The 72,089-nt window shown below is 40.4% G+C and overlaps 1 protein-coding gene across 1 annotated transcript; it reads right to left on the bottom strand.

Moving 5' to 3' along the window:
- Positions 1 to 19,341: 19,341 nt before the first annotated feature.
- LOC118896861 (cyclin-dependent kinase 20-like) lies at positions 19,342 to 28,133 on the bottom strand. Its single transcript, XM_036855385.1, is given in 9 exon segments — positions 19,342 to 21,344; positions 22,828 to 22,983; positions 23,429 to 23,512; positions 23,514 to 23,553; positions 24,289 to 24,351; positions 24,542 to 24,663; positions 24,909 to 25,097; positions 27,217 to 27,330; positions 27,682 to 28,133. Coding segments are annotated over 9 exon segments (1,041 nt in total). The 5' UTR covers positions 27,757 to 28,133; the 3' UTR covers positions 19,342 to 21,146.
- Positions 28,134 to 72,089: the final 43,956 nt, after the last annotated feature.

Raw genomic sequence — 72,089 nt, 5'->3', positions numbered from 1 at the left:
TCTATCTAGTCTAGTGTGTCATATAAGGCCTGGAGGCCTGGTTTTTCATACTGATTTTCTGTCTGGATGATCTGTTGATGTAAGTGAGGAGTTAATGTCCCCTAATATTATTGCATTACTGTCAATTTCTCCTTTTATATCTGTTAATACTTGCTTTAGTTAATTAGATTGTCTCATATTGGGTGCATATATATTTACAATTGTTATTCTTTTTGGATTGCTCCCTTGATCGTTATGAAATGTCCTTTTTTGTCTCTTGTAACAATCTTTGATTTAAAGTCTATTTTGTCTGATATAAGTATTGCTACCCCATCTTTCTTTAGGTTTCCATTGGCCTGGAATACTTTTTTACATCCTTTCATTTTCAGTCTGTGTGTCTTTAAATCTGAAGTGAGTTTCTTGTAGGTAGCATGTACGTGGGTATTGTTTTTATATCCATTCAGTTACTCTATATATTTTGATTAAAGCATTTAGTCCATTTATGTTTAAAGTAATTATTGATATGTATGCACTTATGGCCATTTTGTTAATTGTTTTGGGTTGTTTTGTGGTTCTTTTTTGTTTTTTTTTCTTATTTTCTCTCTGCTCATGTTATCTGATGACTGTCTTTAGTGTTCTATTTTGATTCCTTTCCTTTTTCTGGGCATGTGTCAATTATAGATTTTTGTTTTATGGTTACCACAAGTTTTGTATATAGAACTCTATATGTATAAATGATTTTAAAAATTTGTTGATCTCTTAATTTCAAACACTTTTAAATTACTCTGCATTTTTACCCTCTTCTCACGATAACTGTTTTTGACATCATATTTTACATCTAATTTTTTGTGTATCCCTTAAGTTCTTATTGTTGGTCTAGCCTTTCATAATTTCATGTTTCTAGTGTCGCCTTTTCTTTTTTGTTTAGAGAAATCCTTTAAACATTTCTTGTAAAGCTGGTTTAGTGGTGCTGAACTCTTAGGTTTTGCTTGTCTGTAAAACTTTTTTAATCTCTCCATCAAATCTGAAGGAGAGTCTTGCTGGGTAGAGTATTCTTGGTTGTAGGTTTTTCCCTTCATCACTTTAAATATATCATGTCACTCCCCTTGAGGTCTGCAGAGTTTCTGCTGAAGTCAGCTGATAGCTTTATGAATGTTTCCTTGTATGTAACTCGTTGCTTTTCCCTTGCTGCTTTTAATATTCTCTCTTTATCTTTATTTTTTTGCCATTTTAGTTACAATTTGTCTTGGTGTGGTCCTCTTTGGGTTGATCCTGTTTGGGACTCTGATTCCTGGACTTGAAAGTCTGTTTCCTTTCCCAGGTTAGAGAAGTTTTCAGCAGTTATGTCTTCAAATACATTCTCTGCCCCTTTCTCTCTCCTCCATCTGGGACCTCTATAATGTGAATGCTGGTACATTTGATGTTGTTCTAGAGGTCTCTTAGACCATCTAATTTTTTTTTGCTCCTTTTTCGTTTCTCTGTTCAGCATCAGTGATTTCCACTACTCTGTCTTCCAGCTCACTGATCCATTCCTCTGTATCATTTATTCTACTGCTGATTCCTTCTAGTGTATTTATCATTTTAGTTACTGTATTCTTCATCTCTCTTTGATTGTTCTTTATGTTTTCTCTTTGTTAACAATGTCTATTTCTTCTCACTCTCTTCATCCGTTTTTCTCTTATCTTCTTCGATCATCTTTACGATTGTTACCTTGAACTCTTTCTTGGATAGATTACTTTTCTCCACTTGGTTTTTCTTCTGGGTTTTTAATCTTGTGCCTTCATTTGGAATATGTTCCTCTGTCACCTCATTTTGCCTAACTTCCTGTTTTTATTTCTGTTTATCTGTTAAGTTGGTTACATTTCCCAACTTTGGAGAAGTGGCCTTTTGTAGGAGACATCCTATGCATCCCAGCGGTGTGCTCCCCTCTGGTCACCAAAGCTATATGCTCTAGGGCTGCTGCCTATGTGGGCTGCATAGGTCCTTCTGTTGTGTTGGGCTGACTACTAATGGGCAGTCTAGTAGGCTTGGCTGGCCCCCCGTATGGTTGGTTGCCAAGCCCTACCTTGTGTGGAGGCTGCCAGCTTCTGGTTGGCAGGGCCAGGTCATGAGGCAGCTAGTTGCTGAACCCTGGGGGATTCTAGGGCTAGTGCTGGCTTCCTGGCGGGTGGAGTCAGTGTCCAGGTGATCCTGAGCCTGTGCTTACCCTCTGATGGATGAAGCCAGGTCCTAGGGTTAATGCTGGGACATGGAGTTTGGCTGCAGGGCCCAGGGTTCCCAGAGCTGGTGTTGGACTGCTGGTGGGTTGAGCTGGTTCCTGACACAGCTGATTTCAGGGTTTGAGGTGTCCTGAAGCTTGTGGTGGCTGGAAGCTGGATGCAGCTGGGCCCAGCCAGTCTGAGGGCCAGTGCAGGCCTGCTGGTATGTGAGCTGGGTCCATAGGCTGCAGGAGTACAGTTGCCGTGGGGTCAGTGTCCACCTACTGGTGGATGAGGTTGGTCCCAAAGCTAAAGCAGGCTTGCTGACGGCCAGGGCTGTAGATTCTCTGGCTGGTGCCTGCATTCTGGTGCACACAGCTCGGTCCCAGGGTCTCTGACTGCAGGGCATTGGGGGTCCTAGGTTTAGTGTCTGTGCACTTGTGTGGGAAGCCAGGTTCTGGGCCCTCTGGAGGGCAGGTCCATGTCCAGGGGTAGCTATGGGCTATGGGGTTCTTAAAGCAGCCTGTCTGCTGGTGGGTGGGGCTGTGTCCTGCCCAGTTAATACTTTGCCTGAGGCATCCCAGTGCTGGTGCCTACAGGCTGTTAGATGGGCAGGGGGTGGAGTTGGAGGTTGGTTCTTGAGGCTAATAGCTAGAGGGAGTATTCCATAATGGTGCTTATCAGTACTGGTGTCCATGTAGTAGAATGAGCTCTCAAAAGTAGTTTCTGTCAATGTCTGTATTCCCAGGGTGAGTTCCACTTGCCTCCTGCCTCTCTAGGAGACTCTCCAAGATCAGCAGGTAGGTCTGACCCAGGCTCCTTTCAAATTACTGCTTCTGCCTTGGATCTTGTAGCATGTGATTTTGTGTGTGCCCTTTAGTAATGGAGTCTCTATTTCCCACAGCCCTCTGGGTCTCCCAAAGTTAAGTCCTGCTGGCCTTCAAAGCCAAATGTTCTGGGACCCCCTGGTGGAGGAGTCTGATGTGGGGCTCAGACCACTCACTCTTTGGAGATAACCTCTTCAATTATAATTATTCTCCAGTTTGTGGGTCACCCACCCACGGGTATGGGTCTTGACTATACCACCACTTAACCCCTTCTACCCACCTAGTTGTGGTTCCTTCTTCATATCTTTCTTTGTAGAAGCTCTTTTCTGGTAGGTTCTGGTCTTTTTGATAGGTGTTCTGTAAATAATTTAAATTTTGGTGTGCCTGTGAGAGTGGGTGAACCCAGAGTCTTTATACTCTACCATCATGGCTGATCGTTTTCAGATTGTTCTTTTTGTGTGTGATGTAGTCTTGGTAGGTTTTGTTTTTCTAGGGATTTGTCCATTTTATGTGTGTTATCCAATTGGTTCACATAAAATTGTTCATAGTTCTCTCTTGTAATCCTTTTTATTTCTGTAGATTTAGGAGTATTGTCCCCACTTTCACTTTTGATTTTAGCAATCTGAGTCTTCTATTTTTTAGTCCATCTAGCTAAAGATTTGTCAATTTTGTTGACGTTTTGCAAAGAATCAACTTTTGGTTTCATTGATTATCTCCATTTTTCTATTCTCTATTTCATTTACCTATGCTCTAATCTTTAGTATTTCCTTCCTTCTGCTAGGTTTGGATTTAGTTCATTCTTTTTATAGTTCCTTAAAGTTGTAAAGTTAGATTGTTGATTCAAGAAATTTCTTTTTTAATTTAACAAATTTCCCTCTTACCACCACTTTTGCTGCATCCGTAGGTTTTGGTATGTTGTGTTTTGTTTTCATTTATCTCTAAGTATTTTCTAATTTCCTTGTGATTTCTTCTTTGATTCACTGATTACTTAAAAGTGTATTATTTAATGTCCACAGTTTTGTGAATTTTCCAGTGTTCTTTATGTTATTGATTTCTAACTTCATTCCATTGTGGTCAGAGAAGATATTTTGTACGATACTTATCTTTTTAAAATCTTGAGAATTGATTTGTTGCCTGTCATATGGTCTACCCTGGCATATGTCCTATGTGCACTTGAGAAAAACGTGTGTGCAGTTGTTGTTGGAAGGAGTGTTCTGTATATGTCTATTAGATATAAATGATTTATTGTGTTAAGTTCTCTATTTCCTTACTTGTCTTCTGTCTGGCTGTTCTATCCTTTATTTAAGAGCAGGATTAATATCTCCAACTATTACGGCAGAATTGTCTATTTCTCCCTTCTATTCAGTCAGTTTTTGCTTCATGTATTTCAGTGGTCTGTCATTAGGTGCATAATTGTTTATAATTGTTACATCTTGCTGCATTGGGCCTTTATTAATATATAGTAGCCTTCATTATTTCTTGTAAACTTTTTTGATTAAAGTATATTTAGTTTGATATAAGTATAGCCACTCCTGCATTCTTTTAGTTACTGTTTGCATGGAATATCATTTTCCATCCTTTTATTTTCAAACCGTTTGTGTTTTTGGATATCAAGTGAGTCTTTTGTAGACAGCATATAGGTGGGTAATGTATTTTTATCTCTTCTGCCAATCTCTATCTTTTGATTGGAGAATTTAATCCATTTACCTTTAAAGTAATTACTGGTAAGCAGGGACTTACTTCTGTAATTGTACTAATGTTTTCTATATGCCCTACAGCTTTTTCATTCCTCATTGACTACATTCCTGACTTCTTTTGCGTTTAGTTGGGTTTTCTCACAGTGAGATGTTTAAATTCCTTGTAAATTTTCTTTTGTTTATAATCTGTAGGTATTTTCTTTGTGGTTGCCATGGGGATTACATTTAATCATAAAGTTATAACATGCAAATTTGAATTTATAACAGCTGAACTTCAATAACATATAAAAAACTCTGCTCCTTTACAACTCCATTCCCATCCCTTTTGGTTGTAGATATCACAAAATTACATCTTTATACATTGTGTGCTCCCAAACAAATGATTTAAATGCATTAGTCTCCTGAGTTATATAGAAAATAAGGTACAGTAATAATAGTTTTTATGTTAATTTTTTAAAAACATATTAATTTTTGTTTTTGGGGTTTTTTTTTAGCAAACAAAAAATACGGTTATAGACCATTGTTAAAAAACTACTGGCTCTTGGGACCTCCCTGGCAGTCCAGTGGTTAATACTCTATGCTTCCACTGCAGGGGTCATAGGTTCAAACCCTGGTCAGGGAACTAAGATCCCACATACTGCGTGACACAGCCAAGAAATTTTTAAATAGTATACTACTGGCTCTTATAATTGCCCATGTATTTACCTTTATAGATATCTTTATTTCTGTATATGGTTTCAAATTATTGTCCAATGTCCTTTTGTTTCACCTTGCAGACTCCCTTGAGCATTTTTTTCAGGCAGATCTAATGGTCACAGACTCACTCAGCTTTTGTTTATCTGGGAAAATCTTGATTTATCCCTCACTATTCAAAGACAGTTTTGCCTAAATTGGATTCTGCCTGAATTTAGGATTCTGAATTGACAGGTTTTTTTTTTTTCTTTTAGCACTTTAAATACAAGCCCACTGTCTTCTGGACTCCAAAGTTTCTGATGAGAAATTTGCCACTAATCTTGTTGAGGATCCCTAGTATGTGATCCCTAGTATTCACTTCTCTCTTGCTCCCCTCATGATTTACTCTTTGTGTTTGTCTTCCAAATATTTGATTATAATGTGTCTCGATGGGGGTCTTATTTTATTTCATTGTGGGTCTCTTGGAGTTCATTGAATTTCTTGACTGTTTATATTCATGACTTTCATCAAATTAGGAAGTTTTCAGCCACTATTTCTTCACATATTCTCTCTGCCCCTTTTTCTCTCTTCTCCTTCTGGGGCTTGCATGATGTGTATGTTGGTCTTTCTGTTGGTGTCCCATAGTTCTCTTAGGGTTCTCTTAGGGTCTCCTAGGGTATTCCTAGGGTCTGTTTGCTTTTTAAAATCTTTTTTCTTTCTGTTCCTCAACCTCAATAATTTCCATTGTCTTATATTCAATTTCACTGATTTTTTCTTCTGCCTACTCAAATCTGCCTTTGAATCCCTCTAGTGAATTTTTCATCTAATTTATTGTACTTTTCAGCTCCAGAATTTAGTGTTTGGTCTCTTTTTTAGGTTTCATTTCTCTATATTTATGTTTCCATTTTGTTAACACATTATTTTCTTGACTTTCCCCATGTCTTCCTTTAGTTCTTTGAACACCTTTAAGACAGTTTTTTAAAAGTCTTAGTCTAGTAGGTCTGCCATCAGGTCATTTTCAGGGACAGTTTCTGTTAACGTATTTTTTCCTTTGAATTAGCCATACTTTCCTGTCTCTTTGTATGCTCTTTGATTTTTTATTGAATACTGGCTATTTGAATCTAATGAGGTTGTAACTCAGAATATCAGATTCTCTCCCTCCCCCATGGTTTGCTTTTTTGTTATTGTCTTGTTTGTTTATTTTATTGTTGTAGACTGTCTCTGTGGCAAGGATCAGCCTGAGGTGTAAACTTTAGTTCTTCTCAGGTCTTTTCTTAGTCTGCAACTTTTCCTGGGCATTTCTAGTTTTCCCCATATTTGAAGTTGTTTTTGAGTGTCTTAATGTCTCCTAAAAGGGGAAAAGTAGAAAAATGAAGAGGGGGAAAGAAAAGGTACTGGCCCTTTATATCCCATGGAAGTTACTTTAGCTGGAGGGGGAGGGGTTTGTAACAGTTACGGTAGGTACAACAAAAATGGCCACTGACTTCTTTGACTGCACCTCTGTGATCAGAAGCAGCAATCAGAAATCAGAGCACAGGTCCCTAATATTTGGAGCATAGGATCCTTTTTTCCCACCCTGACTCCCACAAGCTGTGTACAAGCTGCTTCAGGAGATGTGCACAGTTGCCTGCCATGTGGCTGGGGGTGGGGGATGGATAATTGCTACTATGCTAAGAGCTGAAATTGACTGAAGTTAAGCACAATTTCCCATCCAAGCCTTCCCAGAATTCTTCATCACCAGATCTTGATAAAGTTTATTCCTGGGTCCACCTTCATAATTCTCAATTAGTACTTCTGGGGTGGGGCCTTAAAATGTGCACTTCTTTTTAGCTCTTTGCTGATGCTTATGTTGCTGTGATTTGCCCAAACTTTGAGAGGCGCTGTTCTAGAACACTTCATTCTCTCTTTGGCAGTATCTAATCTGAAGTGAAACTCATTTAATGAGTTTGTAATTTAAGTTATATTTTTCAAGCCTGGGAATTCTGCTGGATTCTCTGCCCTAGATTATAATCTTACTTTTTTTTTTTTACTTTTTCATGTAAATTTTATTTTATTGATTTTTTTAAACTTTTTATTTTATATAGGAGTATAGCCAATTAACAATGTTGTGATAGTTCCAGATGCACAGCAAAGCGACTCAGCCATACATATACATGTATCCATTCTCCTCCAAACTCCCCTCCCATCCAGGCTGCTACATAACATTGAGCAGAGTTCCCTGTGCTATACAGTATGTCCCTGTTGGTTATCTGTTTTAAATATAGCAGTGTGTACATGTCAATCCCAAACTACCTAATTATCCCTTTCCCCCACCCTTCCACCCTGGTAACCATAAGTTCGTTCTCTAAGTTAGTGAGTCTGTTTCTGTTTTGTAAGTAAGTTCATCTGTATCGTTTCTTTTTAGATTCCGCATATAAGGGATATCATACGATATTTCTCTTTCTCTGTCTGACTTACTTCACTCAATATGACAATCTCTAGGTCCTTCCATGTTGCTGCAAATGACATTATTTCATTCTTTTTAATGACTGAGTAATATTCCATTGTATATATATCCAGAGAAAAATATGGTCCAAAAGGATATGTGCACCCAAATGTTCACTGAAGCACTGTTTACAATAGCCAAGACATGGAATCAACCTAAATGTCCATAGACAGAGGAATGGGTAAAAGAAGATGTGGTACATATATACAATGGAATATTACAATCTTACATTTTAATTATTCAAATAATATTAAGGACATTTACTTTATATACATGCATAGTTATTTCATTATCTGTATCTCTGATTTTGTTTCAAAGGTCTTTTTGTTTGTTTTGGGTTATTTGGATATTGTCTTTTCTTATATCTGGTTATTTTTGTTTGAATACTAGAAATTGGTTTTGGAAAGTTGAATAGGGAATTTGGATTTATAGTTGATTCTGGAAGGATACTCAGGCACTAGTAACCTCCAATCTTCTTAGTCCAATAAGAGATTGAGATGATTAAAAGCTGGGTTTTAATCTCTGTGTAAGCTGGGTTGTTTTCCACTTATCCTAACCCATGGTGTATAGCCATTCCATGGTTTACAAGGGCCTTCTCCTTTGTGAGGATTTTAACATCAGTTTTTATATGTTAGTTCCATTAATATATCAGTTCCTCAGGTTTCTCCTCAGGTTTTTTTGCTGCCATTTATAGAATTGGTAAATTCTTTTTTTTCTACAGGTAAAAAAAAAAGTTAGGCTCTTGGAATATACCTCTAGAACATTCTTCTCCTTCACAACAGATTTTTAAATATTCTGAAAAAAAATATTCTGTATCATTTTTTAGTCATTTTCAGTGTGTTTATTGTTTAAAATTACCTGTTACTTCACCATTCTTAGAAGTTGAACCCTTGGCCTCTGTGTTCACTTTTGAAAATCGTCTCTTTGGCTGAATAACTGCATTAAATTTTTCATATAACATAAACCTTCAGTCTTTTCCCTATTTCAAGGTCTGTGATTTTGAGCTGAGGCCCGGAAATTATTTTATAAACTCCCCAGTTGAATTAAATGCATAGCCAGTGTTTAAAACCCCTAACATATCCATTCTTTTTTTTTTTCTTAGAAAATTATAGTGGTTTATTAGAAAAAGTAATCTCCAGTTAAGGAGTATTATAAAAAAAAACAGATATAATTCAAATGAGAAAAGCATCAATACAGGGAATTCCCTGGTGGAGCAGTGGTTAAGAATCCACCTGCCAGTGCAGGGGACATGGGATTGAGCCCTGATCTGGGAAGATCCCACATGCCGTGCAGCAACTATGCCTGTGTGCTGCAATTACTGAGCCTGTGCTCTAGAGCCCACGAGCCACAACTGCTGAGCCTGTGTGCCAAAACAACTGAAGCCCACGTGCCTAGAGCCAGTGCTCCGCAATAAGAGAAGCCACCACAATGAGAAGCCTGTGCCCCACAACAGAGTAGCCCCCACTCACCACAACTAGAGAAGGCCCACACACATCAACGAAGACCCAACACAGCCAAAAATTTTTAAAAATAATAATAATAAATTTATTTTAAAAAACCTTATTAAACAAAAAAGGATAAATTCATCAGGAAGACATAATTCCAAATATAGCATATCCATTCTTTTTTTTTTTTAAATTCTTATTGGAGGGCTTCCCTGGTGGCGCAGTGGTTGAGAATCTGCCTGCCAATGCAGGGGACACAGGTTCGAGCCCTGGTCTGGGAAGATCCCACATGCCGCGGAGCAACTAAGCCCGTGAGCCACAACTACTGAGCCTGCGCGTCTGGAGCCTGTGCTCCGCAACAAGAGAGGCCGCGATAGTGAGAGGCCCGCGCACCGCGATGAAGAGTGGCCCCCGCTCGCCGCAACTAGAGAAAGCCCTCGCACAGAAACGAAGACCCAACACAGCCATAAATAAATAAATAAATAAATATAATTAAATTTTTATTGGAGTATAATTACTTTACAGTGTTGCGTTAATTTCTGCTGTGTAACAAAGTGAATCAGCTATATGCATACGCATATCCCCATGTCCCTTCCCTCTTACAACTCCCTCCCACCCTCCTTATCCCACCACTCTAGGTGGTTGCAAAGAACCAAGCTGATCTCCCTGTGCCATGCAGCTGCTTCCCACTAGCTATCTATTTTACATTTGGTAGTGTATATATGTCAATGCTACTCTCTAACTTTGTCCCAGCTTACCCTTCCCCCTCCCCATGTCCTCAAGTCCATTTTCTATGTCTGTGTCTTTATTCCGGTCCTGCCCCTAGGTTCATCAGAACCATATATTTTTTTTTAGATTCCATATATATGTGTTACCATACAGTATTTGTTTTTCTTTTTCAGACTTACTCCACTCTGTATGACAGACTCTAGGTCCATCCACCTCACTATAACTCAATTTCGTTTCTTTTTATGGCTGAGCAATATTCCATTGTGTATATGTGTCACATCTTCTTTATCCATTCATCTGTCGATGGACACTTAGGTTGCTTCCATGTCCTGGCTATTGCAAATAGTGCTGCAGTGAATATTGTGGTACATGACTCTTTTTGAATTATGGTTTTCACACGGTATATGCCCAGTAGTGGGATTGCTGGGTCATATGGTAGTTCTGTTTTTAGTTTTTTTTTTTTTTTAAAGGATATAAGGGTAAATTTTTGTTTTAATTTTTTTTTAATTTTTAAAAAATTTTATTTTTTATTTATTATTTTTTTTGGCTGTGTTGGGTCTTCGTTTCTGTGCAAGGGCTTTCTCTAGTTGCAGCAAGTGGGGGCCACTCTTCATCGCGATGCACGGGCCTCTCACTGTCGTGGCCTCTCTTGTTGCGGAGCACAGGCTCCAGACGCGCAGGCTCAGTAGTTGTGGCTCACGGGCCTAGTTGCTTCGCGGCATGTGGGATCTTCCCAGACCAGGGCTCGAACCCGTGTCCCCTGCATTGGCAGGCAGATTCTCGACCACTGCGCCACCAGGGAAGCCCCTATTTTTAGTTTTTAAAGAAACGTCCATACTGTTCTCTATAGTGGCTGCACCAATTTACATTCCCACCAACAGTGCAAAAGGGTTCCCTTTTCTCCACACCCTCTCCATCATTTATTGTTTGTAGATATTTTGATGATGGCCATTCTAACCTGTGTGAGGTGATACCTCATTGTAGTTTTGATTTGCATTTCTCTAATGATTAGTGATGTTGAGCATCTTTTCATGTGTTTGTTGCCAATCTGTATATCTTCTTTGGAGAAATGTCTATTTAGGTCCTCACCCCATTTTTACATTGGGTTGTTTGTTTTTTTTTGATATTGAGCTGCATGAGCTGCTTGTATATTTTGGAGATTAATCCTTTGTCAGTTGCTTCATTTGCAAATATCTTGTCCCATTCCGAGGGTTGCCTTTTCGTCTTATTTATGCTTTCCTTTGCTGTGCAAAAGCTTTTAAGTTTCATTAGGTCTCATTTGTTTATTTTTGTTTTCATTTCCATTTCTTTTGCTGTGATATATGTCATAGAGTGTTCTGCCTATGTTTTCCTCTAAGAGTTTGATGGTGTCTGGCCTTACATTTAGGTCTTTAATCCATCTTGAGTTTATTTTTGTGTATGGTGTTAGGAAGTGTTCCAATTTCATTCTTTTACATCTAGCTGTCCAGTTTTCCCAGCAACACTTATTAAAGAGGCTGTCTTTTCTCCATTGTATAATCTTGCCTCCTTTATCAAAGATAAGGTGACCGTATGTGCGTGGGTTTATCTCTGGGCTTTCTATCCTGTTCCATTGATCTTTATTTCTGTTTCTGTGCCAGTTGCATACTGTCTTGATTACTGTAGCTTTGTAGTATATTCTGAGGTCTGGGAGCCTGATTCCTCCAGCTCCGTTTTTCTTTCTGAAGATTGTTTTGGCTCTTTGGGGTCTTTTCTGTTTCCATAGAAATTGTGGAATTTTTTGTTCTAGTTCTGTGAAAAATGCCATTGGTTGTTTAATAGGGACTGCATTGAACCTGTAGATTGCTTGGGGTAGGCCCCATGGACAAAGGCTTTCAAAATTTACAGTCACCAGAGTTGATACAGCATCAGAGGACTCCAGTCATATCTCACAGAGGAGAAAAATGAGGCTGGGTGGGAAATAAGTAGCTCACAGCCCATGGTCCCAGTAAGTACAACACAAAGAGTTTCTCTCCATTCAAAGCCTGTACACTCACTGAGCACCTATGTGTCAGGCTCTGTACTAGGCACCAGTGACCTTCTAACACACTGTGAAGGATCCAGTGCTTATGTTGGATATGGGTTTTCCTGTACCCACTGAAACCCTGTTCCTTCTACCAGAAGTAGCATACTCACAGCCTGCAGGCAGAATGGGCATCCAGTTTACCTTGTCTGGCCTGCATAGGATTGGCCTATGTGAACTAGCTGCCAATACTTAAAAATCAAGAGATTTCACATACTAATTAGGTAAAGGAAGAAGATCTAACTATACTGAAATCAAATTCTCACCTGGAAAAATTTATCTGGGGCCACACAGAACAGTACTCTTCAGACAAGAATGAGCTTTCAGGGAATTCCCTGGTGGTCCAGTGGTTAGGACTCTGCGCTTTCACTGCTGAGGGCCTGGGTTCTATCCCTGGTCGGGGAGCTAGGATCCTGCAAGCCGCATGGCACAGCCAAAAAAAAAAAAAAAAGAATGAGCTTTCAGCTCCACCACGGCCTTCACCATCCCTTTTATCTCTTGGACTAAGAGGCTGAGCATCAGCTGCTCATCATTCTTATGTTGTTGATTTTCTTTTAGTTGAAATAATCGGAAAGGGAAATTTCTTGTACCCATATCTCAACCTAAACAGTGTGAAAATAAAAGCTAGACTAAGAAGATAATGTGGTTTAAGAAAAAGGGGGGATAACATTTCTTTGTGGAAGTGAAGTCTATTTCTACATATTTAAGGCCATTATACATCAAACCATAAGTAGGAACCATGACCAATATTCAGAAGAAATAAAACCAAGTGATTTGACCAAAAAAAGTGCAGACTGTCAACATGGCTAAAGTGTGCACATGAGTAAAGTATGAGAAATACAAGCCTCTGAAATACAAGGATGTATCAAGTGAAAAAACACCATGGCACCAAAACCTTTCAGATAGCAATTAACAGCAAAACAATCTACTGTACACAAACAAAAAAAAATATTTGTACCTTAAACAAAAGCAAATATTTGCAATTTTACTTTTAACGAAAAATCTAACACATAGTGTGTTAAAGAGATGGCAGAATTTAAAAGGTCATGAAGCATTTTAAAGAAGTAACTTGCAGTGTTTTAAATTAGAATTATAGAGTACATATTAAAAACATATGACCGGTTAACCATGTTCATTTACTGTTTCCGTAAGAGTTCCTATGGGCCTGGAGAGTTTTGGGGCCTAGTACCCATGACAGGTACAACATTAGAAATGACACGTGCATGTGACGATGCTCCTGGAATGCTGTTGCAGTTGTCCCAGTTCCAGAAACATAAACCCAGTGTTTTTTATATGAACATAGGTCAAGGATACCATCCCAAAGAATGACTGTATGCTAAAAAGAGTTTAGCACCAAAAACTATAAAATAGTAATGAACCGAAAACCCATTCGTGACTTGGCTTGCAGACAGCTGAAGAATCTGCTTGAGGAACCTGGAGGTACACACAATATGGTAACACATGTATGTATGTGGGGGTTAGGTGATAAGCTGCTCAAGAGATTTTTTGAACTGCTAAAAGAAATATATTACTTATGTTATTCAAAGGGAAATTCCTACCCCAGCTTATCAGTAAAGATGAGAACAAAGACTAGGGTTTAGGGTTGGCAGCGTACCCATTCCAACTGTGAGAGCTGCCCTCCAAGGGCTTCCACAAATAGTTACACCAATCTATGAGTCAACTCATTTATTTCTAGTGACACAGTGTCTTTGAGAATCACATTTGGCAAGACATTCTCTTGCCCACTTATCTACAGAGAAATCAATTTCCAGAATTGAATGTTCTATCTAGAGTACATTCCCCAAATTGTAGAGATAAAGACTGAAATCCAATAAAAGTTCCCTTACTTCAAAATTGACTAGAGATTAACATCATTTTTCTAATTAATATTATTAGCAATAAAAAAATGAATAAAAAGCAACAAACAGAACAGTGCTATATGATACTGAAAAATAAATATGGCAAGATTGGCATTCCACAATTCTCAAATATATCAATTCACAGTTATTCTAAAAATAAAAACCATCAAGCAAAGATTCCCTCCATGTTTGGAGAAAACTTCATGTGAACAGTTGTTTTCCATCAGGAAAGACTAAAACTAAATATAGCTCCTAGTTGATAGTCAAGGCTATATAGTCTGTCCTATATTCTGCAAGAGGCAGAAGATCTGACACTTACCTCTTGGGACAAAAGAAAAGATGTCAGGTTCCAAAGGAGGAATGAACAGAAAAGAAAAATTTAATAATTTAATGATTAAAATATTTTTTATTTTCTACTTTTAATTTTTTGAATTTTATTTAAGTTCTAATATCAAACATGCTTATATAACTATGTTGTTACACCAAAGTTGAAATCAAATAAAAGTGGTTTATTTGTCTATTGATTTGTCTATCAGCCAGCTGCATTCAATGTGCTGTACATTTCTGCCCCTGAGTTTGGTACCCCCACCTACATCAACCTCCACTTGATTAACAAAATCGCTTATATTTCAATATACTATAAAAAAAGTCTCACACCCCCAACTAGGGAGGAGTTTCCTGCTGGTAAGGGCTGTGGATTGTCCCTTCTTGTCTACTTAACAGAAACGCAGTGAGTGCTGAAAAGTACACCCCTCTCTCCTTTGAGGGATACTCTCCTGAGCAGGCCTTGCTCTTCCTCCACTCACCTCCACAGTTCCTTGGTCCTTGAAGCCTCATTCCAGACCTAGACGAGTATCTGGTCAGTCAACATGCAATTAGTGCCTAGCCTGCCAGGCCCTGTGGAGGGGACAGAGAGCTAAATGAGACCCAGTGCTTGCACTCAAGAACACTCACCCTGGGGAGTTAGAGACAAATTCAGACCATCAAATAAAACACACCAAATAATGAATGACAAAGGAGAGAATGACCAACTCAGTTGGAGCCAAGGGGTTCAGAAGTAACTACTGATCAACTCCTGAAGGATGAGTAGTTATCCTCTAAGAAAACGGCTGAAGCATTTCAGGGAGAGAAAGATCCGCTTGGGCAAAGATTCAGAAGTATGAAAAAGATGATGAGTAAGTTGCCTTAATCAGAACATAGAGAAAGGAGCTGGAGACAGGCTTAGACCAACTCTTGGAAGTCAGAAGGGCAAAAACAGTGAGAAGTCACTTGAGAACTGTGAATGGAAGAGTGGCAAGTCAAACTGTGTTTTAGGCTGCTATGAGAAGGAAGGACTTGGAGACTTCCCTGGTGGTCCAATGGTTAAGAATCCGCCTTCCAATGCAGGGGGCATGGGTTGGATACCTGGTCGAGGAACTAAGATCCCACATGCTGGGGCAACTAAGCCCATGCACGCTCTAGAGCCCATGCGCCACAACTAGAGAGCCCGTGCACTGCAACGAAAGATCCCACGTGCCACAACAAAGATCCCATGTGCCGCAACTAAGACCCGATGCAGCAAAATAAATAAATAAATATTAAAAAAAAAAAAAAAGACTCTGAGCTTCCACTGTAGGGGGCACGGGTTGGATCCCTGGTTGGGGAACTAAGATCCTGTAAGCCACGTGGTAGGGCCAATTAAAAAAAAAGAGAGAGAGAGAAGGAAGGACTGGAAACGAGGGCAGAGCAGCAGGACCCATAAGAAGGCTGCTGCAATGGAGTAAATTAAGGCTCTGGCTAAAGGGATGTCCCAGAGATGCCAAGGTGGAGGAACAGAACTGCTACCTGGGGAGGGCACACAGGCCGTATTCCCACAAACTGCTCTCTGCAGAAGTATCTGGAAGAGGCTCAGGTGGCCCTGGGAAGGGATCACAGTACCCTGCCTCCCCCTCCCTCAGGCCCACACCTGCATCCTGGAACTTCTTGGCCTCTCCAGCTGGGCCACCCTAGGTTCTGGAGCCTATACAGCTTCAGTAGGAACCACTCTGGAGCTTTCTGTGGCCCAGACCTACTGAGGGTCCCAGCCAGATACGTGGCTTTCCAGGCCCGGGCAGAAATAACAACCACCCTGTCTGAGCCCAGGTTCCTACTTCCACAGCCCTCACTCACCCGAGATCAAAGTTTCTCAGTCCTTAAGAAATCTTTTTGGCTAGTAGGAATGTAAAGTTGATATTTTGCAATAATCAAACCAGGTAAGAAGATTTCCGCATTCTTTTTTTCTATAGTTCCCAGGTCAAAACCCAACTGAGATTTTCTTACTTCCCTAACATAAAATTATAATATGTAATATAACCTGCAAAATGGGTGTTACCCACCTTGGAGAATGCCTCTGTTAGATGCTCATCTTCATGATGACACTGTGAGGCAGGGTTTATTGACCTCATTTTACCTAACAGGGAAACCAGAACCTGGAGAAGTTGCTGCTATCAAAGGGTAAAAGGCACCTCCCTTTCAAAATCTGCTGGGAGACTACCTGGGCAACCTCAGCCAATGCACTCTCGGCACGATACTCACTTTCCCTATTGGTAAAAATGGGGATAACAACCCAGTATTTTACTTGATACATTTAAGTTATAATTACACAATTCAGGTAAGGGTCTGTTTATTAATCTTTTTGTAAAATGATATAATAATGTATTTTAAAAGTAAAGAAATTCATTTACTCAACAAACATTTACTTAGAGTACACTAAATATCAAGCCATACGCTGAGTGTATACACACAGTGATCATACAGTGGTTATACACACAGTGATGCAAGAGACAAAAGAATGAGTCTAGCGGGGGTGGGGGGGAAGCAAACATTTAACAAGCACAGTATGTGATCATTTAGTCACAGTTGTGCTGAGTAAGAGCACAGAGGAGGAAGAGCTCGGAACACAACAGGGGCAGGATCGCAGATCAGACTAACGCACTAAACAGGCACTTAGGGAGCACAGCCAGTACAGGAGCTCGACTGGCTGGGAAGGGACAGGCGGAGCCCGCAGGAGGAGGCGCCACTCACAGGGAGGGCACGGCTTTCCAGGCAGGCCCCAGAAGGGAAATTCCAGAATATTCCAGAAGAGGTGGGATCCCTAGGCCAATCTTAGGGGTGAACCCTGTTCACAGGTGCCCAGTGCAAGCCAAACGCGCAGGGGCTCTGGACACACCGACAGACGGAGGAACAGAGGGATAAGAGGTTTCCACAGCAACCCCTTCATAGGTCGCCGAGGTCGCCACCCCGCGGGCCAAGAGCGTCCTCTGCAGATCGCGGATTCAGGGCCGTCCGACGCCCCCTCCCAGATTTGGGAAACGGAGGCTCCGAGGGGACGGGCCGACCATGGACACGCCAGCGACCAGGAGCCCAGCCCTGCCTCCCGCCTGGGACAGGACGCGCTACCTTATCCACCCGGGCGACGCAGAGCATGTCTCGGGCCTCCAAGAAGGAGAAGACGTGCAGCAGCTCGGGCAAACCCATCTGCGGCTCCATGGCGCCAGCCCCCGTGGTTGCCTGGGTCGGGCTACGCCTTCGCTGCACTTCCGCCCCCGCAGGCCGAGCCCCGCCCGCTCGCTTCATCCTCGCCCAGCCTCCGCGCTTCCGTTCGGAACACCCACTTCTACTAATCCGCTCACCAGCCCCGCTTCTACTTGGCCTTAGACTGGCTTCTAACCCTTGTCCTGACATTCGCTGAGACCCTCGCCCACCCCCTTATACTGACATTCATCCTCGTTCTGACCTTCGCCCTGACCCTCACGCGGGACCCTGTGGTGCCCCTGAACCCAGCACCTCCCGAGCCCTTGCCCTGGCGCTGGCCCTTATCCAGACCTTGACCCTCGTCCTCAACCTCGCCCTAATCATCACCCTTGATTTCATTAGCATCTGACATCTACCATACTCCTGTCCCTACCCTCACCTGACCCTGACTCACCCTAATACACACCTTCATCCTGAGCTTTGCCCTAGCCCCGACCCTGGCCTTCACAATCACCTTCAGAATGACCCTCAGCCTCCGTCTTACACTGGTACTGGCCCTTGCCCAAGCCCTGGCTCTAACCTGGTACTTCCCTCATCAGGGCCCCTGCCCGGGCTCTCACCCTACCTAGCCTTAGCCCCAACCCTGGACCTCACCCTGGTTTTGATCGTGGCCCTGGCCAAGATCAGATCAGAGTTAGTGTAAGGGTGAAGGTCATGATCAAGCTCAATGTCAGAGCAGCCAGAGTCACAGTCAGGATGAGGGTAAGATCAGAGACAGAGTGATGAAGATCAGAATCAGCGTGAGGGTGAGTGTCCAGTTCAAGGTAAAATTCTATGTCAGGTTAAGGATCAAGATAAGACAATGGTCAGGGTCATGGTGTCAGAATCAGGTTCAAGGACAAGACCACTATGAGGGAAATTTTAGATCCAGGGTTAGGTTCAAGATCAAGTTCAAGATCAGTGTGAGAGCCAAGGTTAGGATCAAGTTGAGGCTCCATTAGAGAGGATCAGTGAGAGGATGAATGTCAGGATTAGGATGATGGTTATTGTCAGGGTGAAAGTAAGATTGAAAGTTGGATTCAAGTTGACAGTGGATGTCCAGTTCCGTGTAGGATTCAGGGTCAAGGTGAGGGTGAGGTTGATGTTCAGGATTAGAGTCAGTGTCAGGTTCAGGGTCAAGATCAATGTGAGGTAGGGTCAGGGTGAGCATGATGTTCATTGTGAAGGTCAAGGTCAATTAAAAGTCAAGGTGGGTCCCTTTTCTATTGCTGCTGGAAGGAATTAAGTCCTCCTCCTCCAACTCTCCCTCCCCCCAATCCCCATTACATTGGCTCAATCTGCATAATCCAGGACACTCTTTCCATCTCAAAGTCTGTACGCTTTAATCACATTTGCAAAGTCCCTTTTGTGTGTAAGGCAATGTATTCATAGGTTAGGACATGGGCATCTTTGGTGGGGGGGGTGACATTATTCTGCTTACCACAGAGGCTCAGAGTTTGGTTTATAGTCAAAATCAAGTTCAAGGTTAAGTTTCAAAGTGAGGATGGGTCAAGATGAAGGTGACGATCAGGCTGAGGACGAGTCATCATAATAATGAAAGTCAGTGTCAGTGTGAAGTTCAATTTCAGGGTCAGGGTCTAGATTAGGTTCAAGGTCATGATGGGATTAGGGTGTCAATGGTGACAGCCAAGTGTGAGTCCATGTTCTGTGTGAGGCTCAGCATTAGGATGAGGACCCAGGTCAGGATGAAGTTGAGGTCTAGGTCAAGATGAGGGTCAGGATCAGGATCATGGTCAGGCTTGGTGTGCAGACTAGTTTCAGCTTGAGTGTACAGTGTAGTTCAGCATCAAGGCGCAAGTTCAAGGGCAGGGTGTGTCAGTATGATGGTCCTCGTCAAGGTGAGGATTCAGTCTAGGGGCAGAGTGAAGTTGAGGGTCAGAATCAGATTGAAGGTGGTGAGTATCTCATTTATCACAGTATTCACAATCAGTGTGAGAGAAGCTGTCATTGTCAAAGATAAGTCAAGCTCAGGGCAAGTGTCAGGGACATGTTAATGGTCAGGATCAGGATCATAATAAGCATCAAGGTAAGAGGAATGTCAATTAGAGACTCAGGGTTAAGGTTAAGATGAGAGCCAAGTTCATGGACAAGGTTTAGTTCTAGGTCAAACGGGGTCAGAGTTTGGGTGAGGGTCAGAGTCAATGCCAAGATCAAAGCCAGGCATGGGTGGGGAAGGAGCTGGCAAAGAATTGAGTGAGGGTGAGAGTCAGTGTATATGTCAGGGTCAGGGTGATAGGGTCAGGTTAAGTGTAAGGTTTAAGGTAAAGGTGAGGGTCAATGTCAGGGTGGAGTAAGCTTTAGAGTCTTTGTGAGTGGAACTGGCTGAGGGTCAGTGGTCAGGGTTTGGGTACAGACTTGCGTTCATACGAAGGTGAGGGACACCAGAAACTGAGCTAGACTGAAGCTTAGAGTCTACAGATGTGGCTGGACAAACAGGCAGAGGCCAGATCCTTAAAACATCTTTAAAGACACATGGGACACTCGACTCTTCCCTGAAAGCAACAACTGGAGTTTACTGTGCTGTGCCCTCTAGGAGCTTGGAGGGCAGTGACTGTGGCACTGTTAGTCACCTCTGTGACTGCAGTGCTTACAGAATTTTATCCACATGAGCACAAAATGAATATTTTAAGAATACAAGATTGCTAAGAATACGTTTCTCTGACTTATCTGTTGTTATCTATATGTGAACCAATACCACATTGCTTATTTATTACAGCCCTTTGATAGTCTTGGTATCTGATAGGGTAAGTCCTTTCATCATTTTTTGCCTTTTCTTCTGCTTCTGCCTCCTCTTAACCCTTTCATTTCCGCATATATTTTAGAATTGGCTTACCAAATTCTTTAATAAGAAAAACAAGAGCCAGTTCAGATTGTATTGGGATTTACTGAATTAACAAATGAGTTCCAGGAATGTCTGTCTTCTTATTTGCCCAGTATCTCTGAGTAAAGAGGAGGCCCATGTGGTCCAGGCTCACCCGTATCCTGAGGGTGATGTTGGTAAACCAGCTTAAGGTGTGGAGGGTCACTTATTGGGTCCCCAACTTGAGCCATTCCTGGGTCCTGATTTCTGCCAACTCACCTCCAAAAGGGAGCTCTGTCACATGAAGCACCTAGCAATCCCCCAAGACTAAAGTAGCCATGAATGGGGCCACTTTCCCAGTGACCACAGAGAAGCAAGGGCCAGGGGATGATGCTACCTCAGCCACTTCCCTCAACTGGAAAGGAAGAGGGGCATACATCACGTAGAACTACCAGGCGTTTTTATAATAAATCTCAAAAGTGAACTAGTGTTTAATGTCTCTGAGAACAAAATCAAACCAAACTTTCCTTCCCACTTGGATTTCCGACATGAGGACATCCTACACTCAGCGCTCCCCCAAATGGCTCTACCAGGACTGTCCCTGACCAGGAAGGCAGCAACTAGAGAACCAGCCCCATGGCAGGCATGGCAGCGGAACTCACTGCCTCCTTCTGATGGATCTGTTACCAGCAACAGATGGGAGGCCGACAGCACAGGCCGAGTGTCCCCTCTGCTGAGGCTGGATGGCCTGGCCAGGAGCAGGACCACTGTGGTCGAATCAGGCCAGAGCAGAAGAACAAGAGGCCTGGCTTGTCCTGGGGAGGGAAGTGGGGGACACGCCGGTGGGGCCTGGCCCAACGTCTCAGCCCTCCAGGATGAAGGGCCGAATCAGCTCCGGGTTCAACAGCGACTCCTTGAGAGGCCGGTCCACGTGGAGGTCATGGACGTGGGGGGGTCCTGGGGGGGCCTTGAGGGCAGGTCCCCCTGGGCGCTGAGGAATCGGCAGCTCCGAGGGGTGGGCAGGCAGGGGAGCTGTGAAGAAGTACTGGTGCAGGAGGGCCTGAGGGCAGCAAGTGAGGGGCAGCAAAAGGAAACTGGTCACCTCCCCGTCCCAGCTTCAGCCACTTCCCTCCGAGGGGGAGATGTGAACATTGCCCTGGGGAGGATTTTTCCTTCATCTGCTCATCGTTCAGGTGACTCCAACACCTCGGAGTGCTCACTGTTTGCGCACTGCTCCAGAGACAGGAGATGCAGCGGTAAACAGAACAAAGAGCTCTGCCTTCAAGTTTTCCACATAGTGAGGGGTGGGGGTAATAAACACGATAAAGAAGTAAGACAAACAGTGCATCAAATGATTAGTGCTGTGGGAAAAAGAGAGTATGAGGGGGGGATGAGGAATACTGGAGGGGCTGCAGGCCTGAAGAATGGTGAAGGGAGGCCCCGGGAGGTGGCGCTCAAGCAGAGACCTGAAAGGTGAATGAGTGAGGCCTAGGGACAGAAATGCACAGACCCCCAGGACATGGAGAAGCCCTGGGGCCCGAGGGGAGTGAGCAAGGGGAATGGGAGCTGGCAGAGTCACAGAGGTGATGGCCCCAAATGTGTGATGGCTGTGGGCCACTAGGACCTGGCTTCTCCTCTGAGGGAGCCCCAGGAGGGCCCTGCAGGCGAGGATGCGACAGCCTACCTGGACAAGGTCCCTCTCTCTGCCACGTGGAGGAAAGACTAAATGGGCAGGAGAAGCAGATTCTGGGAGGCAATGGTGGGGGGGGCGCTTAGAATGGGGGCAGCAGCAGGGGGCTGAGAGGTGGTCAGTTGGCCTCAGTACACTCTGAAGGTGCTGCTGACATGGGAACTCGCCAGGGGCATGTGTAAACACACACTGCTAGTGCCGAGGGCAGGGAGGGGAGGCTGCCATGAGGCCAGATGGACAGATACACCCGACAGAGGCCCTCACACCATCAGCCACCAGCCCATGGTCCTCCCCTCCTCTCCTGCCTTCTAGCCACGACCCACCCCTCCTGGGTCCTCCTCTCCAGGCCTCTGCTCATCATTTCTCTTGGGAAAACAGCTCCCCATGCTTAAACCTGCCCTTCTCCAGGAAGCCTTGCATGACCCCAAAGTCAGTCCCAACATCCCTCCCCTCGGCTCCCACAGACTGACGGCCCTGCCTCACCACAGGGTGGAGACCCCACAGGCACAAGCCACGTCTGTTCACTCTGGATCAGGGTCCAGGACAGTGCTCAGCACGTGCCAGATGCTAGTAAATTCTTGTTGAAGGAATGAAGGGACGAAGAAGTGAGTCACCAATAACCCAAGACTCGCTCTTCTGCGACGTGTGCATGCCCTTCTAATGGGCCACCCCTGGCCACCTGCCCTCTAGGGTCCGCTCTAGGGTCCACTCAGGAGAGGCACAGCTGCCCTGCACCCTCCTAACCCTGGCTCCAGGGGTTCTGGTCCCAGCCCATCACAGGTTCTGAGACTCTCAACCTGCCTGGTCAAAAGGACACGGACGAGGAGGGTCAGGGCAACGGGTGTCACCCTACCTGGGAGGCTGCAATGCGCTGGCGTGGAGGGTAGAGGAGGAAATGCCCCAGCAGGTCCAAGGCCTGGGGAGAGGCATCGGGCAGCACCTCCTCCAGGGGCACGGGAGCCTGCTCCTTGAAGGAGATCTTGTTGTAGTCAGGCAGGTCCTTGATCTCCTGGAGGAGAAGGGGGTCCATCAGAGCCGGCACCCACCCCGCCAGCCCCCTTAGGTGTCAGTTCTCGCTCCCTGTCACCTACCTGCTCCCATTCACTCATCACTCCCCCATCCATGCACCCCTGCTCACACGTCACTCATGACATCACGTGCTCACTCAGTCCTTCAGTGCTTCCTCCACATCTCAGACGCCTGCTCCATGCCCAGCTCGGTTTGGATGCGTGTGTGCTGGGGACGGGTGGGAAGGGATAGGGCTTGGGCCCTGGCCCTCGCACCTCCAGCAGGGCAGGGGAGGAGGAGACCCCACGCTGGGCCAGGACCGAGGTCCGGCAAGTCAAGGAGGCATGGGGCCACGAGAGAGAAGGTGCGGGGCAGGGGAGTCACTAGCTATTGGGGTAATAGAAGCCACCCGCCCCCACCCCTCCCCACTGTAGGCCCCTGCAAACCGGCCAGACTTGAGGACTGGGGGTGCCCAAGATTCGAAGCACACAGCAAAGCTGTTCAATGTCATTCTCCCCTGGGAAAAGGGGGGGACCCGTTCAACAGCTCCCCCAGGATGCAGCCAACAGCCCTGCAGATACAGAACCCAAACAACTCAGAGATCTCACACCATGGAAACAGATCCCCCCACACCAGCACCCACACCTCACACTGTGGTCAAGATACCCACAAAGTAGCCTTCAGGCTTCATAGCTAAGGATACAGATCCCCAAACAGTCAAAGACTTCAAGCCTACAACACAGAGCATATCCCCCTCTCTAAACAGCTCTCAGGCCTCAACTCTGGAACACACATCAACCCGTCAACAGTTCTGAGACTTCTCAGAGCCTCACATTCTGGGACACACTGCCACCTCCTCCCATTCTGGGGCAGACTCCAAAACGGCCCCCAAATCTCAAACTCTTAGGCATATACAAACCATCCTACCCCAAATAAAGGTTCAGGGCCTTCATATCCAGGGACCCAGGCCTCTAGATAGCTCAGGAACATTGCATCCTGGGATATCACCCCCTGCATAGCAGCTTAGACGCCCCATGCCTCGGACCACCTCCCCGACCTCAGCCCAGAAGCTTCCTACTGGGACAACCACTCTGATCCCACTTGACCCCTCCCAGCTCAAAACTGTCATGGGGAGGAACACTGATCCCAAACTCCTCAGAGATACTCTAACCAGGGGAGACACCCCCATGGCAACCTAGAGCTCACAGCAGGAAAACCCCCAAATGGCTTAGAGACCTCAAAGCCCAGGAGGAAAAGGTGACCCAACGACCCACACTCCCCCTTGCCCAGCCCATAGGCGTCTCACCACAGGTCGACACCCTGATCATACTGGCGGGCACCATACAGGAGCTCAGGGGCTCGGTACCACCTGTGAGAGGAGGGCAGGTGGTCACAGCCAGGTCACCGGTCTGTCAGGAAGCTGCCTCGGAAGGTCATCCTGGCCCCCACACCAGCCCCAAGAGCACTGTTTGGACAGAAGGTCCAGAAGCATCTCTTCCCAGCAGGAGGGTTGGGGCCTGTCTATTGCCAGGTCCTGCTTGGGAACTGGTCCTCCCTACCTGGTGGCCACCTGGTGCGTGTAGAGACGGCTGCCATCTGGGGAAAAGACCCGGGCCAGGCCAAAGTCTGCTATCTTGAGCTGGCCCGAGGCATTGATAAGCAGGTTGGCTGGTTTCAGGTCCTGAGAGCACCCAAAGAGGCATCAGTTCCTCCAGAGCCTCCACAGGACCTCGGGACAGGAGGGCTTGGCAGGCTGGGCACCCAGGTCAGCGCAAGACCCGACCTCCTCCAGGGCCCCAGCCCTGGCCTCCTACCCATAGGCCCTGCCCCCTCTGTCCCTTTTCTAACCATGCCCTTCATCAAGGGCTGGCCTACCCACAGCCCAGCCACCCCCCCGGTCCCACCCCAGCCCATGCTGGAACTGACCCGATGTACAGTGTTGTTGGCATGGCAGAAAGCGACCCCCTCGAGCAGCATCTGCAGGTAGCTCTTGACCTGCGCCTGGGTCAGCAGCCTCTGGGCGTGGCGCACCACCTCAGCCAGATCTGACAGCATGAACTCAAAGGCCAGCACGAAGCCTGCGCCATGCGGGAACACGGCCTTCAGCTGTACCACCTGCAAGCGGGGCATCCCGTCAGCCTCCAGACTCACATGGCTCAGACTCTCTCTGGGACCCTCAGCCCTTGCACCAACACAGGACCAGGCAGGCAGAGATGGTGGCATGAGATCTGAGCTCAGAATCAGGGAGCTTGGTGATCTCTTGCTTCCCTCTCCCAGGAGAAGGCGAGTCCCTACTCTAATGCTCCAGTAAACACTCAGGGAAAAGGAGGTCTAAGAAAGGCGACTTAGGGCAGTGTCTGGTCCCCCACCCAGCCCAAGAACTGGAAAATCACCTGGAAACACACACACACACAGGTGATCACAACTCCCAGCACTGGGAGAGCAGGAGACATGTCACATATACTTCCTGAGGGCCCACGGGGTCACAAGGGCAGGCTGCACAGTAGTGAACAGGAGCAAGGGCTGGTGGGTCCCGAAGGACTTGAAGGAGCTCAGGGGACAAATGACTGACAAATGACCAAACAACAAACGTATAGGGTATTTTGATGAAGATTCTGATGAAGAAAGAAGAGGAGGCATCTGGGAAGGAGCTCTGGGCCAGGGGACAGCAAACACAAGGCCCGGAGGCAAGAACAGGAAGGAGGCTGCTCTGTTCTGCACTCCTGGAGCCTAGACAGTACTTATCACGGGCGAGACACTTAAGAAGTTGTGAATGAAAAAAGAGGCTGGAGCGGGGTGGAAGCAGATGGTGACAGTTCTTTCGGAGTGAAGAGAAGCCTCTGGAGCTTTTCAAGCCAGGGAGTGGATGATTTCATGTACATTTTTTGACTGTGGAGTGGAGGCAGTGGCGGGGGGGCGGGGGGGCAGGGGAGCCTGCTGTAGTTGTTCTGATGAGAGGTGAGGATGGCCTGGGCCAGGGTAAGATCTGGAGTGTTTTAAAGATAGACTCTTCAGGCCTGCTGATGCACAGGACATGGGACCATATCACCAGCTTCCTATGGGCCCTCCACCTCTCCCACACACAAGCTGTCAGCAAAGCCCTTTTATTTTCCTCAAAAAACAAAAATGGCCATATTGCTGTTTTTCTGATGTTGAGGGTAGTAGACACTCATTTTACAGATTGGGACAAACAAATACATTCAGATAATACCCAAAATTATAATGAAAAAAACAGCAAGAGAAAAATCCTATCACCTACAGTCAACCTTAGGAGTCTATTCCACCAGACTTTACAAGAGACATGGCACACACAGGCATGTATTCGTGTATATATACAAAATATTTTCATACAAAACCAAGATGACACACACAGTTTTATAACATGCTTGTGTCACCCAATATATCAAGGACATCTCCAGAGAATAAGAAACAAGTCAGAGTATCACCCACCCTTAGGTGGGTGGACCTACCCTTGTCACTTCCCAGGAAGTTAAGCACATCCTCTACTCAGGACATGGACAAGAGAGAATACCACAAAGAGAATGAAACTGGGTGTGTGAGGTGTCTCTCCTCGTGTGCCCACAGCCCCTCCCAGGCCTGTCACAGCACAAACCACGCCAGATGGGCGCTGTAGCCTTTGGCCATCTCCCCTACCACACTTCAGTTCTCAAGAGCAGGTTGGGGCTGGTTTCTGTGTTGCCAGTAGCCAGTAGAGGGTAGAGTCTATGGGAGGCCCCAGTGTTAAACCGTCCTGATTCTGCGAGCAGACCTGGGCCAAAGCCTCCACAGACAAGCGGAACAAGCTGAGCACCCGTAAGCTGGTGGCTGCGCCTCCTCCCCTGGCCTGAGATAGGGAGAGCCTGAGCGTGCCTTGCGGAGCAGAGGACGAAACTCAGAGGACAATATACATAAAGCAGTTAACCTGGCATGCAGAACATAACAGGAGCTCAATAGGTGGCAATTATCATTATCATCAGAAATCACCAAGTGTTTTGAGAAAAAAGGGATAAGTTAGTGAATGAGCGAACGAGTACGCGAAGAAATAAGTGAGTGAACGACAGGGAATGAATGAGTGAAGTAACTGAGTGAATGAGGGTGAACAACAAGTGGAGAAGAAAGGGAGTGAGTGAGGGGTGAGGAAGCAAATGAGTGAACAGAGTGACTGCAGGACCTCAGAGTGGGAGTGCGTGGAGGAGGGCGGGAACCAGCACCTCAGAACACCAGCCCCACTCACATACTGACTGTCCTCGATCTCCTGCAAGGCCTTGATCTCCCGCAGGGCCTGGTTGGGGATGCCATCCTCCAGCCGCCGCAGGGCCACCTTCTTGAGGGCAACGATCTCTCCAGTCTGTTTGGGACAGGACGCAGACACTGCAGGCCCATCCCCGGCTGGAAAAGGGGATGCGACGCCGAGGCCTGAGGCCCTCGTGGGGGTGGGACGCGCCCCCCACCCCGGGCTGGAGGGAAATCAGGGCCAGCAGGCGCAGCGCTGAGCAAGCAGCTCAGAGACATCCACGCCACGCTCCTAGGGGGCACTCGCCCGAAGAAAGCACCGCTGGTTGCTGGACGCCCTCCACTCAAGAGAGCAAAGGAGGCGAGAGCACGCCACGAAAAGCTGCGGGGAGGCAGGAGCCCAAGCGTGGGTCGGGACAACGGGTAGATCTCAATGGAACCGAAGGAGGAAGGGCTGGGTGCTCACCTCCACGTGCTTGGCCTTGAAGACGATGCCGTGCGCGCCCTCCCCAATGCGGCCCAGGATGCAGTACTGCTCCATAGCCCTCTGCCAGACACCCGGACCCTCTGCAATCACAGCCCTTCCCCGGCACCCGTACCTTTCCGCATTAGCCCGCCCTGCCTCCCCCGCCCAGATGCGGCTGCCTAGCAACGGCGCAGGAAGGAGCGCAGAGGCCGGGAGGCCGAAGGCAGCTACAGGCGGCGTCCAGGCCTGTCTGTGCCTTCCCCTAGGCCCTCGCCATCACGCCTCAGTGCACTTCATTCGGCGGGAATCACCCGTGCGCAGACCGTGCCAGCGGGAGCGAGAGCCACCGCCGACCCCTCGCGGCACTGCCGGGCGTCACGTGACGAGTGACGCCAGGTTACGCAGAGGGGCGGGGGCATGCAGCCAGCGAGCAAGGCGGAACAGCCTTGGGAGCGGGCTACGTAGGCGGGAGGGTGGAGCCGCTCTCCGGGGTGGAGGCGGGGCACTCAGCGAGGCGGGCGGGGCACTCAGCGGGGCGAGCGGGGCACGGGGCGGGGCCGCACAGCCGGGGGCGGGACCGCGGCGCCGAGGGCGTGGCCGAAAGGTGACGGGGCGGGGCCGGCTACTCTGGCAGGCCAGGGTACCCTCGCCCCCATACCTAGAGGTGCAAGCTTCCACCTGTGAGAACCTACAGGTGCCATTTCCACCTATGAGCCCCGAAGCCAATGATGATTGAAGCGAGACGGGTTCGGGTCTGCATTGTGGAGGGAGCGTCAGTTGGCAACATGTAAAGACAACGTTTAAAGGGTAAAAAGTCTGACCCGGAAAGTCCATGTCTAAGGGCTTCTCATGAGGAAACATTTGGAAGAATTTGCAGCCTGAGTGATTTTTAAGAAGTTCATGCCATGAAAGGATGTTGACAAAAAACATAATTAGCTTTTTAAACTTCTGAAAAGGTGCTCAATCTCATACACAATGAGATAAATGTAAAATAATCTACAACTTTCCATCTTTGGGATAGCTAAAGATCTCAGATCTAACAGTCCATTTAATCTTGGAGAGGCAGCAGTGAGTGGTGGCGTGAAGCAAGATCTTAATTCCGTGCCCAGGAATTGAACCTGGGTAGCCTAGATGAAAACCAGGAATCCTAACCACCACCCCTTGGCTCTTGCCCCCTGTGAAAAATGCATTTCTCATGGAGGCAAAACTGTAAAAACAGGTACAAAGTTTATTAATAGAGACACAGCACAACAACAACAAGTGGGAGAGCACACAGAGAAACAGTTTGTTTAGTTAAGATAGAAGCAAGGCAGAGATGCACACCTGGAGACAAAGGGTGTGGGTGTCCTCCCTAATGAGGAGGAGCACAGTAAAGAGGAGGTTAAGTCATTTATATAGGGCAGTTCTTCTGGGTCTTTGTGTACCTTTGGCCAATTATCTGGTTTCCTTTTCCACACCTGACCTGCCCTAGGACACTCCCCAACGTGCATGTGCAACTTTTTTCCAAGATGGATTACAGCCCAGAGGCCTATGGGATGACCTTAGCATCACATATTATGGGGTGGTGCCCCCTCCCTTTTGACTCCCAACGAGCCTTTCTGCACATGTGCCCCAAGGGTGGGAAATGTATGACCCCTTGATCTTTTCACAGGGTTTAGTCCCACTCTGTCCCTGCCATAAAAATGTCCAGTGTCCAGTTATTTACCCTATTTCTGTTGCTGGTTTTTATACTGAGGTGCACATCTCAAAATATAGACAGGAGTCCAGTCATAAATATGTAGTCCTGGAGCCCATTTATCTCTTGCTTCAGGAAATGTAAACAGGGGGCTGCTTATGAATGTCTGGCCTGGAGCACAACTTCTTCTCACCCCAGGAAGGGCAAACAGGAGGCCAGCTGTAAATGTCTAGCCTGGAGCCCATCTATCTCCTGCCTCACATTGGCCATGCTGTGGGAAAACAGGAGCTTTCATATATTGCTGAAGCATTGGCAATGCTAATCAAATTACATCTGCATATCCCCTTGGACCCAGCAAGGTCTCTTCTAGAAGTACCTCCAACAGATATATTGCACACAGCGAAATGACATGTTCAAAGTTATTCATTGAAGCATAGTTTGAATAGCAAAAGATTAGAAACACCATAGATGCCAATCAATAGGAGACTGTCTAAATTCTGATACACCCATCAAATGGAAAATTATGCTCACTACCTTAAAAATGAACAAGGATGCTTTTTTATTACAATAATAGGAAGATTTCTAAGATGTATTGTTAAGTTAGAAAGGCAAGATGAAGAACAGAGCATATACAGTACCGCTAGCCGTGTAAAAAGAAAAGAAGAAAAGAATATAACGAATGAAGTTTTGTGCATTACAGGATATCTGGAAAATACTCAAGATTTCATGACTGTGCTTACCTGGTGAAGGGACTGGGAGGGTTGTGGACAGGGTAGGAGGCAAATGTTTCACTGGGGCTCTTCGTATTCTTTGAGATGTGAACTGTATAATTTATTAATTCTTAACAAAAGTAAGAATTTTCGGGCTCAGAAATTCTACTCTGTTCTAACAACTTCAGAAGAAGGCCTTGATGTCCATACAAAGATGTTCACCCTGTTTGATGATGGCAGAGGGCAGACAATAACCCAAATATCCCATGGAAGAGTGGCTGAATAAGTTATGAGAGTAACTTAGAATGACATGCTTTACAGCTATTATAAATGGTGAGGGTAGACACAGTGGTGGAATTGGAAAAGATGGTCTTCAAAAAATAGTACGGGTCATTTGAAAAGTCATATGAGGAAGAAATGTCTATTGACCCAAATCTGAAATCATAAACGAAAACTGATTCCAGATGGACTGCATACCTAAATATAAAAGTTAAACAATGAAGCTCTTAGAAGAAAACATGATATCTTAATGACTTTGGGTTAGGTAAGCCTTTTCTAAATAAGGTTACAGAGAATACTAAAAGGGAAATAAAAATTAGAAGTCGGACTTCGTCATTAGTAAGAACATCTGTTCATCAAAAGAAACCATTTAGAGAGTGAAAAGCAAAGCCACAAAAAGGGACATGGTATCGTAACACATGTATCTGACAAAGCACTCATATCCAGAACTTATAAAGAACTCTTACAAAATCATAAAGAAGAAGCAAACCTTCAGAAAAATTGGCAAAACCTGTGATAGACACTTCACAAAAGGTGATACCCAAATGACCCATAAGCATTTGAAAAGGTCTGTGCTAACTCCACTAGTCATCAGGAAATTTCAAATCAAAACTGTAATACAATATTACTATAATCACCAGAATCATTCCACTCCTAGGAATTTAACTTGGCAGAAATGTGTAAATATATATATATATGTATATATATATATATATATATATATATATACACACACACATATATATATATATATATATATATATATATATATACACATATATATTCACCAGAAACACACAAGAATATTCATAGCAACACTCTTTTTAATAGCCCAAACCTGGAAACAACCCCAAAGTCTATAGTAAAATAAATAAATAAATTGTGGGATTTTTACTTAATGGAGTGCTACACAGCAATGAGAATAAACAAACCATAACTACTGGCAACAACATGGATGAATCCCAAACACAATGTTCAGCAAAGAAACTTGACACAAAATAATGTAAAATGGTGCATCTGCTACGGAAAACAATATAGCAGTTACTCACAAATTAAAAATAGAATTACTCTGTGATCCAGTAATTCCACTTCTGGGTATATATCAAAAGAATTAACAGCAGGATCTTGAAGAGATATTTGCACACCCATTTTCCTAGTAGCACTGTTCACAATAGGCAAGAGGAGGAAGCAACCCAAGTGTCCATAGACAGAGAAATGAATAAACAAAATGCAGTATATACATGCAATGGAATACTATTCATTCTGAAAAAGGAAGAAAATTCTGACACTTTCTACAATGTGAATGAATCTTGAGGACATTATGCTAAGTGAAATAAGCAGGTCACAAAAAGAAAAATACTGTATGATTCCATTTATATGAAATATGTAGAGACGTCAAATTCATATCAACAGAAATTAGATTGATGGTTGCTGGGGCCTGGAGGGAGGACGAAATGAGGTGCTGTTTTTTAATGAGTATAGAGTTTCAGTTTTACAAGATGAAAACTTCTGGATATTGGTTGCACAATACTGTAAATATAATTAACACTATTGAAGTGTACACTTAGAAATAGTTCAAATGGTAAATTTTATATGTGTTCTTTTCCACAATTAAAACTATTTAAATAAAAAAATTTTAATAAACAGAATATGAAGGGCTGGTAGGAAAATAGCAGTAGATCTAACATCTAGGAGAGGAGGAAGAGGGCAAGGCTGAAAAATAATATTTGAATAAATAATGACTGAAAGCTTCACAAATTTGGGGAAAGGCATAACCTACAGATTCAAGAAGCTGAGTAAGAATAAGCCCCAAAACATCATAATGCCCAGAAACAACATAATCAAATTACTGAAAACTAAAGGAAAAAAAAGCAAAAAAAAAAAAAAAAAACTTGCTGAACATGTCCATAGAGACATGACACATTGCCTCCTGGGCAGATTGTCTCTAATTCCTGTGATTTCTCATTAGAAGCCATGAAGGCCAGAAGGAAATAGCACAACATTTTTCAAGTGCTAAGAGAAAGGAACTGTGAACAGAATTCTATATCCAGTAAGAATATCCTTCAGAAATGAAAGTGAAATGAAGACACTTTCAGATGAAGGAAAACTGACTGAATTTGTTGCCAGCAGACTTAACTTGAAAATTGCTAAAGAAAGTTATTGAGACAGAAGGGGAATGATAACAGAAGGAAACAGGGAATGTCAAGAGTGAAAAGGAAGAATAGAAAGGGTTAATATTGGTGAGGATACTAGATTATTCTCCACTGAGGTTTTAAAAATTGTTTGATATTGAAAAACAAAAAAATATATAGCGTTGTTTGAAGTAGTTCTCAGTGTATTCAGATAACATTTAAAACAAACAATATTTAAAACAGAAAGCAAGAAACTGCTAAAAAAAATCAGGATAAAAAATTATTGCACAGAAATCTCTTGCATTCCTATACACTAATAATGTAAACTCTGAAAGTGAAATTAAGGAAACACTCCCATTTACCATTGCAACAAAAAGAACAAAATACCTAAGAATGGGGCTTCCCTGGTGGCGCAGTGGTTGGGAGTCTGCCTGCCAATGCAGGGGACACGGGTTCGAGCCCTGGTCTGGGAGGATCCCACATGCCGCGGAGTGACTGGGCCCGTGAGCCACAATTACTGAGCCTGCGCTTCTGGAGCCTGTGCTCTGCAACAAGAGAGGCCGCGATAGTGAGAGGCCCGCACACCGCGATGAAGAGTGGCCCCCACTTGCCGCAACTACAGAAAGCCCTTGCACAGAAACGAAGACCCATGCAGCCATAAATAAATAAATTAATTAATTAATTAAAAATTAAAAAAAAAAAACCTAGGAATGAACCTACCTAAGGAGACAAAAGACCTGTATGCAGAAAACTATAAGACACTGATGAAAGAAATTAAAGATGATACAAAAAGAGGGAGAGCTATACCATGTCCTTGGATTGGAAGAGTTAACATAGTGAAAATGACTATACTACCCAAAACAATCTACAGAGTCAATGCAATCCATATCAAACTACCAATGGCATTTTTCACAGAACTAGAACAAAAAAATTCACAATTTGTATGGAAACACAAAAGATCCCGAATAGCCAAAGCAATCTTGAGACAGAAAAATGGAGCTGTACCAGTCACTCCCATCAGGAAACTTGCAAAAACCTCATAGATAACCTCGTCCACCAGAGGGCAGACAGCAGAAGGAAGAAGAACTACAGTCCTGCAGCCTGTGGGAAAAAAACCACATTCACAGAAAGATAGACAACATGAAAAGTCAGAGGGCTATATATCAGATGAAGGAATAAGATAAAACCCCAGAAAAACAATTAAATGAAGTGGAAATAGGCAACCTTCCAGAAAAGGAATTCAGAATAATGACAGTGAAGATAATCAAGGACCTCGGAAAAAGAATGGAGGCAAAGATCGAGAAGATGCAAGAAATGTTTAACAAAGACCTAGGAGAATTAAAGGACAAACAAACAGAGATGAACAATGCAATAACTAAAATGAAAAATACACTAGAAGGAATCAATAGCAGAAAAACTGAGGTAGAAAAACGGTGAGTGACCTGGAAGACAGAATGGTGGATTTCACTGCTGTGGAACAGAATAAAGAATAAAGAATGAAAAGAAATGAAGACAGCCTAAGAGACCTCTGGGACAACATTAAATGCAACAACATTCGCATTATAGGAGTCCCTGAAAAAGAAGAGAGAGAGAAAGCACCAGAGAAAATATTTGAAGAGATTATAGTTGAAAACTTCCCTAACTTGGGAAAGAAATAGTCATCCAAGTTCAGGAAGCACAGAGAGTCCCATACAGGATAAACCCAAGGAGAAATATGCCGAGACACATAGTAGTCAAAGTGGCAAAAATTAAAGACAAAGAAAAATTATTGAAAGCAGCAAGGGCAAAATGACAAATAACATACAAGGGTACTCCCATAAGGTTAAGAGCTGATTTCTCAGCAGAAACTCTACAAGTCAGAAGGGAGTGGCATGACATACTTAAAGTGATGAAAGGGAAGAAACTACAACCAGGATTACTCTACCCAGCAAGGATCTCATTCAGATTCAATGGAGAAATCAAAAGCTTTACAGACAAGCAAAAGCTAAGAGAATTCAGCACCACCAAACCAGCTCTACAAGAAATGTTAAAAGAACTCTCTAAGTGGGAAACAAAAGAGAATTATAGGACCTGCAAAAACAAACCCAAAACAACTAAGAAAATGGTAATAGGAACATACATATTGATAATTACCTTAAATGTGAATGGATTAAATGCTCCACCCAAAAGACACAGGTTTGCTGAATGGATACAAAAAACAAGACCCATATATCTGCTGTCTACAAAAGACCCACTTCAGACCTAGGGATGCATACAGACTGAAAGTGAGGGGATGGAAAAAGATATTCCATACAAATGGAAATCAAAAGAAAGCTGGAGTAGCAATACTCATATCAGATAAAATAGACTTTAAAATAAAGAACGTTACAAGAGACAAGGAAGGACACTACATAATGATCAAGGGATCAGTCCAAGAACAAGATATAACAATTATTAATATATATGCACCCAAAATAGGAGGACCTCAATACATAAGACAACTGCTAACAACTCTAAAAGAGGGAATCAACAGTAACACAATAATAGTGGGGGACTTTAACACCTCACTTACACTAATGGACAGATCATACAAACAGAAAATTAATAAGGAAACACAATAGACCAGATAGGTATAATTGATATTTACGGGACATTCCATACAAAAACAGCAAATAACACTTTCTTCTGAAGTGCGCACAGAACGTTCTCCAGGATAGATCACATCTTGGGTCACAAATCAAGCCTCAGTAAATTTAAGAAAATTGAAATCATATCAAGCATCTTTTCTGACCCAAATGCTATAAGACTGGAAATCAAATACATGGGAAAAAATGTAAAAAACACAAACACATGGAGGATAAATAGTACGTTACTAAATAACCAAGAGATCACTGAAGAAATCAAGGAGGAAATGAAAAATTACCTAGAGACAAATGACAATGAAAACACGACGATCCAAAACCTATGGGATGCAGCAAAAGCAGTTCTAAGAGGGAAGTGAATAGCAATAGAAGCCTACCTCAAGAAAGAAGAAAAATCTCAAATAAACAATCCAACCTTACACCTAAAAGAACTATAGAAAGAAGAACAAACAAAACCCAAGGTTAGCAGAAGGAAAGATATCATAAAGATCAGAGCAGAAATAAATGAAATAGAAGCAAAGAAAACAATAGCAAAGATCAATAAAACTAAAAGCTGGTTCTTTGAGAAGATAAACAAAATTGATAAGCCATTAGCCAGACTCATCAAGAAAAAGAGGGAAAGGACTCAAATCAATAAAATTAGAAATGAAAAAGGAGAGGTTACAGCAGACACCACAAAAATACAAAGCATCCTAAGAGACTACTACAGGAAATTCTATGCCAAAAAAAATAGACAACCTGGAAGAAATGGACACATTCTCAGAAAGGTATAACCTTCTGAGACTGAACCAGGAAGAAATAGAAAATATTAACAGACCAATCACAAGTAATGAAATTGAAACTCTGATTAAAAATCTTCCAAGAGACAAAAGTCCAGGACCAGATGGCTTCACAGGTTAATTCTATCAAACATTTAGAGAAGAGCTAACAACCATCCTTCTCAAACTCTTCCAAAAAATTGCAGAGGAAGGAACACTCCCAAACTCATTCTATGAGGACACCATCACCCTGATACCAAAACCAGACAAAGATACTACAAAAAAAGAAAATTACAGACCAAAATCACTGATGAATATAGATGCAAAAATCCTCAACAAAATTCTAGCAAACAGAATCCAACAACACATTAAAAGGATCATACACTATGATCACATGGGATTTGTCCCAGGGATGCAAGGATTCCTCAATATACACAAAGCAATCAATGTGATACACCATATTAACAAACTGAAGAATAAAATCCATATGATCATTACAATAGATGCAGAAAAATCTTTTCAAAAAATTCAACACCTATTTATGATAAAAAAGCTGCTGAAAGTGGGCATAGAGGGAACCTACCTCAACATAATAAAGGTGACAAACCCACAGCAAACATCATTCTCAATGGTGAAAAACTGAAACCATTTCCTGTAAGATCAGGAATGAGACAAGGATGTCCACTATCACCACTGTTATTCAACAGTTTTGGAAGTCCTAGCTACGGCAATCAGAGAAGAAAAAGAAGTAAAAGGAATGCAAATTGTAAAAGAAGAGGTAAAACTGTCACTGTTTGAAGATGACGTGATACTATACATAGAGAATCCTAAAGATGCCACCAGAAAACTACTAGAGCTAATCAATGAATTTGGTAAAGTAGCAGGATACAAAATTAATGCACAGAACTCTCTTGCATTCCTATACAATAAGGATGAAAAATCTGAAAGAGAAATTAAGGAAACACTCCTATTTACCACTGCAACAAAAAGAATAAAATACCTAGGAATAAACCTACCTAGGGAGACAAAAGACCTGTATGCAGAAAACTATAAGACACTGATGAAAGAAATTAAAGATGATACAAACAGATGGAGAGATACACCATGTTCTTGGATTGGAAGAATCAATATTGTGAAAATGACTATACTACACAAAGCAGTCTACACATTCAATACAATCCATATGAAAATACCAATGGCATTTTTTACAGAACTAAAACAATAAATCTTAAAATTTGTATGGAGACACAAAAGACCCTGAATAGCCAAAGCAGTCTTGAGGGAAAAAAACGGAGGTGGAGGAATCAGAATCCCTGACTTCAGACTACACTACAAACCTACACTAATCAAGAAAATATGGTACCGGCACAAAAATATAAATATAGATCAGTGGAACAGGATAGAAAGGCCAGAGGTAAACCCACGCACCTATGGTCAACTAATCTATGACAAAGGAGGAAAGATATACAATGGAGAAAAGACAGTCTATTCAATAAGTGGTGCTGGGAAAACTGGACAGCTACATGTAAAAGAATGAAATTAGAACACTTCCTAACACCATACACAAAAATAAACTCAAAATGGATTAGAGGGCTTCCCTGGTGGCACAGTGGTTGACAATCTGCCTGCCGATGCAGGGTACATGGGTTCGAGCCCTGGTCTGGGAAGATCCCACATGCCGCGGAGCAACTAGGCCCGTGAGCCACAACTACTGAGCCTGCGCATCTGGAACCTGTGCTCCACAACAAGAGAGGCCACGATAGTGAGAGGCCCGCACACCGCGATGAAAAGTGGCCCCGCTTGCCGCAACTGGAGAAAGCCCTCGCACAGAAACGAAGACCCAACACAGCCAAAAATAAATAAATAAATAAATAAATAAATAAATAATTTTTAAAAAATGGATTAGAGAGCTAAATGTAAGACCAGACACTATAAAGCTCTCAGAGGAAAACATAAGAAGAACACTCTTTGACATAAATCACAGCAAGATATTTTTGATCCATCTCTTAGAGTAATGGAAATAAGAACAAAAATAAACAAATGGGGCCTAATGAAAGTTAAAACCTTTTCCAAAGCAAAGGAAACCATAAAGAAGACAAAAAGACAACCCTCAGAATGGGAGAAAATGTTTGTCAATGAATCAACTGACAAAGGATTAATCTCCAAAATATATAAACAGCTCATGCAGCTCAATATTAAAAAAACAAACAACCCAATCAAGAAAAGGGCAGAAGACCTAAATAGACATTTCTCCAAAGAAGACATACAGATGGCCAAGAAGCATATGAAAAACTGCTCAACATCACAAATTATTATAGAAATGCAAATCAAAACTACAATGAGGTGTCACCTCACACCAGTTAGAATGGGCATCACCAGAAAATCTACAAACAAAAAATGCTGGAGAGGGTGTGAAGAAAAGGAAACCCTCTTGTACTGTTGGTGGGAATGTAAATTGATACAGTCACTATGGAGGACAGTATGGAGGTTCCTTAAAAAACTAAAACTAGAATTACCATATGACCCATCAATCCCACTACTGGGCATATACCCAGAGAAAACCATAATTCAAAAAGACACATGCACCCCAATGTTCATTGCAGCACTATTTACAATAGCCAGGTCATGGAAGCAACCTAAATGCCATCAACAGACGAATGGATAAAGAAGATGTGGTCCATATATACAATGGAATATTACTCTGCCATAAAAAGGAACGAAATTGGGTCATATGTAGAGACGTGGATGGATCTAGAGACTGTCATACAGAGTGAAGTAAGTCAGAAAGAGAAAAACAAACATCGTATATAAACGCATATATGTGGAACCTAGAAAAATGATACAGATGAACCAGTTTGCAGGGCAGAAATTGAGACACAGATGTACAGAACAAACGTATGGACAGCAAGGGGCAGAGCAGCAGGGGTGGTGGTGGTGGTGTCATGAATTGGGAGATTGGGATTGATATATATATACTAATATGTATAAAATGGATAATTAATAAGAACCTGCTGTATAAAAATATAAATAAAATTCAAAAATTCAAAAAAAAGAAAAGAAAATCGGAGCTGGAGGAATCAGACTCTAGGACTTCAGACTTTACTACAAAGCTACAGTAATCAAGACAGTATGGTACTGGCACCAAAACAGAAATTTAGATCAATGGAACAGGATAGAAAGGCCAGAAATAAACCCAAACGCATATGGTCACCTTATTTTTGATAAAGGAGGCAAGAGTATACAATGTAGAATAAGTGGTGCTGTGAAAACTGGACAGCTACATGTAAAAGAATGAAATTAGAACACTCCCTAACACCATACACAAAAATAAACTCAAAATGGATTAAAGAGCTAAATGTAAGGCCAGACACTATCAAACTCTTAGAGGAAAACATAGGCAGAACACTCTATGACATAAATCACAGCAAGATCCTTTTTGACCCACCTCCTAGAGAAATGGAAATAAAAACCAAAATAAACAAATGGGACCTAATGAAACTTAAAAACTTTTGCACAGCAAAGGAGACCATAAAGAAGACGAAAAGACAACCCTCAGAATGGGAGAAAATATTTGCAAATGAAGCAAGTGACAAATGATTAATCTCCAAAATTTACAAGCAGCTCATGCAGCTCAATACCAAAAAAACAAACAACCCAATCAAAAAATGGACAGAAGACCTAAATAGACGTTTCTCCAAAGATGATATACAGATTGCCAATAAACACATGAAAAGATGCTCAACCTTCACTAAGCATTGGGGAAATGCAAATCAAAACTACAATGAGGTATCATCTCACACCGGTCAGAATGGCCATCATGAAAAATCTACAAACCATAAATGCTGGAGAGGGTGCGGAGAAAAGGGAACTCTCTTGCACTGTTGGTGGGAATATAAATTGATACAGCCACTATGGAGAACAGTATGGAGGTTCCTTAAAAAACTAAAAATAGAACTACCATGCGACCCAGCAATCCCACTACTGGGCATATACCCTTAGGAAACCATAATTCAAAAAGAGTCATGTACCACAACGTTCATTGCAGCTCTATTCACAATAACCAGGACATGGAAGCAACCTAAGTGTCCATCAACCGATGAATGGATAAAGAAGATGTAGCAGATGTATACAATGGAATATTACTCAGCCATAAAAAGAAACGAAACTGAGTTATTTGTAGTGAGATGGATGGACCTAGAGTCTGTCATACGGAGTGAAGTAAGTCAGAAAGAGAAAAACAAATACCATATGCTAACACATATATATAGAATCTAAAAAAAAAAAAAAGGTTCTGAAAAACCTAGGGGCAAGACAGGAATAAAGACGCAGATGTATAGGATGGACCTGAGGACATGGGGAGGGGGAAGGGTAAGCTGGGATGAAGTGAGAGAGTGGCATGGACATATATACACTACCAAATGTAAAACAGATAGCTAGTGGGAAGCAGCCACATAGCACAGGGAGATCAGCTCGGTGCTTTGTGACCACCTAGAGGGGTGGGATAGGGAGGGTGGGAGGGAGATGCAAGAGGGAGGATATATGGGGATATATGTATATGTATAGCTGATTCACTTTGTTATCAAGCAGAAACTAACGTACCATTATTGGAGTAAAGCAATTATACTCCAATAAAGATTTTTTTTAAAAAAGAAAAATAAATAAATAAAATATTAAAGACAGACTTTCAAAAAAATAAAAAGAAACTTCTAAATAAATAAATAAATAAATGAATAGGGTCTACATGAGCCAACTAAAAGAGCTTCCAATGGCTAAAGCTGAAGCAATTTGACCAATAAAATAAATAATTTAGTATTGGGTTATAACCCAAAGTATAAAATTAATATCCATGAATCCTTATTAATAAATAAATGAGTAAGAAAGAAAGGAAGGAAGGAAGGAAGGATAATAGAAAGTATCCTGTCAGAAGAATTCCAAATAACTTATATAGATACTCTGCTCTCAGGAGGTGCAGTATAACTCCCCACTTTTTAACTGTGGGCTGTACATTGTGTCATACTGTCAAAGAGGACAATATGGAAAGGGAATAAACAGACTATACAGTGAAGAAATTTGACAGGAGTCCACCTCAGCCAGGAGACTAAGGTCAACAACACTAGGGATAAGTCATGTTGATAGTATGTGCCATTGATATGTGAAGAGAATGGCACTTTACATCTGTGGTCTTCCTCCCCAAATCCTATAACTTCCATCTAATCATGAGGAAACATCAGGCAAATCCCAAATAGGGGACACTCTACAAAATAGGTGACCAACACTCCTCAATACTGTCAAGGTCTTCAAAACCAAGGAAAGTCTGAGAAACAGTTCAGCCAAGAGGAGCCTAAGGAGGCTAAATGTACCTTGGTATCTTAGATGGAATACTAGAAACAGAAAAAACACTTTAGGTAAAAACTAAGGAAATCTAGGGACTTCCCTGGTGGCGCAGTGGTTGGGAGTCCACCTGCCAGTGCGGGGGATAAGGGTTCAAGCCCTGGTCCGGGAAGATCCCACATGCCGCGGGGCAGCAGGGCCTGTGCGCCACAGCTACTGAGCCTGTGTTCTAGAGCCCGTGAGCCACAACTGCTGAGTCCATGTGCCACAACTACTGAGCCCGTGTGCCTGGGGCCTGTGCTCCGCAATAAGAGAAGCCACCTCAATGAGAAGGCCGTGCACTGCAATGAAGTGTAGCCCCCGCTTGCTGCAACTAGAGGAAGCCTGCGCACAGCAACGGGGACCCAATGCAGTCAAAAATAAATAAATAAATTAATTAATTAATTAATTTTAAAAAACTAAGGAAATCTGAATAAAGTGTGGACTTTAGTCAATAATAATGTATCAATATTCATTTATTAATTGTCATAAATGTGCCATACTAATACAAAATGTTAATAGAAGAAACTAGATGTGAGGTATATGCAAGCTGTATTATCTTTGCAATTTTTCTGTAAATCTAAAACTATTCTAAATTTTAAAGTTTCCTCTAAAAATATATCATTAGAACAGTAATATCATTATTGTGATTTCTGTGATTAATATCATTAATCACAGAAAGCTGGAGTGGTTATATTAATGTGAGACAAAATGGACTTCAGAACAAAGAAAATTACCAGCGTCAAAGAGAGAGATGATAATGATGAAAGGGTCGATTCACTAAGAAAATATAATCCAAAATGTGTATGCACCAAAAAACAGAACTGATAGGACTGAAAAGAGAAGCAGACACATGGTCAATTATAGGCAGGGATTTTGACACGCATCTCACAGTCATCAATAGAACCACCAGATAAAAGCAGCAAGGGTATGGAAGAACGACACTATCAACAAAATACCTACAGTATTTTGTGTAGATGTCGATAGACTGATTATCAGATTTTGTGGGAAGGCAAAGAAACTGGAACAGTTATTTTTAAAAGTTTTGAAAATGAAGAATAAAGTTTGAAGAATCACCCTACCCAAATTTAAGGAGTTGTGTATATCTATAGTAATCAAGACAGTGTGATACTGGCAGACAAATAGACCCATAAATCAATGGAACTGAATAGAGTCCAAGAATAGACCAACACAAGTATGATCAAATGTTTTTGTTTTAAATTGAGATATAATTCACATACCATAACATTTCCCCTTTTAATGTGTACATTAAGTCGTTTTTTGTATATTCACAAGATTTTTAATATGTCCGCAAGACTGCAACCATCACTACTATCTAAACAAGAATATTTTCATCACCCTCCATAAGATCCCATACCAATTAGCAGTCACTTCCCATTCCCCTCTCGCCCCAGCCCCTGACACCCACTAATATACTTTCTATTACTGTGAATTTTCCTAGTCTGGACATTTCATATAAATGAAATCATACATATGTGACATTTTGTGTCTGGCTTCTTTCACTTAGCATAATGTTTTCAAGGTTCATCCATGTTGTAGCATGCATCAGTACTCATTCCACTTTATGGCTGAATAATATTCCGCTATACGGATATACCTCATTTTGTTTATCCATTCATCAGGTGATAGACATTTGTTTCCACTTTTTGACTCTGACGAATGCTGCTATGAACACTCATGTACAAGATTTTGTGTGAAATTATGTTTTCAATTTTCTTCGGTGTATTTGTAGGAGTGGAATTGCTGGATCATATGTCAACTATGTTTAACTTTTTGAGGAGTTGACACATTGTTGTCCAAAGTAGCTGCAACTGCAACAGTTTACATTCCCACCAGAAATGTATGAGATTCCAATTTCTCCACATCCTTACCAACATGTGTTATTGACCATCTTTTTTATTCCAGCCATCCTAGTGGTATCTCACTCTGGTTTTTATTTGTATTTTCCTAATAACCAATGATGTTGAACATTTTTTCACGTGCTTTTTGGCCATTTGTATATCTTCTCTGGAGAAATTTGTGTTTTGGAGCAATTTGTGTTTGGGATATTTGTGTTTTTATTGTAGACTTGTAAGAGTATTTTATGTATTCTGGATGCTAGACTCTTATCAAATATATGATTTGCAAATGTTTTCTTCCACTCAGGGGTTGTTGTTTCTTTGTGTTTTTTTTTTTTCACTTTCTTGATAGCGTCCTTTGAAGCACAATTTTTTTAAATTAAGTTCAGGTTATCTATTTTTTTCTTTGGTTGCTTGTGCTTTAGGTAGCATATCTAAGGAATCATTGACTAATCCAAGATCACAAAGATTTATGCTTATATTTTCTTCTAAGAGTTCCATAGGTTTAGCTCTTACACTTAGGTCTTTCATCCATCTTTTGTAGATAGTGTGAGGTAGAGGTCCAACTTCGTTATTTTGCACGTGAGGATATATAGTTGTCCCATCAGTGTTTGTGAAAAGACTATTCTTCTCTTTTTGCATTGTTTTAGAACCCTTGTCAAAAATCAGCTCCCCATAATGATTGGATTTATTTCTGGAGTCTCAATTCTACTCTGCTGATTTATATGTCTGTCCTTATGCCAGTATCACCTAGTCTGGATTACAGTAGCTTTGTAGTAAGTTTTGAAGTTGGGAAATGTGAATCCTTAAACTATATTCCTATTTTTCAAGATTGTCTTGGCTATTCTGGGTCCCTTGCATTTCCATCTGAATTTTAGGATCCGTTTGCTAATTTGTGGGGAAAAAAGTCAATTTTGTAGGGATTGTAGTGAATCTGTACATAATTTGGGGAGTATTGCCATCTTAAGAATATTAAGTCTTCTAATCCATGAAGACAGGATATCATCCTATTTAGTTAGATCTTCTTTAATTTCTTTTTTTTTTTTTTGTGGTAGTTTTCAGTGCATAAGTCTTGTGCTACTTTTGTTAAATTTATTCCTAAGAAGCTTATTCAATTTATGCTATTGTAAATAGAATTGTTTTCTTAATTTTATTTTCAGATTGTTCATTGCTACTTTATAGAAATACAACTGATTTTTGTATATTGATCTTGTGTCCTACAACATTGCTGAACTTTATTAACTTAATAGTTTTCTTGTGGATTCCTTAGTATTTTTTATCTACAAATAGGAATAGTTTTACTTCTTCCTTTCTAATCTGGGTACCTTTTATTTCTTCTTCTTATCTGATTGCCCTGGCTAGAACCTCCAGTAAAATGTTGCATGTAAGTGGAGAGAGCACATATTATTGTCCTGATCCTGATATTAGGGAGGAAATTTTCAGTCTTTCACCATTAAGTATGATGTTAATTGTGGGGTTTCCATAGACGCCTTTATTAGGTTGAGGATGTTCCCTCCTATTTTTATTTTGTTGAATATTTTTATCTTGTAAGGGTTTGGATTTGTCAAGTGCTTTTTTCTGTGCCTATTGAAATTAGCATGTGAGATTTGTCCCTTATCAATATGATATATATTACATTTATTGATTTTCTTATGTTGAACACTTTGCATTCCTGAGACAAATCCTACTTGGTTGCTGTGTATAGTCTTTTAAACACACACACACATACACAGACAAACAGATACTTTATTTTTTGAGAAGATTTAGGTTCACAGCAAAACTGAGCAGAAAGTACAGAGAGCTCCCTTATACTCCTTGTTGCTCTGCACACACAGCTTCCCCCACCATCAACATCCTGCACCAGAGCGGTACATTTACTACAATTAATGAACCAACATTGACACTTCATTATCATTTAAAGTCTATAGTTCACATTAAGGTTCACTCTTGGTGTTGTATGTTTTACGGATTTTGGCAAATGTATAATGGCATGCACCCACCACTATAGTATCATATATAATTATTTCACTGCCTAAAAGTCCCCTGTGCTCATTCTATTCATTCCCTTCACCCCAGCCCTTGGCAACCACTGAAATTTTTACTGTCTCCATAGTCTTGGTTTTTCCAGAATATCATGTAGTTGGAATCACACAGTAATTGGCTACTTTCACTTAGCAATATGCAATTAAAGTTCCTCTATGCCTTCTCGTGGCTTGGTAGCTCATTTCTTTCTAGCACTGAAGAATATTCCATTGTCTGGATATACCACAGTTTATTTACCCAATCACCTACTTAAGGGCACCTTGGTTGCTTCCAAGATTTGGTAATTATGGTACAAAGCTGCTATAAACATCCATGTGCAGGTGTTTTTGTGGAATTAAGTTTTCCACTTTTTTGGGTAAATACCAAGGAGCACAATTGCTTAACTGAATGGTAAGAGTATGTTTAGTTTTGTAAGAAACTACCAAATTTTCTTCCAAAGTGGCAGTATCATTTTGCATTATCACCAACAATGAATGAACATTCCTCTTACTCTCCATCCTCACAAGAATTTGGTGTTGTCAGTGTTTTGGATTTTCACCATTCTAATATGTGTGTAGTGGTATCCTCATTGTTGTTTTAATTTGCAGTTCCTAATGGCATTTGATGTAGAGCATCTTTTCATATGTCATTTGTATATCTTCTTTGGTGAATTGTCTGCTCAGATCTTCTGCCCATTTTAAAATCAGGTTGGATAACAGTGCTTTATCAGCTGTCTTTTGCAAATATTTTCTTCTAGTCTGTGGTTTGTCTTCTCATTATTTTGATATAATCTTTTTTATACTTTCTTGATTTGCTGTGCCAGTATTTTGTTGAAGATTTTTAAAGTCCATTTTCATTATCCATATCCACTTTATCCATAAAGGATACTAGTTTATAGTTTTCTTCTGATATCTTTGTCTGATTTTGGTATCAGGGTAATACTGGACTCATAAAATATGTTGGAAAGTGTTCCCTTCTCTTCTATGTTTTGAAATATGTGAAGGAGTGGTGTTAATTCTTTAGACATTTCAGAGAATGCACCAGTGAAACTATTCCTGGGCTTTTCTTTGTGGGAAGTGTTATGATTATTAATTACTTGCTATGTATATATTCAAAATTTCTTTTCTTCTTGAACAATTTCAGGAGTCCATGTCTTTCTGTAAATTTGTCTATTTCATCTGGATTATCTAGCTTCTTTTGCCATGCAATTGTTCATAGTATTCCAATATAATCCTTTTTTTTTTACATCTGTTAGGTCAGTAGTGATGTTTTTCACTCATTTTTTTTTTTTTTACAGCTAAGATTTTTTATTTGTTTATAGATTTTGTTCTTTGTGGAATAATATTGAATGAATCTGGTCTTATTTCTGGGTGCCAAACTGATATATTCCCATACTTAGTGAAAACCTAAGTAAGGGTCATAGAAAATGGGGAAATGGAAATCTCTCCTCTCCCTTTTTTTATTTATTTACTTATTTATTTTACTGATTTTTTTTTTTTTTTTTTTTTGCCTGCGTTGGATTTTTGTTGCAGCGTGCGGGCTTTCTCTAGTTGTGGTGAGCAGCGGCTAATCTTCCTTGTGGTGTGCGGGCTTCTCATTGCGGTGGCTTCTCTTGTTGCGGAACACAGGCTGTAGGTGCACAGGCTTCAGTAGTTGTGGCTTGCAGGTTCTAGAGCGCAGGCTCAGTAGTTGTGGCGCAGTGGCTTAGTTGCTCTGTGGCATGTGGGAATCTTCCCAGACCAGGGCTCAAGCCCATGTCCCCTGCACTGGCAGGTGGATTCTTAACCACTGCACCACCAGGAAAGTCCCCTCCTCTCCCTTTTTTTAATTCTCTGGAACCTGATAGGAAATTCCTAACAAGCACAAGGTAACATCTGAAGTCACAGTTTGTAAATAAATCAGCTGTGTCAGAAAAAATTTCAGGAGGAATGAGTCAATAATTAATTAATTCCAACCAATGAGTAGGTTATAAACTCTTGGTATAATTTGCTTGCTCATAATGGGGAATTCAGTATAGCCCTTAGGTCTGTGCTGACTTACAGGGTCGTTTCTATCCGTGAGGTGGGCCATCTTTTGCACAGCTTATGCTTCTGTACTGCTTAAACTCTACCCCTAGTAAGTGTAGAATTGGAAGTGTCTTAGTATACAGGAGGGATCTAGACCCATCACGCTGTCCAAGGGCCACTTTTTAGGAGTTTTAATTTATGTGGATTTATAATACTCTTCTCATTAAAAGAAACTTATACTTATTTGTACTTGCAATTTCTTAAGGAAAGTCCAGGCTGCTTTTTTTTTTTTTTTGGTTACTTATATACAGTAAATTCACTACTTTTGGTGTACAGTTCTAAGAGTTTTAACAACTACCACCACATTCATTCTTGATTAGAGTATTTTGAATTTTCTCCCTTTTTCCTGGTCAGGCTAGCTGTACTAAATGTTTGTCAGTTTTACTGATTATTTCAATAACCAACTTTTGGTTTTGTTGATTTCCTCTATTGGTTTTTTATTCTCTGTTGTATTTATTTTCTCTCTAACCCTTATTATTTTCTTTATTCAGCTTGGTTTGGGTTTATTTTGCTACTCTTTTTTCAGTGTTTTAAGATGGAAGTATAAGTTATTGATTTTAGATCTTTCCTTTATAAAAATTATAGGCATTTACAATTATAAATTTCATTCTAAGTACTGCTTTTGCTGCGTCCCATAAGTTTTGGTATGTTGTATATCTTTTTTCAACAATATCAGAGCATTTTCTCATTTTCCTTGTGTTTCTTCTTGAAATATTTGTTATTTAGGAGTATGTTTCATTTCCACATATTTATAAATTTGAAAAATTATATTCTGTTGATTTCTAATTTCATTCCATTATGGGTTCAGAACATATTTTGTGTAATTTCAATCCTTTTACATTTATTGAGACTATTTTATAACCTAGCATATGGTTTATCCTGGAGAGAGAATATTCCATGTGCACTTGAGAAGAAAGTTGTATTCAGCTGTTGGTTGGTGGACTCGTCTCCAGTTATCTGTTAGTTCGAATTGGGTTTTAGTGTTGTTCTAGTCTTTTACTTCCTGGCTTATCTTCTGCCTAGTTGTTCTATCTGTTATTGAAAGTGGGGCATGATGTCTTTAACTTTTATTGTTGAAATATGTATTTCTTCATTCAATTATGTCTGGTTTTGTTTCATGTATTTTAGGACTCTATTATTAGGTGGATATGTGTATATAATTGTTATTCTTCTTATTCGATTGACCCATTTATTTCCTTAAATACCTCTATAAAATGTCCTTTGTCTCCAATAACAATTTTTGTCTTAAAGTCTATTTTGACTCATACTAGTATAACCACTTGGCTCTCTCTCCCTTTTTTAAAAAAATATTTATTTATTTATTTGGTTGCACAGGGTCTTAGTTGTGGCAGATGGGCTCCTTAGTTGTGGCTCCCTGGCTCCTTATTTGCAGCATGCATTTGGGATCCAGTTCCCTGACCAAGGATCGAACCCAGGGCCCCTGCATTGGGAGCACTGAGTCTTAACACTGTGCAACCAGGGAAGTCCCCACTTGGCTCTCTTTTGGTTACTATTTGCATGCTGTATCTTTTCCCATCTTTTAACTTTCTAAAGTGAATCTCTTGTAGACAGCTTATAGTTGGATCATGTTTTTGAAAAAAATCCATTCTGCCAATCTCTCCCTTTTGATTGGAATGTTTAATTCATTTGCATTTGTTGTAATGATTCATAAAGTAGGATTTACATCTACCAATTGCTGTTTATTTTCCATGTCTTTTTTATTTCTCTATTCCTCCATTATTGGCTTCTTTTGTATTAAATAGAGTGCACATCAGGCAGGTGACTGGTTGCATCGGATCTGGACTTGGCGGCAGCTGCTCCGGTACTCCCAAGTCTTCTAAATCTTTAAATCCCAGATTTCTTTGTAGTTCTTTGTGCTACAAAACAGCTCCATCCACTGCTGTCTTTTCCCTTAAGCAGCCCTAGCACAGCTATGTGCCCTGTAGTTATTTTTAATGAGTTAAGCGAGGACGACCTGGATCCTTTGCTTAGTCAAGAATTGAAATGGCTAGAACCCCCTGAAGGGCCACAGGATATCATCCGTAATCCCTTGTCTGCTCAGGCTGATCTTTCTCCCTTGTGGTCTCTGGATCAGGGAAGTTTCAAGCATAAAGTGAGGGCATTAATTCATTGGTCCTCAGACTTTTGAAGAAAATAAAATAGCTAATGTTTAATAAGTACTTAACATGTGCCAGAGCCTACTGAAGGCACTTTACATGATAACCCAATGAGGCAGCAAGTATAGTTATTTCTGTTGTTCACATAAGAAAAATGAAGTTTAGAGAATTTTTCTAAATATTTCAATTTCAGGGAGCTAGGAAGGGAGAAGCCAGAATCACAACAAAATCTATCTGATATTAATGCCACACTCCACCCCCTGGAAGGAAAGGGAGAGAATGAGGCAGAGGGAGAAGGGAAGAGAGAGAAAAAAATGATGGAGTTCATTTTAGCCAAGTGCGGGAAGCATGGTCCTGAGGGTCTTACACAGGCCTTGGTGAAGACATGCATGAAAAGAACCTTTTTGAATCCCTCTCAGTCAATCTTCATCTCTCTCTCACACACAATCTTTTTTTTTTTCTTCTCTCTCCTCTATCTTCATCATCTACTGCTCTGTCATGATTTTTTAAAAATTTTGCCATGATTCTTAAAATGCTGACTTCAAACAATCAACTAATATTCACAACTATGTTACAAATACTGCCATTTCTTGTGGGAAAAACTTATTAACTTATGAGTGTCTAATACACTTCAACTGAATAATAAGTAAACAAAGTCTGGGATAGACCAATTTGTCAAATATCTTTGGAGCTAAAGATGAAACTTCCTTACTTTCTTTGCCTTTTTCCCTATTATTCTCTAAAGGAATCTGGAGCCTTGGCCTTCCCCCATGAGGATTGTGGACTCTTCTTGAAGCCATAAAGGAATAGCATTTGTCTTGTTCATATAATTGTCTTCAGGATCTTGCCCATTATCTGCACCTCATAGGTGCAGAGGTACTGCATAGCAATTAAGGGCACAGACTCTTAAGAAATATAATGTGAGCCACATATGTAATATTATTTTTTTATTTTTTATTTTTTATTTTTTTAACATCTTTATTGGAGTATAATTGCTTTACAATGGTGTGTTAGTTTCTGCTTTATAAAAAAATGAATCAGCTATACATATACATATATCAACAAATCTCCTCCCTCTTGCATCTCCCTCCCACCCCTCTAGGTGGTCACAAATCACCGAGCTGATCTCCCTGTGCTATGCAGCTGCTTTCCACTAGCTATTTCACATTTGGTAGTGTATATAAGTCCATGCAACGCTCTCACTTCATCCCAGCTTACCCTTCCCCCTCCACATGTCCTCAAGTCTGTTCTCTATGTCTGTGTTCTTCATAACCTTTTTTTTTTTTTTAGATACCACATATATATGTGTTAGCATATGGTATTTCTTTTTCTCTTTCTGACTTACTTCATTCTGTATGACAGACTGTAGGTCCATCCACCTCACTACAAATAACTCAATTCCATTTCTTTTAATGGCTGAGTAATATTCCATTGTATATATGTGCCACACCTTCTTTATCCATTCATCGGTCAGTGGACACTTAGGTTTCTTCCATGTCCTGCCTATTGTAAATAGAGCTGCAATGAACATTGTGGTACATGACTCTTTTTTAACTATGGTTTTCTCATGGCATATGCCCAGTCGTGGGATTGCTGGGTCGTATGGTAGTTCTATTTTTAGTTTTTTAAGGAACCTCCATACTGTTCTCCATAGTGGCTGTATCAAGTCACATTCCCACCAACAGTGCAAGAGGGTTCCGTTTTCTACACACCCTCTCCAGCATTTGTTGTTTGTAGATTTTTTGATGATGGCCATTCTGACGGGTGTGAGGTGAAACCTTATTGTAGTTTTGATTTGCATTTCTCTAATGATTAGTGATGTTGAGCATCTTTTCATGTGTTTGTTGGCAATCTGTATATCTTCTTTGGAGAAATGTCTATTTAGGTCTTCTGTCCATTTTTGGATTGGGTTGTTTGCTTTTTGATATTGAGCTGCATGAGCTGCTTGTAAATTTTGGAGATTAATCCTTTGTCACTTGCTTCATTTGAAAATATTTTCTCCCATTTTGAGGGTTGTCTTTTCATCTTGCTTATGGTTTTCTTTGTTGTGCAAAAGCTTTTAAGTTTCATTAGGTCCCATTTGTTTATTTTTGTTTTTATTTCCATTTCTCTAGGAGGTGGGTCAAAAAGGATCTTGCTGTGATTTACGTTGTAGACTGTTCTATGTTTTCCTCTAAGACTTTTATAGTGTCAGGCCTTACATTTAGGTCTTTAATCCATTTTGAGTTTATTTTTGTGTATGGTGTTAGGAAGTGTTCCAATTTCATTCATTTACATGTAGCTGGACAGTTTTCCCAGCACCACTTATTGAAGAGGCTGTCTTTTCTCCATTGTATATTCTTGCCTCCTTTAACAAAGATAAGGTGACCATATGTGTGTGTGGGTTTATCTCTGGGCTTTCCATCCTGTTCCACTGACCTATATTTCTGTTTTTGTGCCAGTATCATACAGTCTTGATTATTGTAGCTCTGTAGTATAGTCTGAAGTCAGGGAGCCTGATTCCTCCAGCTCCATTTTTCTTTCTCAAGATTGCTTTGGCTATTCGGGGTTTTTTGTGTTTCCATACAAATTGTGAAAATTTTTGTTCTAGTTCTGTGAAAAATACCATGGGTAGTTTGATAGGGGTTGCATTGAATCTGTAGATTGCTTTGGGTAGTATACTCATTTTCACAATGTTGATTCTTCCAATACAAGAACATGGTATATCTCTCCACGTTTCTATCATCTTTAATTTCTTTCATCAGTGTCTTATAGTTTTCTACATACAGGTCTTTTGTCTCTTTAGGTAGGTTTATTCCTAGGTATTTTATTCTTTTTGTTGTAATGGTAAATGGGAGTGTTTCCCTAATTTCTCTTTCAGATTTTTCATCATTAGTGTGTAGGAATGCAAGAGATTTCTGTGCATTAATTTTGTACCCTGCTACTTTACCAAATTCATTGATTAACTCTACTCATTTTCAGGTAGCATCTTTAGGATTCTCTATGTATATTAACATGTCATCTACAAACAGTGACAGATTTATTTCTTCTTTCTGATTTGGATTCCTTTTATTTCTTTTTCTGCTCTGATTGCTGTGGCTAAAACTTCCAAAACTATGTTGAAAAATAAAGTTGAGAGTGGGCAACCTTGTCTTTTTCCTGATCTTAGTGGAACTGCTTTCAGTTTTTCACCATTGAGAATGATGTTGTCTGTGCGTTTGTCATATATGGCCTTTATTATGTTCAGGTAAGTTCCCTTATGCCTACTTTCTGGAGTGTTTTATCATGAATGGGTGTTGAATTTTGTCAAAAGCTTTTTCGCATCTACTGAGATGATTATATGGTTTTTCTCCTACAGTTTGTTAATATGGTGTATCACATAGATTGATTTGCATATACTGAAGAATCCTTGGATTCCTGGCGTAAACCCCACTTGATCATGGTGTATGATCCCTTTAATGTGCTGTTGGATTCTGTTTGCTAGTATTTTGTTGAGGATTTTTGCATCTATGTTCATCAGTGATATTGGCCTGTAGTTTTCTTTCTTTGTGACATCTTTGTCTGGTTTTGGTATCAGGGTGATTGTGGCCTCATAGAATGAGTTTGGGAGTGTTCCTCCCTCTGCAATATTTTGGAAGAGTTTGAGAAGGATAGGTGTTAGCTCTTTTCTAAATTTTTGATAGAGTTCGCTAGGGAATGTAAATTGATACAACCATTATGGAGAACAGTCTGGAGATTCCTTAAAAAATTAAAAATACAACTACTATATGATCCAGCAATCCCACTCCTGGGCATATATCTGGAAAAAAAACATAATTTGAAAAGATACATGCACCTCAATGTTCACTGCTGTACAACTTACAATAGCCAAGACATGGAAGCAACCTAAATGTCCATCAACAGAGGAATGGGTAAAGAAGATGTGCTTCATATATACAATGGAATATTACTCAGCCATAATAAAGAATGAAATAATGCCATTTGCAGGAACATGAATGGACCCATAGATTATCATAAGTAATAAGTGAAGTAAGTCGGACAGAGCAGTAAGTGAAGTGAAGTAAGTGACACAAAGGCAAATATCATCTGATATCACTTATATGTGAAATCTAAAAAGATGAGACAAATGAACATGTTTACAAAACAGAAATAGACTCACAGACAAAGAAAACAAACTTATGGTTACCAAAGGGGAAAGGTTGGGGGAGGGATTAATTAGGAGTTTGGGATTAACATAAACACACTATTATATATCAACTAGATAATAAACAAGGACCTACTGTATTGCACAGGGAAGTCTATTCAATATTCTGTAGTAACCTATAAGTGAAAAGAATCTGAAAAAGAATGGGTATATGTATATGTATAAATGAATCACTTTGCTGAATGTCTGAAACTAAGACAATATTGTAAATCAACTATACCCCAAAATAAAATAAAATAAAAATTAAATTTAAAAAATTAAAAATAAAAAAATTCTTTCATGATAAAAACTCTCAACAAATGCACATAGAAGGACTATTTCACAAATAATAAAGGCCATATATGACAAGCCCACTGTTAACATCATACTCAACAGAGAAAGTTTGAAATCTTCTCCTTTGGAATTGGGAACGAGACAAGGATCCCACTCTCACCCCTCCTTTCAACAATCTATTGGTAGTTCTGGCTAGAGAAATTAGGAAAGAACAAGAAACAATAGGCATCCAAATTAAATGACAAGAACTAAAATTGTCTTTTGCAGATGACATAGTATGTGTAAAAAATCCTAAAGACTCCCCTGCCAAAAATATTTAGAACTAATAAATTTAATAAACAAGATACAGAATAAACATACAAAAAACTCAGCTGCATTTCAGTACACTAGGAAAGAGTTATCTAAAAAAGAAAAAAAAAAAAAGAAAACTATCCCATTTACAATAGCATCAAAAATAGCAAAATGTTTAGGAATAAATTTAACCAAGGAGGTGAAAAGTCCACTCGAAACCTTGACAGAAGAAATTGAAAAAGTCATAAATAAACAGAAAGATACACTGGCAAAATTTTTATTGTTATAATGTCCCTAGTACACAAAGCCATCTATAGATTCAATGCAACCCCTATCAAAATGTCAATGGCATTTTTCACAAAAATATAAAATTGCTAAAATTAATCTGGAGCCACAGCAGACCCCAAATAGACAAAGACATCCAGATAAATTATTTTAAAAACCTGGAGGCATCATATTTTCTGATTTGAAACTATATTGAAATGCTATACTAACCAAAATAGAAAGGTACTAGCATAAAAACAAACAGGTAGATAATGAAAAAGACTTGAGAGCCGAGGAAAAAACTCATGTATATAAGGCCAACTAATATCTGACAAGGGAACTATTAATATGCAATGAGGAAAAGAGAGTTCCTTCAATGCATAGTATTTGAAAAAGCGGATATTCACATGCAAAATAATGACACTGGACCCTTTTCTTAAACCACTCACAAAAATTAACTTGAAATGGATTAAAGATTGAAATGTAAAACCCGAAACCATAACACTCCTAAAAGAAAATGTAGGGAAAAGCTTTTTGACGTTGGTCTTGGCAATGATTTTATGTATACAACACCAAAGCACAAACAACAATAGCCAATATAAATGAGTGGAACTACATCAAACTTCTGTACAGTTTCTGCATACAGCAAAGGAAAATAACAAGAATATGAAAGGCAATTGACAGAATGGGTGCAAATATTTGCAAGCCACATCTGATAAGTGGTTAATTCCAATACATATAAGAAACTCATACAGCTCAATATCAAATAATAATAATAGTGATCATGACAATAAATAAATAAATAAATAATCTGGTTTAAAAATGGACAAAGGACCTGAACAACATTATTTTTCACAAAGAAGACATACAAACGGCCAACAGAAACATGAAATGTTGCTCAATGTCAGTAATCATCATTGAAGTGAAAATCAAAACCTCAAAGAGATATCACCTCACACCTGTTAGAATGGTTATTATAAAAGTGACAGGAGATAAGTGTTGACAAGGAGGTGGAGAAAAGGGAACTTTTGTACACTGTTGGTTGGAAAGTAAATTGGTGCACCCACTGGAAAACAGTATGAAGTTTCCCCTAAAAATTAAAAATAGAATTACCATATGATCTAGTAATTCCACTTCTGGGTATCCATTCTTAACAGATGAAGTCACTCTCTCAAAGAGATGTCTGCTCCTCCATGTTCTTTAAGCATTATTTACAGTAGTCAAATCATGGAAATAGCCTAAGTGTCCATTGATTAATAAATAAAAAAAGAAAATTATATATATATATATATATATATATATATATATATATATAATGGAATATTTTCCAACCATATAAATGTCTGCCATTTGCAACCACATGGATAGACCTTGAAGACATTATGCTAAGTGAAATAATTCAGACAGAGAAAGACTTATATTGTAGGACCTATATGTGAAGTCTAAGAAAGCCTAACTCACAGAAACAGAGAGTAGATGGTATCTGGTAGAGGCAGGTAGGGAAGGTGGGTTGGGTAGGTGAAGGTACAAACTTCCAGTTATTAGATGAATAAGATCTAGGGTGTAATATACAGCAATGTGACTATGGCTAACAATACTTTATTATATACTTGAAATTTGCTAAGAGAGTATATCTTACAAGTTATTACCATGGATAACAGTGGTAACTATGTGAGGTGATGGATGTATTAACTAAACTTATTGTAGCAATCATTTCACAATATATACATATGTCGAATCATCACGTTCTACACTTTAAAGGTACACAATTTTATTTAGCTATTAAATCTCAATAATCTGGAAAAAAAATAGTGAACAATGTTTTCTTAATGAAGGAATTTTTCACCACATTGCTCTACATGGAAAGATGTTTTGTAGACATATTTATACAAATATTTCTAACCGAGCTCATATAAGCTCACTTGAGGACTGAATTATTTTAAAGAATAAATGTGTTCATCACATCACTCTGCATGTAAATAGCTGTTTAAATACACACACAGACACAGACACACACACATATATATAAATGTTTCGTTGTACTACTTTGATGTGAAGCTGAAAACAACATTTCAGTGAATGATTCTGTACATTAACTGGTTTGCATTTAAATCACTGTTAATGACACGTTTGAAAAACATTTCAAATAACATTACTAGTGTGCAAATTTTAGAGCAGTGTTATTTCAGTGAAGATTCACCACATTGGTCTGCATGGTAAACATTAGAGAAAAATGTTATAAACATGTTTGTAAAAGTGCTGCTTGCTTGAGAAGTTGAGAAAATGGTTATTTCAGTGAATGAATGTATTCACCATTTGTATACACACTGGACTGCATATATGTGCATTAAGTGCACATTTATAAAAGATGCTTCTTACAGTACTTCCTCTGTGAGAAGACTTTTATTTCAGTAAACGAATGTATTCACTGTTGGTAATGATTATAAAATAGTGTGTTTAAAGAGTCACCTATAAAAGATATATCTAGGAGTGCTATTTAACCTCTAGCTGATAGTTATTTCAAGCAGTAGATGACTTTACTACATGAAATGGATGTTAAATGGTTTTATAGACACAGATGTAAAAGATGTTTCTGAGTGCTTCTTACTTGTGAAGTTGAGAATAGTGTTGTATCAAGGAAGAGATATGTTCACCACACTGTATTGCTTGCAAAGCAGTGTTTAAAGCTACATGTATAAAAGATGTTTCTAAAAGTACTATTTACATGTAAAGTTGGGAATAGTGTTATCCAGGTATAAATGCATTCACGACAATGCTCTCCATGTAAATCATGTTTTAAAACAAGTGTGAGAATTGCATATAGCAGTGCTACTTGCATGCAATATCGACATTAGTGTGATTTTAGGAATAGATGTGTTCATTACACTGTACTACATGAAAACAAAATTTTAAAAAAGCAAGTTTAAAAGAGGTTTATTTTATTTTATTTTTATTTTTTAAACATCTTTATTGGAGTATAATTGCTTTACAATGGTGTGTTAGTTTCTGCTTTATAACAAAGTGAATCAGTTATACATATACATATGTTCCCATATCTCTTCCCTCTTGCGTCTCCCTCCCTCCCACCCTCCGTATCCCACCCCTCTAGGTGGTCACAAAGCACCGAGCTGATCTCCCTGTGCTATGCGGCTGCTTCCCACTAGCTATCTATTTTACATTTGGTAGTGTATATATGTCCATACCACTCTCTCACTTCGTCCCAGCTTACCCTTCCCCCTTCCCGTGTCCTCAAGTCCATTCTCTAGTAGGTCTGTGTCTTTATTCCCATCTTACCCCTAGGTTCTTCATGACCTTTTTTTTTTTTTCTTAGATTCCATATATATGTGTTAGCATACGGTATTTGTTTTTCTCTTTCTGACTTACTTCACTCTGTATGACAGACTCTAGGTCCATCCACCTCACTACAAATATCTCAATTTCGTTTCTTTTTATGGCTGAGTAATATTCCACTGTATATATGTGCCACATCCTCTTTATCCATTCATCCAATGATGGACACTTAGGTTGCTTCCAACGCTACTTGGTGTCCATATTTGAGAACAGTGTTATTTCAAGGACAGATGAGTTCACCACACTGTAATGCTTGTCAACTGTGTTGAAAGAGAAAATATAAAAGATGTTTCTAAGAGTGCTACTTGCATGCAGATTTGAGATCAGTGTTCCTTCAAGGAGTAGCTGTGTTAAGAACACTGTTCTCCATTTAAAAAACTGTTTTAAAACGTGTAAAAGAAGTTGTTTGTAAGAAGTTTACCTTCATGAGAAATTGAGATGTGAGGTGATATACCGTTGTGGTTTTTATTTGCCTTTCACTGATTAATGGTGTAAAAAAGATATTACTAGAGTCCTTTTTGCATGCAATGTCAAGAAAAGTGTTATTTCAAAAAAAGGTTATGCATATAAAAGTGACTCCAGGCACATGTATAGGTTTTTTAACAGTGTTAATTGCACTGACATTTTATTAATTATTTCATGAAACAGATACATGGAAAATCATGGAAAACCGTGTTTAAAGACACATGCAAACAGTATGTTTCTAAGAGTGCTACTTGCATACAAATTTGATGTTATTTCAAAGAATGGTTATGTTTCACACACAGTAAATTATGTAAAACTTACATATATATAAAAGAGGTTTCTAAGAGTTATATATGCATGTGAACTTTGGAACAGTGTTTCTTCAAGAAATGTATGTGTCCACCAAGCTAATATGCTTGTAAAATAGTATTAAAGATAAATGTATAATAGCTGTTCCTAAGAGAGCTTCTTGAATGTGAATGAGACCAGTGTTATTGCAAATAATGGGTGTTACCCACACTTTATTAAATGTAAATCAGTGTTTAAAGACACATGTAAAAAATGTTTCTAAGAGTACTCTGCATGCAATTTTCAAAAAGTGTTATTTTCAAGGAATGTATATGTTAACCACACAGCTGTCTGTTTAAAGCACCGTTAAAGACACATCTAAAAATGATGTGGACAGCTACATGCAAAAGGATCAAACTGGACTACTTTCTCACATCACATACAAAACTAAACTCAAAATGGATTAAAAACTTAAATATAAGACCTGCAACCATAAAACTTCTCAAAGAAAACATAGACAGTATGCTCTTTGACATCGGTCTTAGCAATATTGTTTTGAATATGTCTCCTCAGGCAAGGGAAACAAAAGCAAAAATAAACAAATGGGACTATATACAAATAAAAAGCTTTTGCCCAGTGAAGAAAACAATTAAAGTAAAAAGGCTGCCTACTGAATGGAAGAAGATATTTGCCTTTGGTACATCTGGTAAGGGGTTAACATGCAAAATATACAAAGAGCTCATATGATACACCTTCAAAAAAACAAAAAACAAAAAAAAACTCATGAAAAAAAAATAAGCAGAGGATCTGAATAGACATTTTTCCAAAGAAAACACACAGATGGTCAATAGGCCCATGAAAAGATGCTCAACACCACTAAATATCAGGGAAATGAAAATCAAAACCACAATGAGATATCACCTCATAACTGTCAGAATGGCTATCATCCAAAAAACAACAAATAACATGTGTTGACAAGGATGTTGAGAAAAGTGAAACCTCGTGCACTGTTGGTGAGAATATGGATCGGTGCAACCATTATGGAATACATTATGCAGATTCCTCAAACATTTAAAAATAGAACTACCATAGTATCCAGCAATTCCACTTCTGCATATTTATCTGAAGAAAATGAAAACACTAATTTGAAAAGATATATGAACTCCTATGTTCATTGCAGCATTATTTACAATTGCTAAGATATGGAAGCAACCTAAGTGCACATCAATTGATGAATGGAAAAAATATATATATATATACACATACACATACACACACACACAAATGTTGCAATATTATCCACCTGTAAATAGGAATGAAATCTTGCTATTTGTGACACATAATGGACTTGACAATAAGTGAAATAAGTCACACAGAGAAAGACAAATACTGTATGGTTTCACTTATATGTGGAATCTGAAAAACAAACAAGTGAACACATATAACTAAATAGAAACAGAGTCATAGATACAGAGAACAAATAGGTGGTTGCCAGAGGGGAGGAGGTGGGGGAAGAGAAAAATAGGTGAGGGAGATTAAGAGGTACAACTTTCAGTTAGAAAATAAATGTCACAGGTATGAAATGTACAGTGTGGGGAATACAGTCAATAATTATGCAATATCGTTGTATGGTGACAGGTGAAAACTAGACTTATCATGGTGATCACTGTGATTGCTTGAACTTGGCCTTGGGCACTGGGCTCTCAGAGTAACAAGCTATCTACCCTGGGTGCCCCATGCTTGGCCTTCAGCACCAGGTTGCAGAGTCAACCAGCTGCTCAACTGTGACATCCCATACTTTGCCTCAAAGACAAGCTGCCAGGTCAACCAGCCATCCCTCCCATGCATCCTGAGTGTCCTAGAATTGGCCTTGGTGTCAGGCTTCCTAGTTGACTAGCTGACCATCCAGGGTGTCCTAGGCACCTTGGACTTTGCCTTAGGTGCTGGGCTTCCAGGTCAACCAGATGTCCTTCAGGGGTACCCAGGATTTGGCCTCTGGCACCAGGCTGTCAGGTTGCCCAGCTGTCCATTCTGGACATCCCAGACTTGGCCTTTGGTGCTGGGCTGCCCAGCTGACTAGCTATCTATCTTGAGCATCCTGGATTTGGCCTCACATGCTGGGCTGCCAAGTAAACCAGCTGTTTTGTCTGGGGAGTCCAGACTTTGCCTTCTGAGTTTGGCTGCTGGATCTACCAGTTGTCCATCCCAGAGTGTTCTGAATTTGCACTGGGCTGCTGGATTGACTAGCTGTTCATCTTGGGCATCTCTGACTTAGCCTCCAGCATCAGGCTACTGGGTTGACCAGCTGTCTATTATTGATATATATACATATATATCTATAAAAAAGAAGGAAATCCTGCCATTGAAACAACATGGATAAACTATAGGGCATTATGCCAAAGCAAGTTAGAGAAAGATAAACACTGTATCATCTCAATTGTATGTGGAATCTAAAAATAAAAAACCCAAACCTATAGTTACAGAGAACAGATTGGTGATTGCGAGAGGCAAAGGAGTGATGAAGTACATGAAAAAAAAAAAAGGTTGAATATTAAATTTTTAGTCAAATCTGACATTCACAATAGAAGAAAAGAGCAATATAAGTTACACCTATAGTAACTACAGTACTACTACATTATAGTAATCCTATAATGCAGGGCATCTGGGAGGAATTTGTCCTCTGTGGTTGTCACACTGGATGTGAAAGGAGGGACTTGCTAATGACATCTAGTGGATAGAGGCCAGGATGCTGCTAAATATACTACAAAGGGACAAGACAGCCTCCACAACAAAAATTATCCAGACTAAAATGTCAACAGCACCAAGGGTGAGAAATCACTGTTGTAGATTTAAAAAAAAGAAAAAACAAAACCTCGTAAATTATAAATCGAACTTCTCAATACAATTACAATTAATTTCAATTTTAAGAGTTATTCCTATACGTTTCTTTTGAAGGAAACACTAATTCAGATTTTCCAAGCATCTAAACTACCTACTTTTTAAAAAGAATTAAAAAAAATAAAGTCGAGGTCTTTTTCCATTCTCAATTTTAATTATGTTTTTACCTCCCTCAGCCCACTCTTGACCCAAAATTAAGTATAACTTAATATGAAGATTTCTAAAGGTACACAGGAACTTCTCCCTTTCCCTTTTGTGATTATATCTTCTGAAAGGCCGGAAATGAAAAGGTTTCTGAAATGAAATGAAAGATATTTGAATCTAAAGTAATAATACACAATGGTATTCCCATATACAATAAGCATTCTTTGAAAAATATTTATACATGTGATCTTACAGTGTATTCTGTGTACCACCATGTGGTAAAAACATTCTTTAAAACATATAACACTACCTGGATGCATCAAATTTAGCACACGTGGAAACAATTTTTATATGTGTGCCTTAACAGAGAATATATACACCAGTGTTTGGTAAACACATTCTTTCACTGTAATAAGATAAAGATAGATAGCAGTTCTAGAAACATCTTTTATACACGTGTCTTTATATAGTACTACATACACAACAACTTGGGGAATACATCGTTTCAATAAAACAGCACCATTCTTATTCACATAAACAACTGCCATTCTTTGAAACATCTTTTATGCATGACTTTAAATAATATTATACATGAACCACAGTGTGGTCAACAAAGCTTTTCCTTATAACACTGTTATTATTCACATATAAAACTAGTATTCTTTGAAACGTCTTTTGTACATGTGTCTTTACATAGTATATTTCATGCAGAACAGTGTGGTGAGAACATAATTTCCAGGAAGTAACAATACCTGGATGAAAAAAAATAAGTGTATGAGTCTTAGAAACATCTCATTTACATGGTTCTTTAAATGTATTTCATTCACCACATTGTGGTGAAATTATCTTTCATTGAAATAACACAATGCTTATTCACATGTATAATTTTCTTCATTATAAACATTTTTTTATATACGTGTCTTTACATAGTATACTCTTCGTAATGTAATGTGTTAATTACATTTTCACTAAATAACAGGGTACTTGTTCACATATACAACTAGCATTCTCACACATCTTTTATACGTGTTGATAGTGTATATAATATGCAGCATTGTGCTGAACACATTGTTTCATTGAAATAACACTACTTAGATGCTACTGAACACTAGCACACTCAGAAACATCTTTTATAATATGTTTGAGCATTGTATTCATATCATGCACCATACTTTGCAGTACATACGTTATTCATCGAAACATCACTTTAATTAGTCACACATATACTTAGTATTCTTAGAAACATCTCTTATACATGTGACTTTATACAGTATATTATCTGCACCACAGTGATTCAATCTCCTTACTATATTTGGTGTAGTAGTTCATATTTTTCTTCTTCATGATTCATAATTGTTAAGTTATATGTTTCTAAATATTTATCTATTTTTTTATATTGCCTAATTTGTTGGCATATTATTTCTTCATAGTGTTTTCATATGACCCTTAGTGTTTCTAATATATCATTACTTTGAACTAATTTTCGTGGTAATACACTGTTCTTTTTCCCATTAACGACTAGCTTTATGAGGAACATCTTTTATTTAAACGTTTCTTTAAATAATGGATTCCATGCACTACAGTTTGGTGAATACATTATGTCAGTGAAATGTCACTCTGCCCTTTCATATATATAAATAAATTGCTGAGAGACATCTCCTATATATATGTGTGTTTACATAGTGTATAGCAAATATCACAGTGTGGTGAAAACATCTTTAGTGAGCTAATACTCTCCTCATTCATATATACAACTAGAATTTTTTGAAACTTATTTTATACAGGTATTTTTACATAGCATATTCTAACAAGAGTATGCTGAACATATTTTTTCACTGAGAAAAAAAATGCTATCATTTTATATATTCACATATAAAACTAGCATTTTAGAGTAATCATTTATACATGTGATTTTCACAATATATTCCACGCCCGTTCTTCCAGTGATCACATTCTTCCACTTAACACTGACATATTCAGAAGTACAACCACAGTAACTGGAAGCATCCTTTATATATGTATCTTAATTAGAGTAACCTTAAGACCACATTGTAGTCATTCTTTCATTCACTGAAATAACTTTACCATATTCATTTAGACAATTAGCATTCTTTGAAACAATTTTATACATGAGTTTTACCATAATGTATTATAGTGGTGAACACATTCTATCACTGAATTTACACCCCCTTCATATGCATAAACATTAGCATTCAACGAAACATGGTTTACAAACCTGCTTTCACATAATGTTTTCCATGTACCACTTTGTGGTGAATTATTCATTCAGTAAAATAACACTATCCTTACTCACACATACAATTACCATTCTGTAAAACGTGCCTGTATATCTTTCATTATAGTGAATTTAATGTACCACAGTTTATTGAACACATTCTTTCATTGAAAGAACACTACAGAAATGCAACAAAATTCTCTTAGGACCATCTTTCATACATGTTCGTTTAGAATATATAACACATATTGTATTTGGTGAACACATTTTTTCATTGAAATAACACTGTCCTTTATTTACATATACAACTAGCTTTCTTGAAAGATTTTCTATACATGTGACTTTTCGTAGTGTATTCAATGCACCACAGTACTGTAATCATATTCTCTCACTAAAATAACAGATCTTATTCACATATACAACAAGCATTCTAAGATACGTTTTTTAAAATAAATTTATTTATTTATTTATTTATTTGTGGCTGCGTTGGGTCTTCGTTGCTGCACAGGGGCTTTCTTTAGCTGTGGTGAGAGGGAGCTACTCTTCATTGCGGTGCGCGGTCTTCTCATTGTGGTGGATTCTCTTGGTGTGGAGCATGGGCTCTAGGTGTGCGGGCTTCAGTAGTTGTGGCTCGTGGGCTCTGGAGCGCAGGCTCAGTAGTTGTGGCACATGGACTTAGTTGCTCCGTGGCATGTGGGATCTTCCCAGACCAGGGATCGGATCTGTGCCCCCTGCTTTGGCAGGGGGATTCTTAACCACTGTGCCGCCAAGGAAGTCCCTCTAAGATACGTTTTATGCACAGGTTTTTACATACATTATACTACACTCCTCAGTATGGTGACCACATTTTTTCACTCTAATAACACTGTCATTATTTCAAATATACAACTAGCTTTATTAGGAAAAACTCTATACATGTAAATTCATAATGTGTTTTCATGCTCCACAGAATGTTGAACTCAGTCTTGCACTAGAATAACTCTGTCATTTTTACAAGTACAACTGCCTTATTTGTAATCTTCTTTTATACATGTGTCTTAGCAAGTTTTTTTTCCATGTGCCACAGTGTGATGAACTAATTATTTCACTGAAAGAAAATGGTTATTTATTTACATATACCACTGGCACTCTATTTAACTTCTTTTATACATGTGTCTTTACACAGTATATTCCATTGATCTGGGATTTTCTGTTGGGAGGATTTTTTTTTTTTTTTAAGGAGTGTGGCTTGATCATTCACGTATATATATATTTTAAAAATTAATTAATTAATTAATTAATTTTTGGCTGTGTTGGGTCTTCGTGTCTGTGCAAGGGCTTTCTCTAGTTGCAGTAAGCGGGGACCACTCTTCATCGCGGTGCGCGGGCCTCTCACTTTCGCAGCCTTTCTTGTTGCGGAGCACAGGCTCCAGACACGCAGGCTCAGTAGTTGTGGCTCACGGGCCTAGTTGCTCCGCGGCATGTGGGATCTTCCCAGACCAGGGCTCGAAAGCGTGTCCCCTGCATTGGCAGGCAGATTCTCAACCACTGCGCCACCAGGGAAGCCCTGTTGGGAGGATTTCGATTACTGATTTAATCTCATTACTTTTTCTTTGTCTGTTCAGACTTGCTGTTTCTCCTTGGTTCAGTTTGGTAGGTTGTATGATTCTAGGAAGTTAACCATTTCTTTTAGGTTATTAAATTTGTTGCTGTATAATTATTCATAATAATCTCTTACGATCCTATGTAATTCTGTAGTGTCAGTTATTATTTCTCTTCTTTCATTTCATTGAGTTTTCTCACATTTTTTCTTAGTCTAGCTAAAGGTTTTTCAATTTTGTTTATCTCTTAGAAAAAATCAGTTCTTAGTTTCATTATCTTTTCTATTGTTATTCTGAACTCTATTTTATTTATTTCTGCTCTGATCTTATGTCCTTCCATCTGCTACTTTGGTTTAATTTGATTTTCTTTTCTAAACATGCAACTTTGGTTGTTTATTTGCAATCTTTCTAACTTCTTACTATGTGCATTTATTGCTATAAGCTTCCCTCTCAGAACTGCTATAGCAGCTCCCAGGGGTTTGGTAAGTCGTGTTCTATTTTTTATTTCAAATATCTTTTGGTTTTTCATTTGATATTTTATTTGACACACTGGTTATTCAGGAGTGTGGTGTTTAATTTTTACAATTTCCCAGCTTTCCTCAAGTTGTTGATTTCTAATTTTATACCACTGTATAAAAAAAAAAAGTCACTTGGTATTGTTACCAAAACAAACTTGGGTCCACTTGCACAATGCACTGTAAAACCAATCTACTAACACTGAGAATGTAGTGAAGGAAAGTACACTGTTTATTACACCCAATATGGAGCCAACAAGGAGAATGGGCCACTCATGCTCAAAAGAGATTCAACTCTACCAGGCCTGGAATAAGCCTGAGTTGTTTTGCTGATATATTTGCATGCAAGTGAACTCTGAACAAGGAGAGAAATATACTAATTAAGAGTTTTGCTTTGGGACTATAGAATTTAAGAGTGTATTGTACCAACCATAAACACTGTGTATTGAAAACAGGAGCATAGATAATTGCACATGGTATTGGAGAGACTCCTGAAAGCCTCTACCATTGAGGCTCAATATGTAGCAGTAATATGCCTCAATGATTAGCAAAGTTTTAAAATAATACATCTCAACCAACATTCCATTTGAGGCTCCCTGATTTCAAGGGGTCATTGCATATGTTGGTGGTTTCTGATCTAAGACAAAGTATATTCTGTCACAGCACTTACAGAAGTAAGATAATTAGAGCCCAAATTTGGCCTCTATAGACCCCTTGCTATGACACAGGTTTCAATGTGGTTCATACCATTACTTAGATGTGTAACTATGTTGTATACTTTTCGTTCACTAAACTGTAGATTTCTAAGTATAGTCATTGTGGGTCCTGTGAATCTTCTTTAGCAATTGAACCCCTGTTATCTGACATATTTCATGCCATTATGTTTCAAAGAAGGAAAAAAAAAAAAAAACAGAGTGAGAGAAGGAAAAGAGGGAGCAGTATTTTATACATAATGGTAAACTTACCTTTTCTGGTGCTCTTCAATTTCTTCCCATGGATACAAGTTTGCATCTGATATGAATTTACTACAGCCTGAACAATTTATCATTTCTTCCAGGGCATATCTGCTGTAACAAAACATCTCAGCTGTCATTTTTCTGAAAATGTCTTTATGTCAACCTCAGTTTTGAAATACAATTCCCTTGATATAGAATACTGGGTTACCTTTTTCTGATGAGAAGGATGTCATTCACAAGGTTGTTTCAAATGTGTAATATGTCTTTACATTCCCTCCAGAAGCTTTCTTACCTTAGAAAATAATCTCTGTTATAATATGTTGTATTGACTCAGCCTATTGATACCTTTGTTCTCTGCCAGGAATGCCTGGGCAAGTACATTTACTGTATTGACTCAAAGTGAACCCCACAGACATTTCCCACCATCATCCCTAGGGAAAATGTTATGACTAGGCCAGTCCTTGTGGTTCTCATGATTACAGGATGCAGCTCAGCAAGAAACCATCAGGGAAGTTTGAAGAACAAGATTTACTACTCACAGGTCCTTGAGAGTACATGGCACACATGGGGCCACTCAGTGAAGTTGTGGGGAGAGGGGGACAGAGGGAGAGAGTACACACCTGGGGCTCTCCGTTTATTAGGATTAGAGGGGTAGGGTATCTATGGTTTCATGGGTTCACAAATTTTGTGTGAATTTAAAGCATAGGAGTGGGAATTAAGGCATGGGAAAGAAGAAGTGACCCAAGGGGTCAGTTATAAGGTTACCCAGAACTTTCTAGAAGGGAAATTTTATGAGTGGGGCAGTCTGGTTCCTTCTTTAGTACTTTTGCTAATAGCTGTGTCACACAGTTGGCAATACCTTTATTTGAGATGTATGTCTTTGAAATTGATGCCAGGGCAATCAAAAGCTTAATGTCAGGCACTTATACTACAATCCACCCTATGATGCCAAGGCATCAGATTTAATGGTGAGGACACTAACAGTCAGGGTAGCAGATATGTTAAAAGTCAGGGGTAGGTACCAAGAAAATATGCATCTGATTTCAGTTATGATAAGAAATCCTATAATAATTATACAAACAATGGTTGGAAATTCAGTCAGTAGCTTTTGTCCCAAACTTGAAAGGTCCAGCCATGAACATACATCAGTGATCTGGGAGGCCCAGGGAATATGTTCAAAGATTTGGACAGTATTACTGAATATTTTAACATCTTGGGCCATCTTATATCAGTAGGTTTGAACTTGTCCTGAGCTAGTGATGAACATGCAGCAAGTGGTCCCAGGGAGCACACAAACTGCTCTTTCCTTGGCAAGAAGATAAACTAAAGCCAGGTGGTTTTCTGAAACCATTGGAGCAAGAGACTCATGACTGTTGCCCAAGGGACAGGGTGTCATGGAGGCTTTGTATATGTTGCGTTAAGATTGCCAATAATTATTTCTTGGCACTAAATACCCAATTTTGTGTGGCAAGGGCCAGTGCATGGGTGCCCAGTCTAGTCAGTCCTAGTAGAACTGAAATACCCGGGACTAAAGCAATGAAAATGGCTTTTTGTCAGTAGAAGCCCAGCAGAGTAGGAAACTCAGTGATTTTGTGTCCCATGGTTTATACCTCCACAGGCAGGACGAGAGAAACAATGATGCACTTAGTGTGTAGCCCAGGGAAAGTCAGTCAGAGGGCTGGGAAAGAGAGTAATGTACTGGGTGAGTATCTTACACTGTTGCATAGAGTAGAATCCAAAGTTGGCCGTTTTTACTGTAAAATATTCATTGGGGTTGTCGGTGAGAAAAGCAGGAATTTGGGCCCATTCATGGTTATCTGTGCTATATGAGTGGTGCGATTAACAGGGTACGTGGACCAAGATTTGTCTGTTTCTGGGCACAAAATCACCAAGGTGGCTTGAAGGCTAACTCAAAATGACCCTTGGAGGAGCTACTGGAGTAGAAAATGGATGAGGCATCTAATTGAAGGGAAGCCCAGGGCAAAGACATTATTATTAAGTGGAGTCGACTGGAATTGAATATGTCAGCGGGGTAAGCATTTAAGGTAGAGTACAAGTGATTGGAGGCCAAACAATAGGCCTAGCAATTTCTGACTTCAAAGTATGGGCAGCCCTCTCAGCATATTGGCCAAAAAAATTGCTGGTGTTTGTGAAGCATCTTGCCAGTATAGGAGGAAGTGTAGTGGATGAGGTTATGAAAGTGTCAGGGGTAGTCCTAGTAGGGGATGGTGGCGGCCCACAGAAGTCATGGCTGGGAATTCCTATGTAAGCACAGAAAATTGGAAGGTCAAGGAGAGCAGGTAGGGCAAGGAGTCTTTATGAGTAATATTTCTAGGCAGGGAAGCTATATGATGCTGAATGCATATTTTTGACTGCCACGATAGGGAAGACAGGAGGCAAGGCTGCCCTGCACTTGACAGAGGATGTACTCACAGTCTGACAAGCATGTTGGTATTAGGAAGGGTCAGCAGGCAAACACCAGGCAAATTCAGGAAAATAATATTCCAGTGGGTCCCCTGATTCTATTAAGGCAATATATTTAAACCACTCTTCTCACAAACACTTAGACCCTGTTGCAGTATTTCAGAGACGTCACAGTAAACTGGGGAGCAGAGCAATCTGGGCAAGTGTCAAGGTCTCTGACACAGTGATATGCCCCTGGTGTGTCCTCTCTACTGTATGGGGCATAGTCATCTCCAGCAGTGACCTCTTGGGCTGGGGCAAATCATCTGAGATGATGTCCTCTCCAATTCTGAGTTCATCTCACTCAGGGGTAAGGTCCTCTAGAATGGTGCCACCCAGGGGGCAAGTGACCCTCCAATGGGGCTATCCGGTTGGGATATTGGTCATGGGCTGGGATAGACTAGCCTGATACGGCTTGGAAGCTTTCCTGAAGACTGACTTTCATATTTGGTGCCTCCAGCTACTGGAACAAATTATTAACACCTCCCTGGCATCATCAGGGACACATTCCCCAAAGGAACAGGTGGCTGCCCTTTCATTCCATGCGCAGTGCATCCAAGGCACATAAAGATTCTGAGCACATTTACATCCCACGCTAAAGAAGATCTTCTGGATACTATTTAGGCGTTCTTGGGACTGACCCATGAGGGTGATGGACAAATCATGGGAGCACAGTCCCTGTAACCAGATGGGTTTTGTGTATAGTCACTCACAGGGCCAATTAGTTTGTAACAATATTTGATATAAAGAATTGGTGGGTGAGTATCATTTAGACATCACCTCCAGAGAACCCATTTCCTGTGAAGGGATTCAATCCCTTTGCTGCTCAGATTCGGTGTCATGCTAGCCTAAACCCTTCCAACACAGCTCTCCAACATTCCCCATTTATCCACCCGGTGGTGCAGTTGTGGACAGGAGCAGTATTATTCCAATATTGGCCCTGAGTGATGGTTAGGCCTCAGGGGATCTACCAGTAACTCAATTATCCAGACTGCATAATGCAGTATGAATTGCTATAGCCATAGAGACTACCAACATTTGATGGGCTTCGATGGGGTTCCTTCTGGATGAGCTACTTGAATATCGATTAACAGCTGACTGCAGTTGCTTTTGACAAGAAAGCCATGGGTTACCTCTTGCAGTGTGGGAAAGTTACATTCTCCTGTAATATGGAAAGGCTTTTGATGTCAAGTTTAGACCTTCTTGTATGCCAAAAACCCAAAAGAAACTCAGTAGACTCAGGTTTGGTGCAGAGACTCCAGGAAGCATAGTCAGGCGTGGCCACAGACTATACTCAGAATGTGGAGTAGGTGGCACTGAAGGTAAAGCTTGTTGGACTTTCTGTTGGGCAGCTTCCAAAACACAGTATTGGGCCTCACCCTAATGGAAGGTGGCAAATTTGCATGTGGTTGCATGGACAGGGCAAATAACCAGTGAGAGATGAGGGATGTGTTGCCGCCAGAACCTGAAAAGGCCTGAAGCCTGAATGTGTTGTGCCTGAGTGTAGTGGGTGATTTAATAGTGAGCAATGGATGTTTGGCAGTTGGGGGTATTTCTCAGCCCTTAAAGTCCCAGGTGATGCTCAGAAACATAGAGATAACACTGGGCATTAGATATCCTGAGGGGCATTTGCCCAGTCACACTGGTGTAGATGGTGTGTAAGGGTGTGCAACTCTGCCCATATCATTCCCTCAGAGGGACACCTCAGCATAATGCCGTCAAAATAATGCCTCAAAAATGCAATTTTCCAATTGCAATTTATCTAAATCCCAGGAGCAGAGGTCCGTGCAATTGCAGTATTGTTTAAATATGCCATTGGGAGCCATATCAATGTGTTTAACCCCTTCAAAAGTGAAAGCAAATTGGATCTGGGATTCTTCTGAGATGGGAACAGATATATTAGCTAGGTCAATGACAGCAAAGGACACTCCTCGGGTCCCTTGTATCTCCCCAATCTTTCTATAATACTAGAAATTGGGGTCTTAATTGGGAAAACCTGAGAACTGAGGCTTAGCTAGTCCATGGTGAGGCACCACTCCTTAGTGGCTAGCTTAAGTACCAGATAAACACTGCTACTGAAAGGGGAGGTTGGGGGCTTAATGACTCCCGTTTCTGTAATAACAGGGCACAGGACTTCAGTGCCCTGTTTAAGTCAGTATTGGGGGTGCTCAACATCTTGACCTGAGGAAGAAGAGTCATTGGCAGCCAGCTGGCCACTCCCAGAAGGCAGGCCAGGAAACTGGGCTTCCTCCATGTGGCATAGATTCATGTAAGTGCAATCATGCCAATAAATAAAGAACCAAGGGGGCCACCATAAGAGGAAGCCATTTGATGTGAGTGGTCCCAATAGTTACATCCGAATGGATGTGATGGTTTTACCAGCAATTCCCTGTAAGTAGTAGGGCTCCCGCACTGGGAATTTAGAGGGACTACCTGGAATAATAGTGACATTGTTTCCAATAGGGTCAAAAAAAAAACCCTGCATATTTTCATTGTCCAAATTGTCCATCAGAATGGTACAGGAGTGACTGTCCCCAGGGCATGGGAAAAGCACTCAGGAGCCACCAATTTTCCAGGATAGGGGCTTAGGTGGCTGGAAGTTCTGGAGGTTAGGGAAGAACACAGAGGGAGCAATAAGGACTGAGTTGGGGCCAAAGAGGTTAGAGGGGGTTTTGTGGCAAGAGGATGGATGGTAGAAAGGGGCTGTAGTGGGAGAATTCTAGTTCTATAGACTGAAATTTAGAGACTGGCTGTTCAGAGATCAAGTGGCCATGACTCCCAGCAGAGGTTTGGTGTGTATTCCCTTGAGGAGCAAAATTAGGATGGGAATTCATTGGGGAGGAAATGGGGAGCCTTTTCAATTGAGGGAAATTTGCTTTAGGGCAGTCTCTC

This window comes from Balaenoptera musculus, chromosome 6 (assembly GCF_009873245.2).
Source record: "Balaenoptera musculus isolate JJ_BM4_2016_0621 chromosome 6, mBalMus1.pri.v3, whole genome shotgun sequence".
NCBI classification, from domain to species: Eukaryota; Metazoa; Chordata; class Mammalia; order Artiodactyla; family Balaenopteridae; genus Balaenoptera; species Balaenoptera musculus.
Note: the sequence above shows the minus strand (reverse complement) of the source record. Positions and strands in the feature narration are given on the sequence as shown.